The sequence below is a fragment of the Protobothrops mucrosquamatus genome, unplaced genomic scaffold, assembly GCF_001527695.2.
Source record: "Protobothrops mucrosquamatus isolate PMUCROS unplaced genomic scaffold, P.Mucros_1.0 scaffold3304, whole genome shotgun sequence".
Classification (NCBI taxonomy): domain Eukaryota; kingdom Metazoa; phylum Chordata; class Lepidosauria; order Squamata; family Viperidae; genus Protobothrops; species Protobothrops mucrosquamatus.
The window spans coordinates 1-63,980 of record NW_015389294.1 but is presented as its reverse complement, the minus strand read 5'-3'; the positions used below and the strand labels follow the sequence as shown (position 1 = coordinate 63,980).

Genomic DNA, 63,980 nt, shown 5'->3' with positions numbered 1-63,980 from the left:
AGTCATGAAGGGGCCATAGTTCCCCCATGCTGGCTGAGGAATTCTGGGAGCTGAAGTTCGCAAGTCATGAAGGGGCCATAGTTCCCCCATGCTGGCTGAGGAATTCTGGGAGCTGAAGTTCGCAAGTCATGAAGGAGCCATAGTTCCCCCATGCTGGCTCAGGAATTCTGGGAGCTGAAATCCACAAGTCATGAAGGGGACCATAGTTTTCCCCATGCTGGCTCAGGAATTCTGGGAGCTGAAATCCACAAGTCATGAAGGGGACCATAGTTCCCCCATGCTGGTTCAGGAATTCTGGGAGCAGAAGTCCACAAGTCATAAAAGAGCCAAGGCTGCCCTAGGGGAAAGTTATTTTTATTATTGTTATAAACAATGTTGCTATAAAACCTGAATAAGGAGGTATATTTAGAAACCATAAGTAATGATTAGTAAATTCTTCACCTAAACATTTTAAGATGCCCATAGTAGGAAACTTTCCAGCTTTTCTTTGCTTTACAGACCAGCAAAGGTTTTAAATTTGAGGATTGGTTACAGGTAAAAAAGTAATTGGAAAGTTACTTTTGCTTCAGCATTACGGCATTGTCCAGGCAGTTGCTAAACAAGGACCTGTATTTTAACCCTGAAGTACAATCATTGTCTCAAAACCAGGCCATAAACACACACAAACCTATGTGCAAATTTCCTTGAGACATGCCAGGTTTGAAACAACTGGAAAGCCCAGTCTATCAAAAAAAGAAATCTGGGAAAATTTCTAGCTTAACATACCTACATTACTTTAGTGTTTCCCCCCCTTGTTGATAGGTTGGATTCTCATTTCCTACTTTACTTGCAGCCCAGTGCTTAAGGATAGCTTTAACCAGTACCTCAAGTTCTACTATAAAATTAATTCATACTGGATCATCAGGGTTTTAAAAAAACAACAACTATAGTTGTACGCTTCTAAATTGCCCAATGCAGTTACTCCTCGTTTAGCAACGTTTAGCAACAACTATTCCAGTTATGGTGGTGACGAAAAAAAGTACCTTTACAACCAATATACCACATTTAAAAGTGCCTTTCAGGCCATTTACAACTTTTGCAAGTCTGTAGAACAAAGGAAAACCGACGCAAGATCATAAGCGCAGTCACGATTTTGGCTCAGCAGCTGCTTCGCTTCCCGAATTCCTTGACGGATTCTTGGCTGCTCAAAACAATTTGACGCAGGACAGGCTCACCTCCTTAAGGACGCCGGTGTGTTTCGATCGAGCGTTCAGGATCTCTTGAAACTCCGCCGATTCCAAGTATTCAAGCTGCTGGCGCCGTTTCTTTTCAACGGGCTCTGGCGCTCCCCCGTCTATGGAAACAGAATAGAATGGAATAACTTTATTGTCACTTGAAATGTACACTAATCAGCATACCTTAAAATGAATTTTTTGTTGCCTTCAGCTCTCATAATGGTGGCATGCAAATAATTGCATCCAGTTTTGGTCACCATGAGGTAAAAAAGATGTTGAGACTCTAGAAAGAGTGCAGAGAAGAGCAACAAAGACGATTAGGGGACTGGAGGCTAAAACATATGAGAAACGGTTGCTGGAATTGGGAATGTCTAGTTTAACGAAGAGAAGGACGAGGGGGGACATGATAGCAGTCTTCCAATATCTCAGGGGCTGCCCCAAAGAAGAGGGAGTCAAGCTCACCTGAAGGCAGGACAAGAAGCAACTGATGGAAACTAACCAAGGAGAGAAGCAACCTGAAACTAAGGAGAAACTCCCTGACAGTCAGAACAATTAACCAGTGGAACAACCTGCCTCCAGAAGCGGTGAATGCTCCAACACTGGAAGTTTTTAAGAAGAGACTGGACAGCCATCTGTCCAAAATGGTATAGGGTTTCCTGCCTGAACAGGGGGCTGGACTAGATGACCTCCAAGGTCCCTTCCAACTTTATTATTATTAATATTAAATAAATAAATAAATAAGTACGGGGTAGTCCTCGACTTACAACAGTTCATTTAGTGACTTTTCGACGCCCCAGCGGGACTGAAAAAAGCAACTTGTGGCCATTTTTCACACTTACGACCGCTGCAGCCTTTCCCAGGGTCACGTGATCAACATCCAGAGGCTTGGCCACCGGTTCATATTTATGACGGTCACAGTGTCCCGGTGTGTGTGTGTGTGTGTGTCACGGTGATCTCCTTTTGTGACCTTCTGACAAGCAAAGTCAACGGGGAATGCCAGATTCACTTAACAACCGTGTTACCAACTTAACAATGGCAGGGATTCATTTGACCCTGTATGTCAAGAAAGGTCGTAAAATGGGGCAAAATCCACTTCACCCATGTCTCGTTTAGCAACATAAAAGCTGGGCTCAGCTGTGGTCGTAAAGTCTGCAGATAGACCGACAAAGTAATTGTTTGATAGCCATCATGGACTCCAGTGTTTTTTCACACCTTCTGAACTGGTGATATTTTTCTCCACTCTTTCAGAAATCCCCGGAACGTCGAGATCTGACCGTTTCCGTTTGACGCTGTTTGGATCTTCTTTGGAAAGGATCTGCCCTTTTGCACGCAGTTTCCGTATCGCTGCAATCTAAAGGGAGGCATTGGAAGCATAATCAACCACTTTAATTAAATCCTGTAAGAACAACCAGCACGACAAAAGGAAGTTACGTCGTCGTGTACAGTGATAAACACAGCACGTTCACAAACTGTACAGTAGTGGCCAAAATTGTGGAAACCTTTTGGGAAAAGTGTATTTTTGAGGTGTGATGGCTAATAACACCACTTTTTTTTGGAGTAGTACCATAAAATTATATATCAATGGAAAGATAATTTAATCAAGAATGTAATGCAACATAGTTTGTTCAATTATCTGTACTGTATTCTATAAAACGTTATAGCCAAACAACCAGAAAAAGGAAGCACAACTTGCTTAGGTTGATCTCAGGTAGCTTTCCTTCATCTGATTGTAGCCAATGAGCATGAGCGTTTAGAGAGCCAATCAGGTGTCATCTTGTTTTGGCAATGAGCCAATCGGATCACGGTAGGATCCAATGATGGATGTCATGTATTGAAGCTGAGAGGAGGACATTTGTCAGTGTGTTATGTGATCGCTATTATGTTGATTGGGTTTTTATATATTCTTTCATTTAGTGTAAAACGTAATAAAATTAAAGCAATGGTGCAAAGAGTTGACTGGTCGCCCAGAAAGCGATGTAAAATAGTATTATGAAGTGAACAAGGCTACAGTTATAAAGAAATTAGAAGAAAAATTGGTGGAAACTTAACCAAAGGTGGCATACATATGTTGTTCATAGTATATTTAGGTGTGTGTCATGTATGTGTTTCACTTTGAAAGCGGGCAACTAAATTTCATTTTTGACGTGTGCCATTGTGCCCACAGTATAAAAATGACAATAAAGGTTATCTTATCTTATTTCTACTGAACACTTTTCCTAAAAAGTTTCCACAATTTTGGCCACTACTGTAATTTTTAAAAAGTTACACATGTCCTATGTTCACAGATTTTTCCGACAAATTCAATCGGAGAGATCATAGGTTACATATATAAGCAATTTAAATCACCCAAACTGTGCCACAGGTTACATTTTCCTTCTCTGAACAACAACAACAAAAAAGGAAAAACGAGAAAAAAGATTTGTACCCTTCGGGATCCCATTCTCCATCCATGGTTCGAGTAGGAATTTTGGGGGAATTTTAGAAGGAACCCCAATTAATAAGTAATTCAAATGAAAAAGCAAGCTAACCCATGGTTTGGAGAAGCGGCAGAAAGTTTATTAAATGGCTAAAAAACATTAGCAGGCAGTGCTGGGAATCAAGCTATTAAAAGGACTACCTATGAGTCAATTCATCCATTGCCGCAGCGATTAAAACTAAGGAAAGAATATAAATATTGATTTTTAGACTATTTATAATTTTTACGAGAGTTTAAACATTATTTATTTGAATTAAAGAAAGGTTGCTGCGTATTGTATTTCTACCTCTGCACTTGAAATAAGTTGGAGGCCTCTTTGGTTACATATTTGTTGCATGCATTATTTTGTCTCTATTTGCAGCCCGTCCTGTTATTCTCTCCCCCCCCCCCCCGGGTTTTCCCTTTATGCTAGTTTGTATTTTAATGTTTGTTTTCGAAACTTAAGAAAGGAATTTATATATATACATATATAAAAAGGAATTTTCATTTTATATCCTGCCTTTGGGCACAGTGTTCGAGTCGAGGTCTCTGTTACCTTTTTGGCTTCCGCCACGCGGCTCAGTTTGAGGGCCGGAGGGGGGCAATCATCAAAAAAGAGAACGTCGTCCCCTTTAGAGACGCCTGAACCAAGTCTGGGAGTCTGGGGGCTGGATAGTTGTCCAGCTTTAGGAAACTCGGCCCCTGGGGTTGGGGACTGTACCACAGCCTGCCCCACAGAGGAGGGTGATACTGGGGTCCTTTTAGGAGCAGAATCCTGGAGAAACCTGGAACACAAAGATGAAAAAACAGAATTGTCATTTTGGGTGAAGGAGGTAAACACCGGGGAGAGTCTGCTCCCATGTCTGTTTTTAGCATCTCTCGGGAAATGATGGAGGTTTGTTCATGACCGTTTCCAAGGGGATAATATCCTGGATCAGGCCCTATAAATGTCCCGGAGGATTAACGCGCAAGATAACGACGCCTTTCGCCAAATTGAATCTGAGACAAAGCTGCTTCGATTAATTTCTTATTCTCTGCATCTTTTTAAAATTATTTTAACAAAATGAAAATACGGCACCCAGCCAGCTTTTTTTTAAAAGTAACATAGTTTTCTATACAGGGAGTCCTCAATTACGACTGCTCAGCGACTGTTCAAAGTTATGACGGACCTACTGGGGACAGAGGGGGGGCTACTTACGACCCATATTCAAAGATCTGACGGTCCCCTCCTCTGTGGTCACATGACCAAATGTTGGCCACTCAGCAACCAGGCCACATTTATGCCTGTTTCCAGCACCCCAGACTGCATTTTATGCCAGTTTTGCAGAAAACCAGCATTTATATACTATTGGTTTGCTTAATGACTATGGCGTTCACTTTAAAAAAAGACTGTAAAACTGGGTCTGTTGCATGTGTGACCCATTTTATGATCGTCATGGCTTATGACCACGACAGCAGGATCCGTTATGGTCGTAAGACGAGAACTACCTATAAAGAATTTTTTTTAAAAAAACAAGTTTGATACAAGATTCTGGTAAATTTTCCCTATATGTAATTTTGTAAGCAACTCCACATAATAAATGCTTCTGGCTTGCAGGGACTCGTCCCAGTTTTCTGAGCTGAGAACGGCGGATGCCACCAGCCTCTGTTACAAAATCCATATTGTATTTTTTTTTCCCTACGTAGCTAAGGCAGCCTTGAAGCCTATAAACTCAAAGAAAGTAGATCAATATCCAAGATTTGCCTGGGTTCGTCAGGAAGATCACCTCAAGCAATGGCAAAAATGGGAGAATTAAAAATCCATTTAAGAAATTCATTAGAAATTAAAAACCAGCAGATCTTCCCCAAAAAAACATAAAAGAGGGAAATGTGGAAATTGACGAGAGGGCTGGCCCTGAGGAAATTACTTTGATCTGAACTAGCCAGAGGAAGCAAGTATTTTAAATTTACGTAAGAATCATTTATTTGACCCCTTTGAAGACAATAGCCGAGAATAGCAGGAGCCTTGTTCAGTAAGCACCATCGCTGTGTATATAAAGCCTGTAAAAGAACATTGTGGTATGTTCTGGAATATTGTGTTCTTTTTCTGGAATGTGCCACAACTTCTCGTTCTGGAAAACACAATGGCCCCTGGAATGCTGACACAGATCATTCTGGCAGAAAAACAAAATGTTTTATTATCACATCAGGGAGAGTTGCCTATTCCTCTTGTTTAGAGGTGATTTTTGCTCCATCAGAGATTGGTGTAATCTCCCCAAAAGAGGTTGGGATAGTCCAAGGGTAGGCAGCCTTGGCTCTTTTATGACTCGTGCACTTCAACTCCCAGAATTCCTGAGCCAGCCACGCTGAGGGGAAAGGGAGAGGTTTCCATGCTGAGCCATGCTGGCTCAGGAATTCTGGGAGTTGAAGTCCACGAGTCATAAAAGAGCCAAGGTTGACTACCCCTGGGATAGTCCTTCCTAAATCTCAAAAAGTTGCTGATTATCAAAACTGCCCAGACTTCTCCAGCTTGATGTCTTCTTAGGGCTACTCACCCAATAGGCCCCAAACCACTGCAGTTGTTAAGGGAATCATTAAGTCATTAAGTGAATCTAGCTTTCTCCATTGACTTGGCTTGTCAGAAGCTGCTGGGAAGGTTACAAATGGTGATCACATGACTCCGGGACGCTGCAACCGTCATAAATACACGCCAGTTGCCAAGTGCCCGAATTTCGATCATGTGGCCACGGGGGACGCTGCAAGGCTCGTAAAGTCACTTTTTTCATTGCAGTCGTAACGTTGAACGGTCACTTACAACGAACGGTTGTAAGTCAAGGACTACCTGGATAGTCTAAAAAAAATAAAAAATAAAATAGGACCATCTAGCCATGTCTTCCAACAGAACAAAACTGAAAGGCGTTCCTACCTCCTTTGTATTTCATTAGATCTTTGCTTCCGGGCCTCCAACATTTGCCGTTTCTGTAGCTTCAGCAATGCTGAGGCAGAGATGGAGTGGACAGCTGAGGTTGGCTTTCCTGTAAATCCTGAAAAAGGAAGAAGAAAGAAGCGGTAAGCCAAGTGGGAAAGAAAAGAAAAGAGAAGAAAAGAAAGAAGGAAGGAAAGAAGGAAGGAAGGAAGGAGGAAGGGGAAAGGAAGGAAGGGGGCAGGGGGGAAGGAAGGGGAAAGGAAGGAAGAGGAAGGAAGAAGAGAGGGGGAAGGAAGGGGAAAGGAAAGGAAAGAAGAGGGGAGGGAGGGTGGAAGGAAGGGGAAAGGAAGGAAGAGGAAGGAAGGAAGAAGGGAGGGGGGAAGGAAGGAAGGAAGAGGAAGGAAGGAAGAAGGGAGGGAGAGGGAAGGAAGGGGAAAGGAAAGGAAGGAAGAGGAAGGAAGGAAGGAAGGAAAGGAAAGAAGGAAAGGAAAGGAAAGAAGGGAGGGAGGGAAGGAAATAAAAAAGAAAGATGAAGATGTGACATCCCAAAAGTGTTTTTTCAAAATGCAGCTAGACTTTCTTGGTTTTTGCTTGAAGACGTTTTGCTTCTCATCCAAGAAGCTTTTTCAGTTCACTTCACTTCAGTTGAACTGGAGAAGCTTCTTGGACGAGAAGCGAAACGCCTTCAAGGGAAAACCAAGAAAGTCCAGTTGCCTTTTGAAAAAAGCACCTTTGGGACAACCAGGACCTGGATGACTGAGAACCTCCATCCACATGAAGATATGACAGCTCTTCTCAGCCAAACAAGCCAGCATTTATCCCCTGTTCGTTTCCAACGTACCTAAGGCCCCACCTCGGTTGAAGTGTTTACTGAGGTTCCGGGCTCCAGACGAGGGCACGGCCAACAGTTCCTTGAATTCTTCTGAACAGGGTGGCTTTGGCAGACCTGAAAAGGAACCACAAAGTGAGATCTTCTGAGCTGCAGATCACACTTGGGCCAGGGGTGGGGAACCTCGGCTCTTTTATGACTGGTGGACTTCAACTCCCAGAATTCCTGAGCCAGCATGGCTCAGCTTGGAAACCTCTCCCTTTCCCCTCAGCATGGCTGGCTCAGGAATTCTGGGAGTTGAAGTCCACAAGTCATAAAAGAGCCAAGGTTGCCTACCCCTGCGTTTGGCCTTTGAGTGGAAGAAAACCAGAATTGCCTTTGGGGAAGGCAAAGGGTGGAACCACAATAAAAAACAGATTTCCACTCTGCTTAAATCCATAAACACAAATAGCGTGATATGGTGATATTTATAACAGTCAGCCCTTGACTTACGACCACAGTGGAGTCCCAAATTTATGCCGCTGAAGTGAGACATTTGTTAAGTGAGTTTTGCCCCATTTTGCAACCTTCTTGGCCACCGTTGTTAAGTGAATCATTGCGGTTATTCTGTAACATTCGTTGTTAAGTGAAACTGGCTTCCCCACTGACTTTGCTTGTCAAGTCACAAAAGAGGATCACATGACCCTGGGACACTGTGACCGTCATAAATATGAGTCAGTTGCCAAGTGCCTTAATTTTGATCACGGGAATTCTACAACGGTCGTTAAGTATGAAAAATGGTCATAAGTCACTTTCAGTGCTGTTGTAACTTTGTACAGTCACTAAACGAACTGTTGTAAGTCAAGGGCTGCCTCTACTTACAGTAATGGCCAAAATTGTGGAAACCTTTTGGGAAAAGTGTACCGTAGAAATGCCACCTTTGGTTAAGTTTCCGCCACTTTTTCTTCTAATTTCTTTATAACTGTAGCCTTGTTCATTTAATAATACTATTTTACATCACTTTCTGGGCGACCGGTCAACTCTTTGCACCATTACTTTAATTTTATTACTTTTTACAAACTCACTAAATGAAAGAACACAAAAAACCCCCACAACCAACTTGATAGGGATCACATAACACACTGACAAATGTCCTCCTCTTAACTTCAATACGTGACATCAATAACTGAATCCTACTGTGATCTGTTTGGCTCACTGCCAAAACAAGATGACACCTGATTGGCTCTCTAAACACTCATGCTCATTGGCTACAATCAGAGGAAGGAAAGCTACCTGAGATCAACCTAAGCAAGTTGTGCTTCCTTTTTCTGGTTATTTGGCTATAATGTTTCATAGAATACAGTACAGATAATTGAACCAACTTTGTTGCATTACATTCTTGATTAAATTATCTTTCCATTGATATATAATTTTATGGTACTACTCCCAAAAAAAAAAGTGGTGTTATTAGCCATCAAACCTCAAAAATACACTTTTCCCAAAAGGTTTCCACAATTTTCGTCACTACTGTAAATCCATACACATGAATATGATTGCATGGTGATGTTTATTTACTACTGTATAAAAACTATGATTATGATTAAACACATTACCATGATTTACTGCTGCTGGGCCTTTAATAATGTAACATTCCTATCTGGCAAAAGGGGGAAAATGCTTTTTGCTGTAAGAATTGTGTTTGGCTTTATCCTCCGTTGCTAAAGATGCGTGTCTGATTGGGTTTTCCAGTGTTTATTTTATGGGTAATTTTAACCCGCCTTTTAAAACATTTTATAGTTCGCTTTCATTTGAGCGCTCTCCAGGGGATGCAGAAAAAACTTAACTCAAATAAACAATAAACAAAATATTACAAGGTTCCCAAGGTGCTTTTTCAAGAAGAAAACTGGACTTCCTTGTTTTTCTTAACCAGTGGAACTACTTGCCTCCAGAAATGGTGAATGCTCCAACACTGGAAGTTTTTAAGAAGAAACTGGACAGCCATTTGTCTGAAATGGTATAGGGTTTCCTGCCTGAGCAGGGGGTTGGACTAGATGACCCCCAAGGTACCTTCCAACTTTTATTATTATTATTATTATTTGAAGTCATTTTGCTTCTCATCCAAGAAACTTCTTCAGTTCTCTCTTCAGCTCTCTTCTCTCAGAACTGAAAACGCTTCTTGAAAAAGCATCTTTGGGACAACCATGAACCTGGATGACTGAGAATCTCCATAAAAATATTACGTTTGGGAATGTTTTCCGGACTCTCTGGATAGTAAAATCTTGTGGCTTGAGGGGCAGACAGATGTGGCCTGGGACTTGAAATTTAGTGACTGAAGTTCCAACGGTACTGAAAAAAGTGACTTATGAGAGTTTTTCACATTTACATCCATTGCAGCATCCCCAGGGTCACATGATCAAAATTCAGGCGCTTGGCAACTGACTCCTACTTGTGACGGTCGCAGGATCGTGATCAACTTGTGCCACCTTCTGACAATCAAAGTCAATGGGGAAGTCCAAGTCAATTCGCTTTAACAACCGTGTTACTAACTTAATTGAAGTGATTCTCCTCACGACGGGGGCGAGAAAAGAAGGCAAAACGAGGCAAAGCTCAACTACTGCCTCGCTTAGCAACGGAAATTTGGAGGCTCAATTCTGTCGTAAGTCGAGGAATGCTCGCACGCCAAAGAACCAGCGGCAAGAATTATATTTGCGCAATACTGGAAAAAGGAAGGAATACCATCAGATGAAGAAATAATTTAAAAAATACTAGAATGCGCAGAGATGGATAGACTGACTATGAGACTGAAAGAAAAAGAAGAAACGGAATATTATCAGATTTGGGACTTATTTTATCGATGGCTAGAGGAAAGAATAAAGAATTAGGAATTAAATATGCATTAGCGAATGTAAAAGACAGCACGTTTGTTGAAAAATTATTACTGAATGTATGGAAAAAAACCAATAAAAACTCCTACCAAAAAAAAAAAAAAAAAGAACCAGGCTGAAAGAATAGGACTCTCCAACACGGCAAGCTTCAAAAAACAAAAGGTTACCCAGTTTTCCTTTGGTTTCCTGCAGGATTGCATCCACTCCTTTTACCACCAAATTTGTCAAAGTCGTTTGGATTTTCTGTCTGGGAACGGCAGCAGCAGCCCTGAAGAGGGTACACAAGAACACAACTTAAGGGCTGGAAATCAAAGCCATACTAAGTCTTGTGTGTGTCTAAATCATTACAATTAATTCTGGAGGAAAAAGTTCTAGATGGGTTCTCTCCTTGATTAGTTTCCATCCAGCTAATCTAATAGCAATAGGACTTAGACTTATATACCGCTTCGTAGTGCTTTACAGCGCTCTCTAAGTGGTTTACAGAGTCAGCATCTTGCCCCCAACAATCTGGATCCTCATTTTATTGACCTCGGAAGGATGGAAGGCTGAGTCAACCTGGAGCCTGGTGAGAGTCGAACTGCCGAAAACCAGCAGTCAGCAGAAGTAGCCTGCAGTACTGCATTCTAACCACTGCACCGCCATGGCTCTTCTTTATGGACCGGCACCAGGCCATGGCTTGCCAGAAACCAGGCTGTGCAAACAAGCAAAGTCCTGTCCCTGGGATGCAGGCAGCACGCAAAACCACTTCCCCTCCGATCCACGGAAAAACCTCTCTCCACGGAATCGGTCCCTGGTGTCCAAAAGGTTGGGGGCCACTGCTTTAGATATTGCAACACTGCTATCCTGTCACCCCTAGTCCTTCTTTTCACGTCTAGTTTAATGAAAAGAAGGACTAGGGCAGGGGTAGGCAACCTTGGCTCTTTTATGACTCGTGGACTTCAACTCCCAGAATTCCTGAGCCAGCCATGCTGAGGGGAAAGGGAGAGGTTTCCAAGCTGAGCCATGCTGGCTCAGGAATTCTGAGAGTTGAAGCCCACGAGTTATAAAAGAGCCAAGGTTGCCTACCCCTGGACTAGGGGGTGGCATAGCAGTATTCCAGTATTTGAGAGGCTGACACAAAGAGGAGGGGGTCCATTTATTTTCCAAAGCACCAGAAGGCAGGACAAGACACAACAGATGGAAACTAACCAAGGAGAGAAGCAATCTGGAATTAAGGAGAAATTTCCTCACAGTGAGGACAATCAACCAGTGGAACCGCCTGCCTTCAGAAGTTGTAGGTGCTTCATCACTGGAGGTTTTTAAGAAGAGATGGGACAGCCACTCGTCTGGAATGGTATAGGGCAGGGGGTGTCAAATTCACAATGCCGTGTGACGCGTCGCGACATATCGCGACTTTTGTTCCATTGCCGGCAATGGGGTGGGTGCGGTTTTGGCATCATGCATCCAGCCCATGGGCCGGCAGTTTGACACTCCCGGTGTAGGGTCTCCTGCCTGAGCAGAGATCTGGACTAGAAGACTTCTGAGGAGGTCCCTTCCAACTCTAATTAAACCAAGATCTGGATAAGCAACCCCGGGACCCAGACCACCCACGAAAGAACCTAGAACAGGGGTGTCAAACTCAATTTCACTGAGGGCCGCATCAGCATTGCGGTTGCCTTCGGGGGGGTGGGGGTGTGTGGCCAGGGTGGGTGTGGCCTACTGGGTGGGTGTGGACGGAGTGAGTGTGGCCTATTGGGTGGGCATGGCCAGCTCTACATCGTTCACGTCAAGGGGGCCTGTGGGGGCCTGGGCAGGAGTGGGACAGATCTGAGGGTCTCTGGCAGAAGGGGGTGGGACCGGGGCAAGCGCCTAGGCATGGTCCATTTCTTCATTCCTCAGAAAGGGTGAGACCTCCCCAGCATGCACCTAAGGGGCGGGACTGACACGGCAGGGGCTGGTTCCTCGCTGTTTCCGGACGGCCTTGTGGAGCTAAGACTGAATGCGTTTCAGCATAGATGGCCACCACAAAATCGTACATTGGCTCCCGGCCGGCCTGGGACTGGACCAAGGCAGCGGGGGCCGTTCCCTCAGTTTCCAGGATGGCTTCGCGGGCCACATGAAACCACTTCGCGGGCTGCATCTGGCCCCCGGGCCTTGTGTTTGACATGTCTGGCCTAGAAGCATTTCCTTACACGGAAGCGGCATAAGCCGCGGAGGAAACGCCGCCATAGTAAAAGCCGTCTTGACAAAGCCTCCCTTTCAAGCCGAGGTTCCTCTTTGCTGTCTTCTTCGGTGCCCGGGTGGTGGAGAAAGTGGACTGCAGGTCTGCTCGCTTGGAGCTCAGTTTCCGATACTCGGTTTGTATATGATACTGACAATATTCGCACTCGCTCTGAAACACAAAGGAAGTCCTGAAAAATGACCCACTGAGGGAGTGGATAAGCTGCAGTTGCAGGGATTCCCGACAGAGGATGAACAACAAGTCTTGAAGTGGGCGGAGGAAATGTACAGTAGTGGCCAAAATGGTGGAAACCTTTTGGGAAAAGTGTACAGTAGAAATGCCACTTTTGGTTAAGTTTCCACCCATTTTTGTTCTAATTTCTTTATAACTGTAGCCTTGTTCACTTAATAATACTATTTTACATCGCTTTCTGGGTGACCAGACAACTCTTTGCACCATTACTTTAATTTTATTACGTTTTACAAACTCACTAAATGAAAGAACACAAAAAAACCCAACCAACTTGATAGCGATCATATAACACACTGACACATGTCCTCCTCTCAGCTTCAATAAGTGAAATCAATCACTGGATCCTACCGTGATTTGATTGGCTCATGGCCAAAGCAAGATGACACCTGATTGGCTCTCTAAACACTCATGCTCATTGGCTACAATCAGATGAAGGAAAGCTACCTGAGATCAACCTAAGCAAGTTGTGCTTCCTTTTTCTGGTTATTTGGCTATAACTTTTCATAGAATACAGTACAGATAATTGAACCAACGTTGTTGCATTACATTCTTGATTAAATTATCTTTCCATTGATATATAATTTTATGGTACTACTCCCCCCAAAAAAGTGGTGTTATTAGCCATCAAACCTCAAAAATACACTTTTCCCAAAAGGTTTTCCACAATTTTGGCCACTACTATATGTATTTAGTATTTATTTATATTTTATGTTTATTTATTTTATTTATTTACAGCCGGTCCTCGACTTACAACAGTTCATTTAGTGACCGTTCAAAGTTACAACGGCGCTGAAAAACAGGCTGTTTTTCACACTTACGACTGCTGCAGCGTCCCCGGGGTGCTGCGATTCCCTTTTGTGACCTTCTGACTAGCAAAGTCAATGGGGGAAGCCAGATTCTTCACTTAACAGCTAGGGCAAGAAAGGTTGTAAAATGGGAGCAAAACTCATTTAACAAATGTCTCATTTAAGAGACATACATTTTGGGCTCAATTGTGGTCATACGTTGAGGACCATCTGTAGAGGATGAACACAAGATTTGAGGTGGGCAGAGGAAATGTATTTATTTAGTATTTATTTATTTATGTCCTGCTTTTACAGATAGTCCTCGATTTACAACAATTCGTTCAGTGACCATTCAAAGTTACAACGGCGCGGAATACAGTGGCTTATGACCATTTTTCACAGTTACGACCGTTGCAGCCATCCCTGTGCTCAAGTGATCAAAATTCAAATGCCTGGCCACTGACTCATATTTATGACGGTCACAGCGTCCCCGGGGTCACGTGATCCCCTTTTGCGACCGCCTGACAAGCAAAGTCAATGGGGGAAGCCGGATTCACTTAACAACCGTGTGTCTAATTTAACAACTGCAGCGATTCACTTAACAACTGTGGCAGGAAAAGTCGTAAAATGGGGCAAAACAAGTCTCTCGCTTAGCAACAGAAATGTATTATTTTTATAAATGAAATTTGTAGCTCAGAGAGAACTCAGTTCTTGGCCACCTGTTGTGGGGATCTTTTGCTTTCCAGTGTTTTCATTATCCTCAATTGTGATTTACAAGTAATATCTACCTGTATGAAAACCTGAAGGCCAAACACACTTTTTAACCGCCCTGAGTCCGCAGGGAGAAGGGCGGGGTAGAAATATAATAACTAAATAAATAAATAAATAAATAGACACATACCTGGTTAACCATCTGAGTACAAGGCTCTCCGTTTTTTTTCTTCGCTTTACAAGTTCCCAAGTCCATGGCTTCCCCTAAAATCAGGATCTTTTGAGGGTGATCGACAGATAGACACACCTGAGAAGAAAGAAGACAACAGTTTTCAGCTCCCAGGAAGCTGAACGAATTTGTTCGGATGATGCTAAAAATGCCACCCTATCCTTTGAGACTGCAGCCTTCTGTCCTTTACGTAGAGCTAAATGGCACTGGATTTACTCTAAATCGAAATGTAGAAGATTACAGTGGGAGTTGTTTTATACCAGGGGTAGGCAACCTTGGCTCTTTTATGACTCGTGGACTTCAATTCCCAGAATTCCCGAGGCAGCCATACTGAGGGGAAAGGGAGGTTTCCAAGCTGAGCCATGCTGGCTCAGGAATTCTGGGAGTTGAAGTCCACAAGTCATGAAGGGGCCAACGTTTTCTCCATGCTGGCTCAGGAATTCTGGGAGTTGAAGTCCACAAGTCATGAAGGGGCCAAAGTTTTCCCCATGCTGGCCCAGGAATTCTGGGAGGTGAGGTCGACAGGCCATGAAGGGGCCATAGTTCCCCCATGCTGGCTCAGGAATTCTGGGAGGTGAGGTCCACAGGCCATGAAGGGGCCATAGTCCCCCCCATGCTGTCTCAGGAATTCTGGGAGTTGAAGTCCATGAGTCATGAAGGGGCCAAAGTTTTCCCCATGCTGGCTCAGGAATTCTGGGAGTTGAAGTCCACAAGCCATGAAGGGGCCATAGTCCCCCCATGCTGGCTCAGGAATTCTGGGAGTTGAAGTCTACGAGTCATAAAAGAGCCAAGGTTGCCTACCCCTGTTTTATACAGTCTTTCTTGGTTTTACATAGGCAACATTATTGCCCCAACCTTATCCATACCTCCTCTGATCCTTCCTTGGGTTTCATCTGATTAGCGTTGAGGAGGCCTACAGCCATGCCTTTATCCGTCTTCCAGTGTTCTTTGTGAACGTCCCCAAACAGGAAGAGTGAGACAGACCTACTGAAGTCCCGGAGGTCATTCAGGTGCCAGATGCTGAACGTCTTACCCTGGAAGAGAGGCAGATGGTGAGAAGAAGCATTACATTGATATGCAATAATTGGTTTAAGTGGTCAATTGGTGGCACAGTGGTGAGAAAGCAGGATTGCAGGCTAACTCATTGCCTACCGCCAGGAGTTCGATCCTGACCGGCTCAAGGTTGACTCAGGCTTCCATCCTTCCCAGGTCAGTGAAATGAGGACCCAGATTGTTGGGGGCAAATAGGCTGACTCTATAAACCCCTCAGAGAGGGCTGTGAAGCACTGTGAAGTAGTATATAAGTCTAAATGCTACTGCTATTCCTTTCCTTTCGGTGATGGTGAGAATGCAGGATTGCAGGCTAACTCACTGCCCACCGCCAGGAGTTCGATCCTGACCGGCTCAAGGTTGACTCAGCCTTCCATCCTTTCGAGGTGGGTAAAATGAGGACCCAGATTGTTGGGGGCAAGAGGCTGATTCTGTAAAGCGCAGAGAGAGGGCTTCAAAGCACTATGAAGCAGTATATAAGTCTAAGTGTGATTCCTATTGTTCTTTCTTTTCACCTTCCTTCCTTCCTTCCTTCCTTCCTTCCTTCCTTCCTTCCTTCCTTCCTTCCTTCCTTCCTTCCTTCCTTCCATGGTATGCAGTAGTTAAAAGGCAGCATTGCGGTCTGACTCTGCCCACTGCTAGGAATTTGATCCTGACTGGCTCCAGGTTGACTCAGCCTTCCATCCTTCCGAGGTCGGTAAAATGAGGACTCAGATTGTTGGGGGTCAATATGCTGACTCTGTGAATCGCTTAGAGAGGGCTGTAAAAGCCCTACGAAGCGGTATATAAGTCTAAGTGCTATTGCTAAATTATAGATACTGATATTTTCCTTTGGTTAATTGCTAAACCCTGGACACTTCACCCCTATATATGGATAGAAGACTATACACGAGACTGTACAGGTGGTCCTCGACTTACGACAGTTCATTTAGTGACCATTCAGTTACCAGTGCTGAAAAAAAGGGACTTATGACCATTTTTCACACTTACATTTTTCACACTTACATTATCCCCATGGTCACATGATCAAAATTCAGATGCTCGGAAACTGACTCCTATTTATGACGGTTTTCAGTGTCCCCAGGGGGTCACGTGATCCCCTTTTGCGACCTTCTGACAAGCAAAGTCAATGGAGGAAGTCAGATTCACTTAACAATCCAGGTTGACTAACTTCACAACTGCAGTGATTCACTTAACAACCGGGTGCAGGAAAAGGTCGCAAAAATGGGACAAAACTCACTTCACCAACGTCTCACTTCGCCACGGAAATGTTTTGGCCCAACTGTGGCCGTAGGACGGGCACTGCCGGGATTTCCAAACTAATGCAGCATTGCCCAGTCATTTTAAGCAAAACTGAAGGTCGGTGTCTTTCATTCTGGCGCAAGATTGAAAGCAGGTCAGGGGAAAACAGAAAGATCATTTTTTTAAATTTTTTTGTGGTTTTTTTTGCCCAGATGCCTTTCCGAAGAACACTCCTGTTTACTAAGTAAAATCTGAAAGGCGAGAAATTTATAGGAATGTATCGCTTTGATCTCCCGCCAGCCGGCGATGGAGACGGCCAAGATTTCACTCCCCTCAGAAAAGCCAACGAGATCCGGGCAAACATACAAGCACTTACGTTGCTGGAACTCTGAGGAGTCTTTTTCTTTATTATGATGCCAAAGGTCACCCAGTCCATTTCTTCAAGATTGGCCAAGCGGAGTTTGTCTTGCAGCAGAGAGAGTCTAATCAGCTGCCGCCCTGTCATTTTTCTTTCCATCTCAGCCGAAGAGACGCGGGGTTTTCTGCAAGGAAATCAGAAACCCCCCATCAGAGGCGGAACCCCTTAACCCAGAGGTCCCCAACCTTTTGGGCACCAGGGGCTGGTTCCGTGGAAAGAGGTTTTTCTATGCACTGGAGGAGGCCTGGTTTCATGATCCCTGCACCCCACGGATGAGGCTTTGGTTGCACGGCCCGGTTTCTAGCATGTTGTGGCCCGGTGCTGGTCCATGGACTGGAAGTTGGAGACCCCTACTTTAACCGTCCATTGCTCGACACATTTCCAACCAAGAAATAATAAAAAAGGTGTTTCAAACATTTATCAAAAATGCTGATACTAGTCAATAACAACAACAATAATAATGTTGGAAGGGACCTTGGAGGTCTTCTAGTCCAACCCCTTGCTCAGGCAGGAAACCCTATACCATTTCAGACAAATGGCTGTCCAGTCTCTTCTTAAAAACTTCCAGTGTTGGAGCATTCTCCGCTTCTGGAGGCAGGTTGTTCCACTGGTTAATTGTTCTCACTGTCAGGAAATCTTTCCTTACCTCTAGGTTGCTTTTCTCTTTGATTAGTTTCCATCCGTTGCTTCTTGTCCTGCCTTCAGGTGCTTTGGAGACTAGCTTGACTCCCTCTTCTTTGTGGCAACCCCTCAGATACTGGAACACTGCTATCATGTCCCCCCTCGTCCTTCTCTTCATTAAACTGGATATACCCAATTCCAGCAACTGTTCCTTATATGCTTTAGCCTCCAGTCCCCTAATCATCTTTGTTGTTCTGTTCTGCACTCTTTCTAGAGCAGGCATGTCAAACTGCCACCCTGCGGGCCGGATGCGTCACGCCAAAACCGCACCCACCCCATTGCCTGCAATGGAGAAAAAGTCGTGATACGGTGCGCAATGTCACGTGACATCGCGAGATTGACATGCTTGTTTTAGAGTCTCAACATCTATATAGTCTATATAGGCAAGAACATAGTCTATAGGCTATGTTCTTGCCTATATAGACTATATAGATAGATGTTGAGACTTATCTTGTCTATCAAATTCAGTATCTTAAGCACCTCTGCTTCTTTTTAAAAAGCACAGATAACTCTTTAAGACTGAAAACTTGCTTTGAAGAATCTTAGCAAGGTTTCAGGGTACTTCCAAGTCAACGACACTGAAAAAAGTGACCTAGGGCTGTTTTTCACACTTAGGACAGTTGCAGGATCCCCAGGGTCACGTGATCAAAATTCAGATGCTTAGCAACTGGCATGTACTTATGATGGTTGCAGTGTCTCAGGTCACATGATCCCCTTTTGCAGCCTTCTGACAAGCAAAGTCAACGGGGGAAGCCAGATTAGTAACTTAACAACTGCAGTGATTCATTTAACAACTATGGCAAGAAAGGTCTTAAAATGGGGCAGAATTCACTCAACAAATGTCTTGCTTAGCAACAGAACTTTTGAGCTTAATTTTGGCCATAAATCGAGGACTACATGTACTACATCCAGAATAAAATTACGCCCTTGGCGTTGAGGGTAGAATTGTTCTTTAGCAAGGTATGTATATAATTTCCCTTGTGGTCCATTTTTAAAAAGCTAATTAAGTTACTCCAGATAGCTTGCTCACCTTAATTTCAGCCCAGAGTAGATTTCCATGGAAACATCTTGATTTTTGCCCTCAGAATTTTTTGTTACTGGAATTTTCTTACTGGAATCCATAGCGGGTCTGTTTCCAACCACCGATTTAAGGGGTTGAGAGAGCAGACTAGACGTAGCTTTTGAAGTGTGGTTCTTATTCACTATAAGGAGCAGAAGACAAACAATACACCATTATCCAGAAGAAAACTGAAAAAAACCAACATAGAGGGAAAGCCTTAATAACGGAAGCTTTTTCTCAAACTCCTCTCTTTAACAATAAGTGGCTAATTTTTCCCAGGGGAATAAAATTGCAAATCAACCACCGTCAATTCTGCCTTCAGGTGTATTTTAAAAGGTGCCGACAGCCCCAAAACACAGATAAATAAATAACTTTCTCCACATGAATAAGTCATTCTGATTTACTTTACTCTTTTCAGCAACTGAGAGCACGCTGAAAAAAACTGTGCCATCATAGTGTCCTTCTCCAACGTCTCATTTATGACATCTTAAATTCCAGAAGTAGAATTATGCAAATCTCCACAAGCCCTATTTGCATTTAACTATATCAGTGCAAAATTCTCAAGCTGTGAAGCCACTGCCTTAAGAAACATCTCTTCACCGTTTGAAAGATATGAAAGAAGCAGGTTTTATAGAATAACAGAGGCAGAAGGGACCTTGGAGGTCTTCTAGTCCAACCCCCTGCTCAGGCAGGAAACTCTATACGAGGGATAGGCAACCTTGGCTCTTTTATGACTCGTGGACTTCAACTCCCAGAATTCCTGAGCCAGCATGGCTCAGCTTGGAAACCTCTCCCTTTCCCCTCAGCATGGCTGGCTCAGGAATTCTGGGAGTTGAAGTGCACGAGTCATAAAAGAGCCAAGGTTGCCTACCCCTGCTCTATACCCTTTCAGACAGATGAAATTCTAATCTAATCTTCTGAATGTACAATACTGCCTCTGTTATTTTAGCTGGACTATAATTATTGATGTTACTGGGCATTCACGATATTTGGTGGGCTTGGATTTTGGATTGTAGACCATTCTCTGCTGCTTCTATTACCGTGGTCAACACAATATGTCATTTTAGGATAACCTATGATACTTCTATTTTAATCAGAATAGAGCTGGAAGGGACCTTGGAGGTCTTGTAGTCCAGCCCCGTCAACCAGGAGACCCTATACCATTTCAAACAAATGGATATCCAGTCTCTTCTTGAAACCCTCCACTGATGAAGCATCTACAATTTCTGGAGGCAGGCTGTTCCACTGGTTAATTGTTCTCACTGTCAGGAAGTTTCTCCTTAGTTCTAGGTTGCTTCTCTCCTTGGTTAGTTTCCATCCATTGTTTCTTGTCCTGCCTTCAGGCGCCTTGGAGAATAGCTTGACTCCCTCTTCTTTGTGGCAGCCCCTGAGATATTGGAAGACTGCTATCATGTCCCCCCCTAGTCCTTCTTTTCATTAAACTAGAGATACCCAATTTCAGCAACCGTTCTTTTACAACACTTCGCACTCTGCCAGAAATCAAGTAGAAGGAATGGCTAAAATATACCTGCAATCATAGATTTGGGTTTCTGGGACTGGCTTTTTGGCAGCGGTAAAGGTGGACTGTTCCCCTTAGCTGAAAAAGATGGGCATTTTTGAACCTTTGAAGGAGTCCTTTCCTTAATGACAGGAGCGGTTGGTTTACCTGATCAAGAAATCAAAGAATTGATCAAAGATGTATGTTTTCAGCTAGAATATATCAGAAACAACCTCAATGCATTTACAGTGGTACCTCAGTACTCATTGCTGATTGGTTCTGGGAGTTATGATGACTTTTGGTACCAAAAACGATGAATACAAAACAAATTTCTCCCATAAGGAATAATGTAGTCAGTCACAAGGCAGCCGACATCGACAAGTTCCAGCGGGTGTGTTGAGTACCAAGCAAATGATGTGAACAAGTAGTCCTTGACTTACGACTATAATTGAGTCCAACACTTATGTTGTTAAGTGATACATTTGTTAGGTGAGTTTTGCCCCATTTTATGACCTTTCTTGCCACAGTTGTTAAGTCAGTTACCTGGTTATTAAGTGAATCTGGCTTCCCCATTGACTTTGCCTGTCAAAGGTCGCAAAAGGAGATCACGTGACCCCAGGATGATGCAACCGTCATAAGTACATGCCAGTTGCCAAGCCTCTGAATTTTGATCACATGACCATGGGGATGCTGCAATGGTTGTAAGTGTGAAAAACGGTCGTAAGTCCCTTTTTTTCAGTGCAGTTGTAACTTTGAACTGTCACTAAATGAACTGTGGTAAGTCGAGGACTACATGTACCGGGACAAAATGCGACGAGTACCAAATTTGATGATTTTCAAAGCAGTTGAGTACCAAGGTACCATTTTATAGGAAAAAAAAAACCTTGGGTAAATATTTATGCTTAGTGTATATCTCTCTTTGATACTTTGAGCTCAGCTGTGTTTCAGATTTGATTAGATTAGATAACCTTTATAGTCATTTTTTTACTGTGGGCACAACGGCACACATCAAAAATGAAATTTAGTTGTATATTGGTGTTATCCCTTTGTTTTGCTTCAATATGACGTCTCTGGCAGACTAGAAACAGAAGATTTAAAAAATGCAAAATTTAAGTGCAATTATCCAATCCTGGAAATTGCACCGTCAATCCAAAAAAATTAATTTGAGTGGCTGATGAATCAGTGAATGATACCTAAGCCATCTTTCTCTCATGTATTACAGTAGTGGCCAAAATTATGAAAAACTTTTGGGAAAAGTGCATTTTTGAGGTTTGATGGCTTTTTTTGGGAGTAGTACCATAAAATTATATATCAATGGAAAGATAATTTAATGAAGAATGTAATGCAACATAGTTTGTCCAATTATCTGTACTGTATTCTATAAAAAGTTATAGCCAAATAACCAGAAAAAGGAAGCACGACTTGCTTAGGTTGATATCAGGCAGCTTTCCTTCATCTGATTGTAGCCAATGAGCACGAGTGTTTAGAGAGCCAATCGGGTGTCATCTTGTTTTGGCAATGAGCCAATCAGATCACAGTAGGATCCAGTTATCGATCTCATGTATTGAAGCTGAGAGGAGGACATTTATCAGTGTGTCATGTGATCGCTATCGGTTGGGGTTTTTTGTGTTTTCATTGAGCGAGCTTGTAAAACGTAATAAAATTAAAGTCATGGTGCAAAGAATTGACTGGTCGCCCAGAAAGCGATGTATAGTAAAATAGTATTATTAAGTGAACAAGGCTACAGTTATAAAGAAATTAGAAGAAAAATGGGTGGAAACTTAACCAAAAGTGGCATTTCTACTGTACACTTTCCCCAAAAGGTTCCCATAATTTTGGCCACTACTGAATACAACTCCTTTTACACTGGATTTAAAGAAACAATATTTACTATTCTGTGCAGAGTGTGACTATTGCCAAAATGACTTCTCCTCTACTTGTTTCCTCATTCTGATCCTAATCATCTCAAGTTTTTTTTCTTTTTTTACACACAAATGTATAGGTAGTCCTTGACCTAGGACCGTAATTGAGATCGGAATTATGGTGAAAAGTCTTCTCCGTTGTTTAGCTAGTCACTGTGTGACCAGATTTTATGTTCTTTCTTGCAGCGATCGTTAAGCAAGCATGAGAGAACACTGGGGTTGTGAAACAAATCCATTTTCTGCAATGGGCACTTTTTGCCAGAAAACAGAAGTAAATGTCAATTTCTGGCGGGAAAAAAAAAGTCACAAATTGCAGTTGTGTGACTGTGGGATGCTGCAAACAGCCATAAAGGCAGGCCGGTTGCCAAGCAACCAAAACGTGATTATCTGGCTACCTGTACTGAATTTGAAATGTTTACATGATGTTAAAATATTGTCGCATTTTAAAGATTTGATTAAACATTGGGATTTGTATAATTTTAGCAAATTGCCCGGGCTTACAAAAAATGTCCATAGGATGAAATGCAAGATAACATGCTGGAGAGCAGGGTTGTCAAAAAAGAAAAAACGCAATTACCAGATGTTTTCTTGCAGAGATGAGAATCGGCTGGCTTTCCAATCGCTGTGCTTTGTAACTGCTCCTGCAATTTTTTCATCTGCTCTTGCAATTTTCTCAACTCATCTATGAGGCGACAAGAAAGACAAATATCATTGGAAGCCTAAGCTGAGGTAAATTAAAAATTAGTGGGGAAAAAAGCCCCGATGAACCAATATTTAAGGCGCTGCTTTATATGTTGCTGTTAGCCAGAGCTAGGAATATCTGGCTGCGGTTTAAATTCCATTTCTTTAAATCATTAGAGATTTTTGAGGCAAAAGCCTCGGGATAGATAACTTTTAACTAGGGGTCTTCAAACTTGGCCCTTTTATGACTTGTGGACTTCAACTCCCAGAATTCCTCAGCCAGGCATGTTGGCTGAGGAATTCTGGGAGTTGAAGTCCACAAGTCATAAAAGGGCCAAGTTTGAAGACCCCCTGCTTTTAACCATCAGAAATGTAGGAAGGTTTCAAGAGACCTTGAAGATCTTCCTTGGAAGGTTCTATCACTTGATCAGGAGCTACAGGACGGGACATCTTCTGAATGTTTTCCTCTTTCTTCTCTTCCTCCAACAGGTCAGTCACGTCCCCAAAGATCTCAGCCATGTTTTCCTGGTTACCAGTGGACCCCTCCTCTTCTGCTTCCAGCTCCTCGGTGTAGGACTCATCGTCTTCCGCCTCAAAGAGTAAATCATACTCATCTTGATGCTCAGCTGCTCTTTTCTCCTGTGCAGAATCTTCTTGGGCTTCATTCTCCTCTAAGAGAGATGCTAACAGGTCTAAGTCATCATCCCCTGGAAGAAAAAATGGGTAATGGTCAAGTTAGCAATGATCCAACAGAGCAGCTGTCAAGGTTCCAGCTAAGGATCCTAACAAAGCGAATACACTACAGAGCCATTTGGATCTCTAATGCAAAACTTTATTGGGTACAGCATACCGGCACTAAAGAGTTGAAAGCCAGCTCTGACAATATGTCGGGAAAAAGATAATTAAGAGAGTAAAACTTTCCCTCTTCTGTTTGACAGTTCAGGTCACATTGTCAATTAACTCTCAGGCAGTTGTTATAAGAAGAACATCTCTCTCCACCACAACATCTCTTTGTTGACCTTGGTTCCCACCCGGATAGAATCCACCTGGGCATTCCAAACCTTCCCCCCCTCACAACTGTAGGCAAGCTAGAAGCAGCATGGCAGTCCTAACACAAGCAATCTTCCTAGCTTGACAGCAGCCTTACAAACACTTCCGCCTCCAACTATTAAAACCAAGTGAAATACGAATATCGTTCAATATTTGATTCCATCCCTGAGAGAAAAGAAAGTTTTCTGTTTTCCTGTTCAAAAGCAGTGCCAATTTGCTCCTTAAATATCAACTGATCAATGACAATTCAATTTAAAGCTGTCCTTAACTCCCTGTAGTAAATATATCAATACATATGAGTCAATTGTAAACCACTACAGGCAGTCCTAGACTTACAACAGTTTTGTTTAGTGACTGTTAGAAATTACAACGGCACTGAAAAAAGGGACTTATGATCGTTTTTCACACTTAGGACCGTTGCAGCATCCCCGGGGCCACATGATCAAAACTTGATTCATATTTATGACGGTTGCAGTGTCCCGGGGTCACGTGATCCCCTTTTGCTACCTTCTGACAAGCAAAGTCAGTGGGGGAAGCCGGATTCACTTAACAACCACGTTACTAATTTGAAAACCGCCGTGATTCACATATGTCTCATTTAGCAACAGAAATTTTGTGCTCAATTGTGGTTGTAAGTGGAGGACTATCTGTATGCATGCATCTATATATACTTGGCTGAAAGCTACACTTCAAGATGGACAGGGCTGGGACAATATGAATAAATAAATAAATATGAGCAGCATTATTTCCTCAGTTTTCACAGTAGGCCTATGGCTTCAGGAAAACACACATCTGAAATCCTTGGTGCTTTCCTTGCAGACGTTTCATTACCAAACTAGGTAACGTCATCAGTGCCCACATCGAAACTCAGGAGACTTTTCAAGAGTAATGAAAAGTATGTAGCTAAAACTTGTACTCTTGTAAATTGATAAATTATGAGCAATTTCAGGTACAATGGATAACTAAGACCCTCCTCACCCTGCAGAATCCTGTACAATGCTGAATGGGATATGATAAATTTCAAAACCACAAGAATTCTGTACTCACCATCCATTCTTTCAGAAAGACCAGGAAAGACTTAGAAGAATTCTTATTTTCTGGGAACATAGAAGCAATAGGAAACACTAATAAAATAACTTTTTACTTACATATAATCATGTATAAAACTCTGGTTTGGGTGTATTGAAGTGGGAGAGGTGCTGGAGGAGAGTTTAAGTCCAAACAGCTGGGGATCCTTTTATTTTTAAAATGAAACCTTTACTTTAAAGTGCAATATATAAATAACTCACGACACTTAAAATTGCCACTGAGTTTTTTGACAATATGATCTTGAAGGATTTCAGGCCAGGCCAAATGGGGCACAGAAACCCCATGCAATTGACAAGACATACATTAATGTTTTTATATTTATGCTTTTATACACCACTGTAAGCTGTCCAGAGTCACTTCGGCTAGTGAGATGGGTGGCATATAAATTTAATAAACAAACAAATTCTTGATGCATACTCAAATGCAGAGAGAATGAGAAGAGTGAAGGGAAAATGCAGAAATCCTGGTTGCACAAGAAATAAACTCTTCCAAAATTCCTTGGCAACATGGGGGCAAGCTGGAGTTTATTCTCAATTTTCATTTTATCTCATGATCCTGGTAATTGTTTAAAACCAACCATCATCTCAAAGAAGCTGGCATGTTGTTCTCATGTGGTTCTTTTAATCAAGCCCAAATAGTTGGGTTCACACAACATACTAACTCAATAGTGCACAACTGGCTGGGGAATTCTGGGAGTTGAAGTCCCCTCCCCCATCTTAATGTTGCGGAGGTTGAGAAACATTGTATAAATAAGCCAAAATAACATCTTGATCCACCCTATGGTTCCAAAACGCGAACCCTTGCTTGAAAATAAATCCCAATAATGGGATTTAAACATTTTTTTTTACCATTTTTTCCATTCTTTGCACAATCAGAGCACTTACTCCCACTCCAGGGAGAGAAACTCAACTGGGTTTTGCTCTCTTCCCAGTTTGTTTAGGGCAGAGGCTGAAAATGCAGCCCCCTTCTAAGGGAAGTTTGCAAAAAGCATACTTTGCAATTGCAACTCCACTTTCCGGGTCAAGCCGGATCAGCTGCCTAGAATTTGCTCGGATGGTTGGAAATCCCTGCAATCCATTGCTTTGTCTCCCCTCCTTTGGACTGGGGAACCCCACCCGAGCCCTCCAACCTCTCTTTGACCAATGCATTGGCTGAAATTCCTTTTTTGCAGCCTGTTTCTCCCTGTTTTGGCGAAATTGCAACTTTCTTACCTGGATTGCAGCTTTTCCTTCCGCCCAAGAAGAAAGACTGCTGAAAACCCGCCAAAAGTTTCAATTCCGACCCGCCCCCGACGCGTCTGCACGCAGTTCCGGGCACTGAACCAGAGACTTCTTTGGTAGTATCTCTATGGAACTGCACTGGAGGAGTAAAAAGAGCTTGCCCGAAGCGGCGCCGACATTCACAACTACGCATGCGTAACGGGCTGTGATTGGTTTGCTGAAGCCCATTGGGCCAAAGAGATAAGAAAATTAGAGTCGCTCCTGTGAGCCGCATGTGCAGTTGCTTAAATGTAGAGGTTTTAAAGCGGGATTCATTAATTTTGCAGTTCCCAAGTGCAACTAGCAGGGCAGAGGCTTGGTTCAGACACGTGAAGGCTTGGAAATTGAATCCACACATGCGTGACCTCTGGTAACCCGATTCCCCCACCCCTGCCAGTAGCTTAGTGAATTGTGCAAGCAATTGACAGTTCACCCGAGTTAATTGGGTTAATGCAAGATGCAGGTTAAGCATGTTGTGTGAATGTAGCTGATGCATCCTTTTCCAATAAAGATTTAAAATGCATTTACAGTATTCTTAGTGTATGTATATGAACTTTTGTGCAAAAGTCACGCTTCTTAAATTAAGGAAAATAGTTTTATTGGTGACACAGGCAGTTAAGTCTGCACTGTATAAGGAGACAGGTTGTTGCTGAAGAAGCAATTCTGCATATCTCCAGGCTGAGGAGCGTTGCTGGTTTGCACTTCTGGATGTGGTTGCAAATTCTCTGGCAGAGTGGGGGCTTCCTATTATTCTTCCTATTGATAGCTTTTTTTCTGTATGAGTCTGAATCTGATGAGACAGTCTTGTGGGAAGTAAGCCCCCCACCCCCACCTCGAGAAGGAAATATTTTAGGGAATATTAAAAAGGCAGAATATTATATTTCCCAAAGGCTCTTAAAGGCAGAAAAGCAGACCCAGTTTTTCTTAATAGCCCCAAACAGAAACTTGGGGCAGTAAGCAGGCCAATTCTGTAGAAATGCAGATTTGATAATCCTATTCAGAAAGACTGGGCCACTTATTCATAAGCAAAATGCCTTCAGCCACAGCCCCAGAGAAGGTTTGAGCTGATGGGATTAGAAAAACAAAGACTCCAAGGAACATGACCTTTAGGAGGATTAACCCACCATCATTAGAATACCAAAAGGACACACTGAACCCCAGGTCAAAGTTCATTGCATAGGAACAGGATGAGCCTCAAATACAGGGGTCTTCAAACTTGGTCCTTTTATGACTTGTTGACTTCAACTCCCAGAATTCCTCAGCCAGCTTACCTGACTGAGGAATTCTGGGAGTTGGAGTCCACAAGTCATAAATGGGCCAGGTTTGAAGACCCCTGCTCAAATACAATGCCGCAGGAACAGGAACAACTCCAAACACAAAAGCCCACGGTATAAAAGGTATAAAATCCCACCACTCCCAGCTCCATATTGTCAGCCACTCCAGAGACACAGGCTGTGTCACTGGAGTTTCTGGCAACTAAATAAACTGAACCTTCTTTCCTAAGCAGTCTCTATTTTGTTTATTCCCGGCTTGGACTGGAGCCTGATAAAGATTTTTCTTTCAACAGTCCATTTTAATCCATTTTTCTATTATCCAAATATTGTAAACCAGGGGTCTTCAAACTTGGCAAGTTTAAGACTTGTGGACTTCAGGGCTGGCTGAGGAATTCTGGGAGTTGAAGTTCACAAGTCTTAAAGTTGCCAAGTTTGAAGATCCTTGTTGTGAACCGTTTAAATCCATATAGCACATAGCAATAGCAATGGTGCACTGCAATCATTAGGAAGGTCTTGACTGCTGATTGACTGCTTGCTAAGTAGAGATGACAGAAACAGGTAAAACCAAACCATTTACATTTAGGAATGCTTGCTCATTAAGATGATACATTTTCCCCTGGTACCAAGTTGTTTAGGAATGATAATGATAAAATAAACGCTTCAGCACGCTGGCTGAGGAATTCTGGGAGTTGAACTCCACAAGTCATAAAAGGGCCAAGTTTGAAGACCCCTGATTTAGATTCAAGTTCAGTTGAATCTTGAACTATGTTACTATGATTATTGAAGAATTGTAGGAACAATGTTGTCTTTTATGATTGGTTTCCAATAACGTCTACTTTTATGGTTGGTTCCTAGTGATGTATACTGTTCAAAATTATGTAAAAAGGGGTTCTCTCCAAGCCAGGGTGTGCCCATTTTGTAAGTTGCTTCCGGACAACCTTTTATTTGCAAATAAAAGTTTTAATCCTTTCCACCTATCTGATATGGTTATTGGGCCCGCATGATAGATAAATAAACAGGAGCTTTCCAAGATAAGAAATCAGATTAAGAAATCTCTTAAGTGTTTAAAAGATCTTGTCCAGTTGCACCCAAAGAAAACACTTGAAAACACTGTTTTAAGAAGCTATTCAGTTCTTCTAGGTTCTTCAGTAAACTTTAAAACAAAATATTTCAGAATATGGCTTTATTTTTTTCTTTCATTAATACAATTCGTTTATCACTTGTGCCATTAAGTCTTTTATTTTTTTCAAGTATAACATCCAGATGATTCTTTAAAAAGAAATTTCAAACATAGGGATCAAAAGAGGGCAACAAAGTATTATTGGGCAGTTAATCAACCTAATCTTCATTTAGCTAAAACAAGGCCGCTCACCGTCTGTAAAAACTAAGGTCAGCGATGTAGACATATATTTTTCTTCAATGGTTGCCTAGCTTTGTTGTAAACTTTACATTAGTAAGGTACTTGTGGAACAATAAGTGGTACAAATGAAGCTTGAACATAAACATTTAAAACATGTATTAAATTATACCACTAGTGACTCCCGCACTATTTAATCAGTCAAATAATTTGTGTTTTGTTTGATGCATGTTGAAATAATCACTAAACAGGAATCAAAAGCACAAATAAAAAAAATCAGCATGGATTATTGCTCTTGCTTTTTTTTCTTCATTTACAGCTATGCCACATTAACAACAACAGTTTTCGACAATTACATACATCCAAGTGTGAATGTTTTCTCGATTTGCGATAAACACGTTTGTTTTTACCTGTTTGTTAATGGCCTTCATCATGTATTTCTTGTGATTAAACGTACCTGACTCTTTCATCCATCTGTGTACCACACAGAGAGCCAGACACAAACACAAAAAAACTGAAGGTGAGATGTTTAAATCCTTTAAAGTCCTGCTCTCATTTCACCATGAGTTTAGTGGATGCGGTCTGACTATAAAACGAATCATTCTGATCAAAACAGCGACAGAAAGGGTTCAACCTCAAAATGTTCTGCACCCTTTTAAAATATGGGATAAATAGAAATATGCAACTTTGAAGCTGCCTGTAAGACTTCAAAATGAGCAGATGCTCCTACTGAATGGCTGCATTAAATAATCTCTACCTTCTTGTCTTGAAAATGCGTTGGTTCCTACTGATTATGCAATTGACACATTTATCTTCAGCTAATTGGAAACTGATCATAATGATGTATATCATAGTTTTTGTAAGGTAAATTTTGAATGCATAACTAAACCCTAAGCCTTAGGAAGAAGCCACTAAGGTTCCAAATGCTTTCTAACAAAGGTGAAAATGGAGCTATTTTCTTACAAAGTGCAGGTTTTGTTTCCAAGCATTTCTGAAAACATTGTTTAGGTGATACAGTCCATAACATGAATCTGAAGTGTATCTATATCTGGAAGAATTATTCCACATTTTGGACAAGAATGTATAGGAATATCCCTTGACTGCTGTTGGTGATTCTGGTCTTCTGCTCCTGCAGGTACAGATTTTTTTTTAAAAAAAAAGAAATAAATATATATATATTTGAGAAATACACATTGAATAATAGATGTATACGCATATAGAACAAATTGTAAAGGAATGAGAATAGCTCTAAACTAAGATAGCTGATCTAGTCAAATGGGCCATCAAAATTAAGATTATCAAAATTTCAAGCTTTTAGATCCAGACAGAATCAAATTCAGGTAGTCCTCGACTTACGACCACAATTGAGCCCAAAATTTCTGTTGCTAAGTGAGACATTTATTAAGTGAATTTTGCCCCATTTTATGACCTTTCTTGCCACAGTTGTTAAGTAAATCACTGCAGCTGTTCAGTTAGCAATACAGTTGTTAAGTGGATCTGGCTTCCTCCATTGATTGTACTTCTCAGAAGATTGCAAAAGGGGATCACATGATCCTGGGATCCATGAATATGAGTCAGTTGCCAAGCGCCTGAATTTTGATCATGTGACCCTGGGGATGCTGCAGTGGTCGTTAAGTGTGAAAAACTGTCATAAATAGTGGTGGGATTCAGCCGGCTCGCACCGGTTCGGTAGAACCAGTAGCTACATTTTGCTGCATTCGGAGAACCGGCTGGCTTCCAGAAGTCCGTTCTAGGCCTCGGAGGCCTGGAGGCCTCCAGGCCTAGAATGGCCCACTGGAAGTGCGTGGATGCCACTTCCGGAAATCCACTCTAGGCCTTGGAGGCCTAGCGGCTCCAGGCCTCGGAGGCCTAGAGGCTCCAGGCCTCGGAGGCCTAGAGGCTCCAGGCCTCGGAGGCCTAGAGGCTCCAGGCCTCGGAGGCCTAGAGGCTCCAGGCCTAGAATGACCCACTGGAAGTGGGTGGATGCCACTTCCAGAAGTCCGTTTTAAGCCTCGGCGGTCTGCATCAAATAAGAGAACTGGTTGTTCGGGTATTTGAATTCCACCAGTGGTCATAAGTCACTTTTTTCAGTGCCATTGTGACGTCAAACGGTCACTAAATAAACTGTAGTAAGTCGAGGACTATTTGTATTCAATTCAATTCAATTTTCCTTTATTTTTTCTTTCTCCAGTTCTATCATCCCCTTTCAGACGGCTAAACCACCCAGCTCAGAGGTCTCCATGGACCCCGCAGTTCAACCCTGAGCTACAAATGTTCTTTTCTATGGTCAAACCGCTTCTGCTTGCAAAACAGAACCCGGTCTGTATTTATGGTCTAAACCAGGGGTAGGCAATCTTGGCTCTTTTATGACTCGTGGACTTCAACTCCCAGAATTCCTGAGCCAGCCATGCTGGCTCAGGAATTCTGGGAGTTGAGGTGCACGAGTCATAAAAGAGCCAAGGTTGCCTACCCCTGGTCTAAATAAAGACTCCATTCTAACAGGTATCCAAATTTTGTCCTACCTTCCTGTGCAAAATCAGGTAAATTACCTTGATCTGATGGCAGCCTGGTTCCGTGACGGGTTTGCATTTCTGCCAAGGAGCACCTGAGGGGAAGGAGAGTGCATTTTCATTCTCCATTTCCACGAGAGGAATTTTTATTATTATTATTTATTAAAAAAGAGTTCCTTGGTTGCTGATCTTGGGGCCTGATGCTGGGTGGACTAATGACAATTTAGAACAAAAACTCAATAGATCAAATAACAACAGTGGCAAGCAATATAATGTCAAGCTGCTAAAATCTGACTCAAAGGTGCCCTAGGATCTAGGAACCAAACCAATGCAAAGTTCACTGAATACTGTGGCCAACACTTGGGGGCAACTTTTAAGGCAGGGATCTCCAAACGTGTCAACTTGTGGACTTCAACTCCCAGAATTCCTGAGCCAGCCCTGCTGAGGGGAAAGGGAGAGGTTTCCATGCTGAGCCATGCTGGCTCAGGAATTCTGGGAGTTGAAGTCCACGAGTCATAAAAGAGTCAAGGTTGCCTATCCCTGAACTAACCCAACACTCTGCCAGGAAGGAGTTTATGGGAGGTGACCAGCACTTTGAATTGAACCCAGAAGCCAACTGGGAAAAAACATACCATACAAAGCAGTGGCATTAACAAGGATATCATGTGGTGACCCAAAATTGCCCATGTCACTGCCTTCTGGACCTGCTAAAGCTTTCAAACTGTCTTCAAGGGCAGCCACAAGTAGAGTGCATTATGGTAGTCAAATTAACTGAACAAGGTGACAAAACCTTGATGGAGAAGGGTTTTCTTTGAGTCTTTCTTTGCTAGACATAGAAAGAAGTCCTTCTTTGGTTCCTCACCTGCCAAGATCTCCACGGTCTTCTTTCTCAGCCAAGAAGTACGCCAACTGTGTGGCTAATTGCTCTTTTTCCTCATGGATCTTCTCCCGCGCGGCTCTTTCTGCATGGAAATCCGAGTAGTAGACCTCCATCTGCTCAGGAAAACAACGATCTCACTTCAAACAGCCCCAATATTTTTATTCTGAAATCTAATCTTCACCCCTTACTCATTTAACCATGTTGGCAGCATCTGGTTGACCTAGTTTGGAAGCTAAATAGGTCCCGCCCTGGTGAGGAATGGATGGAAGACCACTAGGAAATCTAACCCTGTCTGGGAAATTGAAAAAAACACCCCCCAAAAGCTAGGTGGACGCATCCATAAAGTCATCAGGAGTTGAGATCAAGTGAAGAAGATCTCGCCAACATTTTCAGGTGACAGGACCTGACTGGACTTTGCAACTAAGCAGGGCCAGATGCAGTCATGATCAGGATGGAAGACCACCAGGGAATCTCAAGCTACAGACTAGACCTGGGAAGTTTAAACCCTGTTCAGCCATACCTGAGCTCGCAGGACAGCCACAGTCTCAAGCTCTTCTTCTTGCTTCGTAAGAGTCTGCTTCATTTTGTCGATCTGCAACTGCTTGGCAGCCAGTGCCTTTTCGGCAAGATCCAGTTTGTGAATTAATTCGTCTAAGGTTGCCTGGTCTATCCTTTGCGCCTGCAGTGGGTTGAATCAGGGATATCGCCTGCTGAATTCCAGGGGCCTAGTCACCGAGCCAATCTTTTAAAAAATGGCTAGGCAGGATTGGACCTGGTTCCTGCTTGGATGAGAGACTACCAGGAAATGTAATGTAGGCTTGGAAGTTGAAAAACATCCCATATGGGAGGTGGTGGTGGAGGAGGAGGGGTGAGTGGAGAAGGAGGAGGTGGAGGAGGAAGAGAAGGTGGAGGAGGAAGGAGGAGGCAGAGGAGGAGATAGACAAAAGAGCAGGAGGAGATAGAAGATGGAGGAGGAGAAGAGGAGATAGGAGGAGGAGGAGGAGGAGAAGGTGGAGGAAGGAGGTGGCAGATAAGTAGACAGAAGGAGGAGATAGAAGGAGGAGAAGCTAGGAGGAGGCAGAGGAGGAGAAGGAAGAGATAAGAGGAGGAGGAGGAGATAGAAGACAGGAGGAGAAGAGAAGAAGGAGGAGAAGATGGAGGAAGGAGGTGGCAGACAAATAGACAGAAGGAGGAGATAGAAGGAGGAGGAGATAGAAGGAGGAAGAGATAGGAGGAGGCAGAGGAGAAGGAAGAGATAAGAGGAGTAGGAGATAGAAGACAGGAGGAGAAGAAGGAGGAGATAGGAGGAGGAGGAGATAAGAGGAGACAGAGGAGGAAGAGATAAGAGGAGGAGATAGAAGACAGGAGGAGAAGAGAAGACAGGAGGAGAAGAGAAGAAGGAGAAGGTGGAGGAAGGAGGAAGCAGAGGAGGAGACAGAAGGAGAAGAAGAGAGGAGGAGGAGGAGGAAGAGGAGATCCAGTGTAGGTTTAAGGAGTAACTATCCAAGATGCCTTCCCATCCTTACCCCAATCCTGCTGTTCTCAGCAGGGTCAATATTCACAGGAATTTCACAGCTGCCCAAAGTCATCATGTTTCTAATATCTGCCTGGGAGGCAAGAGGGAAGCCAACAGTGTTCTCCCACACACGTCCCCTCCGTCACTTTCTGCCAGGGTTCTGCTCTAGAGCAAAGCTCACCTCTTTGCCTTTTAATTCTTCAACGGTTTGCAAAGCCTCGGTCAGTTCCTTTACAAGCTTGCCGTTCGCATCCTGGAGGCTGCTGAACTTGGCTCTAGAGGAGGACAATGAAAACAAAACTAAGACAGAAAGTTCAGCACCCACAGAGGCTCTCTCTCACTTTCCCCCTTAATAAAACGAACACAAAAAGAGCAGCAAAGAAAACAATATCTGCAAATCACACAAAATTCTGGATGGATTTGCACTTGCGCGTGCCCTAGAAGATGAATATATATTCAGAATATAACCGCAAAGAAATAATACATGAAGAAGCCACCGGATGCCAATAAAAGAGCTTTTAAGCTATAAAATTCAGCCTGCTAAAGCCAAATCCGCAGTGCAGCTTTAACCAGCTTTCCATCTGGAAACTCTGCTTGGCGATAGATAGATAGATAGACAGACAGACAGACAGACAGACAGACAGACAGACAGACAGACAGACAGACAGACAGACAGACAGACAGACAGACAGACAGACAGACAGACAGACAGACAGACAGGAGACAGGGTAGATAGATACATAGATAGATAAGATAGATAGATAAATAGACAGACAGACAGACAGACAGACAGACAGACAGACAGACAGACAGACAAGGTAGATAGATAAGATAGATAGATAGATAGATAGATAGATAGATAGATAGATAGATAGATAGATAGATAGATAGATAGATAGATTAGATAGATAGCTAGACAGACAGACAAGATAGATAGATAGATAAGATAGATAGATACTGTAGATAGACAGATAGATTAGATAGACAGATAAGATAGATAGATACATAGATACATACACAGATAGACAGATTAGATACATAGATAGATAAGAGATAGACACAGATATGATAGATAGATACATAGATAGATAAGAGATAGACACAGATATGATAGATAGATACATAGATAGATAAGATAGATACAGATAAGATAGATAGATACATAGATAGATAAGAGATAGACACAGATATGATAGATAGATACATAGATAGATAAGAGATAGACACAGANTATTTTCTTACAAAGTGCAGGTTTTGTTTCCAAGCATTTCTGAAAACATTGTTTAGGTGATACAGTCCATAACATGAATCTGAAGTGTATCTATATCTGGAAGAATTATTCCACATTTTGGACAAGAATGTATAGGAATATCCCTTGACTGCTGTTGGTGATTCTGGTCTTCTGCTCCTGCAGGTACAGATTTTTTTTTTTAAAAAAAGAAATATATATATATATATTTGAGAAATACACATTGAATAATAGATGCATATAGAATAATAGATGCATATAGAACAAATTGTAAAGGAATGAGAATAGCTCTAAACTAAGATAGCTGATCTAGTCAAATGGGCCATCAAAATTAAGATTATCAAAATTTCAAGCTTTTAGATCCAGACAGAATCAAATTCAGGTAGTCCTCGACTTACGACCACAATTGAGCCCAAAATTTCTGTTGCTAAGTGAGACATTTATTAAGTGAGTTTTGCCCCATTTTATGACCTTTCTTGCCACAGTTGTTAAGTAAATCACTGCAGCTGTTCAGTTAGCAATACAGTTGTTAAGTGGATCTGGCTTCCTCCATTGATTGTACTTCTCAGAAGATTGCAAAAGGAGATCACATGATCCTGGGATCCATGAATATGAGTCAGTTGCCAAGCGCCTGAATTTTGATCATGTGACCCTGGGGATGCTGCAGTGGTCGTTAAGTGTGAAAAACTGTCATAAATAGTGGTGGGATTCAGCCGGTTCGCACCGGTTCGGTAGAACCAGTAGCTACATTTTGCTGCATTCGGAGAACCGGCTGGCTTCCAGAAGTCCGTTCTAGGCCTCGGAGGCCTGGAGGCCTCCAGGCCTAGAATGGCTCACTGGAAGTGCGTGGATGCCACTTCCGGAAATCCACTCTAGGCCTCGGAGGCCTAGAGGCTCCAGGCCTCGGAGGCCTAGAGGCTCCAGGCCTCGGAGGCCTAGAGGCTCCAGGCTTAGAATGGCCCACTGGAAGTGGGTGGATGCCACTTCCGGAAGTCCGTTCTAAGCCTCGGTGGTCTGCATCAAATAAGAGAACCGGTTGTTCGGGTATTTGAATTCCACCAGTGGTCATAAGTCACTTTTTTCAGTGCCATTGTAACGTCAAACGGTCACTAAATAAACTGTAGTAAGTCGAGAACTACTTGTATTCAATTCAATTCAATTTTCCTTTATTTTTTCTCCAGTTTTATCACCCCCTTTCAGACGGCTAAATCACCCAGCTCAGAGGCCTCCATGGACCCCCGCAGTTCAACCCTGAGCTACAAATGTTCTTTTCTATGGTCAAACCGCTTCTGCTTGCAAAACAGAACCCGGTCTGTATTTATGGTCTAAACCAGGGGTGGGCAACCTTGGCTCTTTTATGACTCGTGGACTTCAACTCCCAGAATTCCTGAGCCAGGAGAGGTTTCCAAGCTGAGCCATGCTGGCTCAGGAATTCTGGGAGTTGAAGTCCATGAGTCATAAAAGAGCCAAGGTTGCCTACCCCTGGTCTAAACAAAGACTCCATTCTAACAGGTATCCAAATTTTGTCCTACCTTCCTGTGCAAAACCAGGTGAATTACCTTGATCTGATGGCAGCCTGGTTCCATGACGGGTTTGCATTTCTGCCAAGGAGCACCTGAGGGGAAGGAGAGTGCATTTTCATTCTCAATTTCCACGAGAGAAATTATTATTATTATTATTATTATTATTATTATTATTATTATTATTATTATTATTATTATTATTATTATTATTATTATTATTATTAAACAGAGTTCCTTGGTTGCTGATCTTGGGGCCTGATGCTGGATGGACTAATGACAATTTAGAACAAGAACTCAATAGATCAAATAACAACAGCGGCAAGCAATATAATGTCAAGCTGCTAAAATCTCACTCAAAGGTGCCCTAGGATCTAGGAACCAAACCAATGCAAAGTTCACTGAATACTGTGGCCAACACTTGGGGGCAACTTTTAAGGTAGGGATCTCCTAACGTGTCAACTTGTGGACTTCAACTCCCAGAATTCCTGAGCCAGCCCTGCTGAGGGGAAAGGGAGAGGTTTCCATGCTGAGCCATGCTGGCTCAGGAATTCTGGGAGTTGAAGTCCACGAGTCATAAAAGAGCCAAGGTTGCCTATCCCTGAACTAACCCAACCCTCTGCCAGGAAGGAGTTTATGGGAAGTGACCAGCACTTTGAACTGAACCCAGAAGTCAACTGGGGAAAAACATACCATACAAAGCAGTGGCATTAACAAGGATATCATGTGATGGACCCAAAATTGCCCATGTCACTGCCTTCTGGACCTGCTGAAGCTTCCAAACTGTCTTCAAGGGCAGCCACAAGTAGAGTGCATTGCGGTAGTCAAATTAACTGAACAAGGTGACAAGAACCTTGATGGAGAAGGGTTTTCTTTGAGTCTTTCTTTGCTAGACATAGAAAGAGGTCCTTCTTTGGTTCCTCACCTGCCAAGATCTCCACGTTCTTCTTTCTCAGCCAAGAAGTACGCCAACTGTGTGGCTAATTGCTCTTTTTCCTCATGGATCTTCTCCCGCGCGGCTCTTTCCGCATGGAAATCCGAATAGTAGACCTCCATCTGCTCAGGAAAACAACGATCTCACTTCAAACAGCCCCAATATTTTTATTCTGAAATCTAATCTTCAGCCCTTACTCATTTAACCACGTTGGCAGCATCTGGTTGACCTAGTATGGAAGCTAAATAGGTCCAGCCCTGGTGAGGAATGGATGGAAGACCACTAGGAAATCTAACCCTGTCTGGGAAATTGAAATAAACACCCCCAAAAAGCTAGGTGGACGCATCCATAAAGTCATCAGGAGTTGAGATCAAATGAAGAGGATCTCGCCAACATTTTCAGGTGACAGGACCTGACTGGACTTTGCAACTAAGCAGGGCCAGATGCGGTCATGATCAGGATGGAAGACCACCAGGGAATCTCAAGCTACAGACTAGACCTGGGAAGTTTAAACCCTGTTCAGCCATACCTGAGCTTGCAGGACAGCCACAGTCTCAAGCTCTTCTTCTTGCTTCGTAAGAGTCTGCTTCATTTTGTCGATCTGCAACTGCTTGGCAGCCAGTGCCTTTTCGGCAAGATCCAGTTTGTGAATTAATTCGTCTAAGGTTGCCTGGTCTATCCTTTGCGCCTGCAGTGGGTTGAATCAGGGATATCGCCTGCTGAATTCCAGGGGCCTAGTCACCGAGCCAATCTTTTAAAAAAATGGCCAGGCAGGATTGGACCTGGTTCCTGCTTGGATGAGAGACTACCAGGAAATATAATGTAGGCTTGGAAGTTGAAAAACATCCCATATGGGAGGTGGTGGAGGAGGAGGGGCGAGTGGAGAAGGAGGAGGAGAAGGTGGAGGAAGGAGGAGGCAGAGGAGGAGATAGACAAAAGAGCAGGAGGAGATAGAAGATGGAGGAGGAGGAGAGGAGATAGGAGGAGGAGGAGGTGGAGGAAGGAGGTGGCAGACAAGTAGACAGAAGGAGGAGATAGAAGGAGGAGGAGATAGGAGGAGGCAGAGGAAGAGAAGGAAGAGATAAGAGGAGGAGGAGGAGATAGAAGACAGGAGGAGAAGAGAAGAAGGAGGAGATAGAAGGAGGAGAAGATGGAGGAAGGAGGTGGCAGACAAATAGACAGAAGGAGGAGATAGAAGGAGGAGGAGATAGAAGGAGGAGATAGGAGGAGGCAGAGGAGGAGAAGGAAGAGATAGGAGGAGGAGATAGAAGGAGAAGAGAAGGAGATAGAAGGAGGAGGAGATAGGAGGAGGCAGAGGAGGAGAAGGAAGAGATAAGAGGAGGAGGAGGAGATAGAAGACAGGAGGAGAAGAGAAGGAGATCGAAGGAGGAGAAGGTGGAGGAAGGAGGTGGCAGACAGGTAGACAGAAGGAGGAGATAGAAGGAGGAGGAGATAGGAGGAGGCAGAGGAGGAGAAGGAAGAGATAGGAGGAGGAGATAGGAGGAGAAGAGAAGGAGATAGAAGGAGGAGGAGATAGGAGGAGGAGGAGATAGAAGACAGGAGGAGAAGAGAAGAAGGAGGAGATAGAAGGAGGAGAAGGTGGAGGAAGGAGGAGGAGGAGGAGACAGAAGGAGAAGAAGAGAGGAGGAGGAGGAGGAGGAGGAGGAGATCCAGTGTAGGTTTAAGGAGTAGCTATCCAAGATGGCTTCCCATCCTTACCCCAATCCTGCTGTTCTCAGCAGGGTCAATATTCACAGGAATTTCACAGCGGGCCAAAGTCATCATGTTTCTAATATCTGCCTGGGAGGCAAGAGGGAAGCCAACAGTGTTCTCCCACACACGTCCCCTCCGTCACTTTCTGCCAGGGTTCTGCTCTAGAGCAAAGCTCACCTCTTTGCCTTTTAATTCTTCAACGGTTTGCAAAGCCTCGGTCAGTTCCTTTACAAGCTTGCCGTTCGCATCCTGGAGGCAGCTGAACTTGGCTCTAGAGGAGGACAATGAAAACAAAATTAAAACAGAAAGTTCAGCACCCACATGGGGCTCTCTCTCACTTGCCCCCTTAATAGAACGAACACAAAAAGAGCAGCAAAGGAAACGATATCTGCAAATCACACAAGATTCTGGATGGATTTGCACTTGCGCGTGCCCTCAGAAGATGAATATATATTCAGAATATAACTGCAAAGAAATAATACATGAAGAAGCCACCGGATGCCAATAAAAGAGCTTTTAAGCTATAAAATTCAGCCTGCTAAAGCCAAATCCGCAGTGCAGCTTTAACCAGCTTTCCATCTGGAAACTCTGCTTGGCGATAGATGATAGATAGATAGATAGATAGATAGATAGATAGATAGATAGATAGATAGATAGATAGATAGATAGATAGATAGATAGATAGATAGATAGACAGACAGACAGACAGACAGACAGACAGACAGACAGACAGACAGACAGACAGGGTAGATAGATACATAGATAGATAAGATAGATAGATAGACAGACAGACAGACAGACAGACAGACAGACAGACAGACANACAGATATGATAGATAGATACATAGATAGATAAGATAGATACAGATAAGATAGATAGATACATAGATAGATAAGAGATAGACACAGATATGATAGATAGATACATAGATAGATAAGAGATAGACACAGATATGATAGATAGATACATAGATAGATAAGATAGATACAGATAAGATAGATAGATACATAGATAGATAAGATAGATTAGATAGATAGACAGCCAGACAAGATAGATAGATAGATAAGATAGATAGATACTGTAGATAGACAGATAGATTAGATAGATAGATTAGATAGACAGATAAGATAGATAGATAGATAGATAGATAGATAGATAGATAGATAGACAGACAGACAGACAGACAGACAGACAGACAAGATAGATACATAGACAGATAGATAGACAGATAAGAGATAGATACATAGATAGATAAGATAGATACACAGACAGACAAGATAGATAGATAGACAGACAGATAAGATAGATAGTAAGATAGACAGACAGACAGACAGACAAACAGACTAGATAGATAGATAGATAGATAGATAGATAGATAGATAGATAGATAGATAGATAGATAGATAGATAGATAGATAGATAGATAGATAGATAGATAGATAACCTTTATTGTCATTTTTTTACTGTGGGCACAACGGCACACATCAAAAATGAAATGTAGTTGCCCGCTCTCAAAGTGAAACACATACATGACACACACCTAAACATACTATATACAACATATGTATAGACCCACACCCCTACATACACACAACAAATAAATATTAAATACTGTCCATCTTGAATATATACGTAGAATACTGTATATACGTATATGTAGAGATAAGGAAATAAGAAATAAAATATTTGCTATCACTATCCCAAAGGTGCTTCTCCCCCCCCCCAAAAAAAAGGCAACTGGACTTTCTTGGTATTTTTCCTTGAAAATGTTGTGCTTCCCATCCAAGAAGCTTCTTCAGTTCAAAGAAGAACCCCCCCCCCCCATAAAGTCCAGTTTGCCTTTTGGAAAAAGCACCTTTGGGACAACCATGACCTGGATGACTGAGAACCTCCATAGATGTTTGTTGTCACTTTTACACGAGGAGATCCCGTCCCCAATTCTTTATTCCTGGGGCTACACTCACTTCTCGTCGTTGGTTTTAGCCTGCTCCAGCTTGATTTCCGACTGCATGCTCTCCACTTGCAGCTCCAACTTCTTAATGGTGTACAACAACTGCTGCTTCTCATCCAGGTCTCCAACCCTGACAGAGTGTTCCCTCTCAAGAATCTGACACCTGGGCGATGGAGAAGAAACACGGCTAAAAATCAGAAGGAACCACCAGCATCTTTTCAGATAAAAAGCCCTGGTGGCACAGCGGTTAGAAGACAGGATTGCAGGCTGACTCTGCTCACTGCCAGGAGTTCGATCCTGACCGGCTGAAGGTTGACTCAGCCTTCCATCCTTCCGAGGTTGGTAAAATGAGGACCCAGATTGTTGGGGGCAACGTGCTGACTCGGTAAACTGCTTAAAGAGGGCTGCACTACGAAGCGGTATGTAAGTCTAAGTGCTATTTCTATTGCTGTTGTTCTTTTCCCCTTCCTTCCATCTATCCATCCATCCATTCATGGTACGCGGTGGTTAGAAGGCAGTATTGCAGGCTGACTCTGCATTCCATTGCCGGCAGTTCGATCCTGACCAGCCCAAGATCAACTCAGCCTTCCCTCTTTCCGAGGTCAGTAAAATGAGGACCCAGATTGTTGGGGGCAACAGGCTGACTCTGTAAACCGCTTAGAGAGGGCTGTAAAGCACCGTGAAGCGGTATATAAGTCTAAGTGCTATTGTTCTTCCTTTTCCCCTTCCTTCTTTGCTTCCTTCCTTCCTTCCTTCCTTCCTTACTTTTCCTTCCATCCATCCATTCCATCCATCGTACACAGTGGTTAAAATGCAGTATTGCAGGCTAATCCAGCTAATTCTGCCCACTGCCAGCAGTTCGATCCTGACCAGCTGAAGGATGACTCAGCCTCCCATCCTTCCAAGGTCAGTAAAATGAGGAGCTCCATTCTCAGCTGCAGAAGGAAGCTGCTCCTTCGGCCACAGAAGAAGTGGGCCAGCGAGGCAAGTGTCGATCCATGGGAGGCCTGGCTGCAATGGTAAGCTCCAACCCCACCACACACCCTGCCCTAACTTGATTTTAAAGCGTGGGCCTTGCCCCAAAACTAGGGCTTATTTTCGGGGCAGGTCTTACTTTGGGGAAAACATGGTAATACATAAACTACTGCTGCTGCTACTACTACTACTACTATTACTACTACTACTACTAATAAAAAAGTTGGAAGGGACCTTGGAGGCTATCTAGTCCAACCCCCTACTCAGGCAGGAAACCCTATACCATTTCAGACAAATGGCTGTTCAGTCTCTTCTTAAAAACTTCCAGTGTTGGAGCATTCACCGCTTCTGGAAGCAAATTGTTCCACTGGTTAATTGTTCTCACTGTCAGGAAATTTCTCTTTAATTCTAGGTTGCGTCTCTCCTTGATTAGTTTCCATCCGTTGCTTCTTTTCCTGCCTTCAGGTGCTTTGGAAAATAGCTTGACTCTCTCTTCTTTGTGGCAGCCTCTAAGATATTGGAACCCTGCTATCCTGTCACCCCTCGTCCTTCTTTTCATTAGACTAGATATACCCAATTCCAGCAACCGTTCCTTATATGTTTTAGCCTCCAGTCCCCTAATCATCTTTGTGGCTCTTCTCTGCACTCTTTCTAGAGTCTCAACATCTTTTTTACATCGTGGTGACCAAAACTGGATGCAGTATTCCAAGTGTGGCCTTACCAAGGCCTTGTAAAGCGGTATTAATTAAATGAAGGAGTTGAATTGGACTCAAAAGAGATTTGGCAGTATCCAATGCTTACCTTTCATGCAGCTTTTTCTGAATTACGTCTGCTTCTTTTAACTTGGCGTGGGTCTCCTGCAGCTCTCTGAAGAGGGCCGATACTTGCAGGTTTAGTGTTTCCACTTCACTGCCCACCTAAATGAAAGAATTCAACAACTGGAAAACCAATTGTGTCTTGCTGAAAACATGACAAGCTGCAAAAAGAACGTTGCTAACAGCATAAAGAAGTCAAACAGGTAGCCCGATTCTAGATGAATCACCCACTCATAATAATAATAATAATAATAATAATAATAATAATAATAATAATAATAATAATAATAATAATAATAATAATAATAATAATAATAATAATAATAAAAAAGAGTCTTGTTTGTGCCCTTGAGGCACACTACAGGAATAACACATGCACTGGTCCTACAAAACCAGCACGTATTCCTCGCTGATCCTGCAAAACACACCACTGCTTGTCACTTGAGGGAGAGCCTCTGTTTAAGTAGAGGTTTCTTGCAACTAAGTTAAAAATTCACACTATTTTTCAGTTGTGCGTGGGAGGGGACACGATGGGCCTACAAATATTTAGAATTGCTTAAAAAATGGATTTATCTAAAATCTCTCTTTGGATTATAGACACTCCCATTTTGCAGCAGGGGTAGGAAATTAAGAACGACAACCCATTTGTGATGGGCACAATCTCATTCTGAATGCTGAGAACATCTGCCAATGTCCCATCCAGGATCCTTATGGGGGGGGCTTGGTGCTCTCTGAACAGGGTGGCTCTCTTGCAGACATTTCAGGACCCAACTAGGTAACATTATCAGTGCTAGAAGGAAGTAGGGTTTGTTCTCAATTTCTATTCTAGTGGGTTGCCCTATCAGTGTGGATGTTCTTGGTGATTTCTTGATTGTGTTTATAGGAGATGACCAAGCTGAGCCCGAGAGAGGGGGTTAAGTGCATCATTAGTCTGGCATCCCTTCGTGCCCACAAGAGATCTAAGTCCAGCCCACCTTGAATTCCATTGACTCTACCGCCAATTTGCCTGGATCCTTAGTAGTTCAGATTCTTCCCCCCCCAATATTTTATTAATTTTTTATAGTCACAAATGCTTAATATTTTATCAGCAACATATTGTCTGGGTTTCAATATTTAGCTCACTAATACATGTTCAACTCCTTTCTTTCTACCTCATTTTTCTAGCCATTGATAAAATGTATCCCATGTTCTAAAATATTCGGAATCTTCTTTCTCTTTCATTTTCACTGTCAGTCTGTCCATTTCTGCACAGTCTAAGATTTTCTTAATTATCTCTTCCTCCGCTGATAATTCTTCATCTTTCCAATGCTGAGTAAATACAATTCTTGCTGCAGTTAACACATGTAACATTAAGTATACACATTCCTTCTCATAATTTCCTACAATTATACTTAATAAAAATAATTCTGGCTTAAAATCCATGTGTTTTTTTAGTCATTTTCTCTAACCACATATTTATTCTTGACCAAAATCTTTTGGCTTTAGGGCATGTCCACCAAAGATGATAATATGTGCCTGGTTTTTGTCTACATTTCCAACAATTGCTAGACATATTTTTAAACATTTATGCTAACCTCACAGGTGTTAAGTGCCATCTGTAAAACATTTTATATAGTTTTTTTTTGTAAGCCACCACCTTTGTTCCTCTTTCATCTTTAAACTGAACATATAGTTCAGATTCTTGTAAAGACCTTAAGCTTGCAATAAATCTTTGTGCTCGTGTGAACTGCCTACATTTGCTGTTTACAGTTAGCTCGTTTGGCAGTTCCTTGATTGGGATACTGTTCACTTGATTGCTGGTCTGATTGCCTTGATCTTAATCTCTGCCCATCTGGATGTTGATTGCTGGTGGGGAGGCACTGTGGCCTTTTAACTTTTTGATTGTCTCTTTTGAGTGGTATGTAGACGTTGTTTACCTCTGTGTGCCTGTCGATGGCCAATTTCAACCCTGAGCTACAAATATTCTCCTCTATTCGTCTCATTGCTGTTAACAGCAAGACTAGGAAATTCAACTCTGTTTGCATTAAAGGCAGTTCCTCACCACTAGCCATTCCTTTCATGGAGGCCTCTGGGTCTAACAAATATGGGAGGTATCAGATCTCCTCATTTTCTGCATTCTAGGAATTCTGTAGATGCGGCACTATTCAAACAACTATCCATCTTTTACAGTGCCCACAGAATGACTTGCTGGTCGGAAATATCTCTGCAATTAACGTGACCCGGTACTGGGCTAGCTCTATATAAATCTATGTCTTTTATTAAATATTACATTAATAATTTCCCCTTTTCTAGTTCTTATTTGTTGGCTGAGTGAGTTGTCCAAACTAGAATGATGACAAAATTTATAACCTGCAAGTTGTCCATGCCATCTCCCCTTGCTTCCCTTGTTTGGTGTCTACACTGACACAAATTTGGCCATCTGAACACGGGAGGTCCCATCTGTAGCTAAGCCAGACTCTCTGCTCTCTGCCTACTGCAGGGGTAGGCAACCTTGGCTCTTTTATGACTCGTGGACTTCAACTCCCTGAATTCCTGAGCCAGCATGGCTCAGCATGGAAACCTCTCCCTTTCCCCTCAGCGTGGCTGGCTCAGGAATTCTGGGAGTTGAAGTCCACGAGTCATAAAAGAGCCAAGGTTGTCTACCCCTGGCCTACTGACTCTTACCGAAGAAGGCAAGCATGCCATAATGAAACATTCTGAGATACGCAATGCATAAGACTTTATATGAAAGCGTGGTCGGGCACAAACGACGGAAAGAAGTTCGTTTAAGTAACTTTCTTGAGTTTCAGAGGAACGAAATGACAAAATTCCGACCGGGTTTGGCGTACCGAGTGTGAATAAACGAGTAGTGGAGTCTTTGGTGCTCTCTGAGCTTGGCTGATTTCTTGCAGACCGTTTTATTATCCAATAGATAACATCTTGATAAGGTAATTAGGTAACATCTTCAGAAGGTCATCTAGTTGAGTAATGAAATGTTTACAAGAAAACTTCCAAGCTCAGAGAGCGCCACAGGCCTCCTCCTCCTCCTCCTCCCTTCTGGCACTGATAATGTTACCTAGCTGGGTAATGAAACACCTGCAAGAAAACAACCAACTCAGACAGCACCAAGGCCCCCATAGACCTCCTCTTCCTCTTGTAAACCTCCCTCCCTTCTCTTCTAGCACTGATGATGTTACCTAGGTGGGTAACGAAATGTCTGCAGGGAAACCACCAAGCCCAGGGAACACCAAAGACCCCACAGTTCAACCCTCAGCTACAAATATCTTCTTCTATTGGTAAAGGAGTAGTACTTACACTTTCACTTCTCTCTTCTTTCTTCTTGGCTTCTTGTTCTGTTTGAGTGCCTTTCTCATCTGTTTTCTTTTTCAGACTCAACAGCCTGTGGAAAGCAAGGGTTCCGGTAAAACAGTGATCTAGAACCTGTTATCCAAGCACGTATCTTTTTTTTTTTTAAGATTTGAAGGATGTGCAAATAGAGGCACAAGCTTATACATTTTGGACCTGCTTTGCAAGGGGAGAAGCTATGGGTGCAACAGATTTGTCAGTGTTCAACTAGGGGAGGATAATATATGAGGGTGGAGGTTCGTTCTCCGAGCTTGTGGATTGGTTTCCGAATGTTTCGTTGCCAGGCTAACTTCTTCAGCAGAGGTTAGGGCCCACGGGTCGGCAACCCGCGGCTCCGGAGCCAAATGTGGTTCTTTGAGCCTTCTCCTGCGGCTCCCAGCCGCCTCCGCCATTTGCAGAGAGACAGAGAGAGGCATTTGCGCTTCCCCCCCCCTCTGTGTGTGTGTAAAAAAGAGAGTGGCCTCACGCTGTCCTCTGACAAGCTTATTGGGCGGGGCTCCTCCCTTTGCTGCATCTCAGCAGGAAGCAGGAAGCAACAGGAAGCTGCTCTCTCTGTCTCTCTCTCTGTCTCTGTCTCTCTCTCTCTCACACACACACAGAGTGGGAGAAGAGGACTGGCAGACCAAGGGCAGGAGAGAGCCAACCCAATAAGAATGTGTGTCAGCTTGTCGGAGGACAGCATGAAGCCAGCTTGCCAGGTGAGCATAAAATCAGAGAGAGGGAGAGAGAGAGGGGGGGGGGAGAGAGACAAAGAGGAGGAGGGAGAGAGGGAGAGAGAGAACTCATGCACAGCAGCCTTTATTTCTTTTTAATTAAACTCTTCAATCAAGCTCCCCCCCTCCCGTGTGCGTGCGTGCAACTTTTGCGGCTCCCAGTGTTTGCTTTTCTCTGGGAAACGGGTCCAAATGGCTCTTTGAGTGTTTAAGGTTGCCGACCCCCGGGTTAGGGGATGTCAGTGTCGGTATTCTTCTGCTTATAAGGGCTTCAGGTGTGGGTGTGTCGAGTGATGGGTCATGTGTGAGTCATCAGTAAGAATCTTTGACAGGTCTTGTGATGGGGAGGTTACACTGGGTCAGGGTCATTGGGAGGTGAACTGCTGTGAGAGGTGGGGCATGTGTGGGTTGGTTAAAGGTCAGTGCCATCTCTGATTGGCTGTGTGGTTGATTTGGATTCTGAGGGGTTCGTAGGCTGATTGTAGGTCAATGTGTCTGTTGATGGAATTGCTTGTGGAGCGCCAGGCTTCCTTGAAGTCACGGGCGTGGCGGGTGGTAGCGTGGCTGATGATTTTTGTGTTGCTCCAATAGAACTGGTGCTGTTTGGTGTCAGGGTGGGTAGAGATTAAGGATTTGGGATCATGGCGTTTGACTGCCAGCCGATGTTCGTGGATCCTGCTTTTTAATTGACGTGATGTTCACCAGCCTCTCACTGATGACTCACACCTGACCCATCGCAAGACCCTCACTCGACACACCCACACCGGAAGCCCTTATAAACAGAAGAACACTGACATCTCCTAAACTCTGCTGAAGATGTTACCTAGCCTGGGGATGAAACTTTGGGAAATCAACCCACAAGCCCAGAGAATGAACTTCCGCCCTCATCCGACACCTGAGCTGCAGATATTCACCACCACCACCACCAATAATAATAATAATAAAGTTGGAAGGGACCTTGGAGGTCATCGAGTCCAACCCCCTGCTCAGGCAGGAACCCTACACCATTTCAGACAAATGGCTGTCCAGCCTCTTCTTAAAAACTTCCAGTGTTTTTTTGTTTGGTTTTTTTTTCAATTCACCTTTTTTCAATATTTTTGATGAGTTTTGTTTCGTCTCTGTTTATTTTTGTTTTGGGTTTTGTATTTTAACCTTTTGAATAAAATAAAATAAAATAAAATAAAATAAAATAAAATAAAATAAAATAAAATAAAATAAAATAAAATAAAATAAATAAAATAAAATAAAATAAAATAAAATAAAATAAAATAATAAAATAAAATAATAAAATAAAATATAAAATAAAATAAAATAAAAAAATAAAATAAAATAATAAAATAAAATGAAATAAAATAATAAAATAATAATAAAATAAAATAAAATAATAATAAAATAAAATAAAATAAAGTAAAATAATAATAAAATAAAATAATACAATAAAAAGATTGGCAGGATGAGCTGTTTAACGCAAGATGCAGCTTAAATTGCTGGCAGCCATATCATAAATGTCTTCTTTGATTAGTCATGTAAGTTCTTAAAAACACACTTAATTAAAAGTTTTTTGGGACGCTCAGGAGTCAGTGCCCCATGCTGACATGATCTGAGCACTTTATCATCTTTTTTTACAAAGATTTTTATCCATGTGTAAAAACTGGACTACTTGAGACAGTATGTCCATTAAGCCGAGGCCCTTCCAGCCACTGAAAATGGGTCAACTCTATGGCTTGGCTCTTATTCTACAGGAAAGGCTGCAACAACCATCCACAACACTTCCTGTGGAGATGCACAATGGATTGGCTGACCATTGGTGGAATTCCACCTACTTCCTCCAAGCTTAAGATGCTTCCCATCTGTCCCACCAAAACTGGCTTGCTCTCCTTATTTCTGTTCTCATGCAAATGCAAAGGGTGAAATGAAGCTCAAGGCAACTCCATTTTTTCCCCGGTGCTGACCTATGGGAGAACCCCAAATCAGACTTTTGGGAGGTAAGGATGCTGAGATGGAGATACTACAGAGTTACACACGGAAGCAAGAGAATGATTACTGGGAAAGCACAAAATTGGAAGCCGTCTAGCCATGATGCTTGATGCAATGAGAAGAATACACACTGTTGGCACTTATCCCTCAGTTCCTGCATCTTATTTTCCAGGGCTTCCCTCTTCTGAGTCTCGGTTCTAAGAGAATGCAGAAGCTGGCTGACGGTTAATTCTTCTTTTTCCAAGTATTTCTTGGCGTCGTCCATAGATTTAGTCCGGCTTTAAGAAGATAGAAAAGACACATTGGGGTGAAATCATGAACACTGCCTTATTCTAGGCCAGGGGTGTCAAACTCAATTTCACTGAGGGCTGCATCAGCATTGCGGTTGCCCTCGGGGGGGCGGGGTGTGTGGCCAGGGTGGGTGCAGCCTACTGGGTGGGCGTGGATGGGGTGGGTGTGGCCTACTGGGTGGGCGTGGCCAGTTCTACATCGTTCGCGTCAAGGGTGCCTGTGGGGGCCTGGGCAGGAGTGGGACAGATCTGTGGGTCTCTGGCAGAAGGGGGTAGGAACGGGGCAAGTGCCAAGGCATGGTCCACTGGGGCAAGTGCCAAGATGGCCACCACAAAATTGTACATTGGCTCCCGGCTAGCCTGGGCTAGGGCCAAGGCAGCGGGGGCCGTTCCCTCACTGTTTCCAGGATGGCTTCGCGGGCCACATGAAACCACTTCGCGGGCCGCATCCGGCCCCCGGGCCTTGTGTTTGACATGTCTGTTCTAGGTCAGGGGTAGTCAACCTTGGCTCTTTTATGACTCATGGACTTCAACTCCCAGAATTCCTGAGCCAATATAGCTCAGCATGGAAACCTCTCCCTGTCCCCTCAGCATGGCTGGCTCAGGAATTCTGGGAGTTGAAGTCCATGAGTCATAAAAGAGCCAAGGTACCCCACCCCTGTTCTACGTCAAGGAAGACATAGGTTGAAATCCTGATTCAGTTATGGATCTCAACCAGCAGCTTCATAACTGAATTCAGATTTCAATCTAAGTCTACCCCCATCAGGTATACCACACCAGGAGATCAACTCCACCAGAAGGCTAAGACCATTTTTACAACGAATAGTATCAATAACAGAATCTTGCAAGTTGCTTGCAACTGTGCCTCCCTCCACTTCTTATACTCGTGGGAAATAGGGAGGTGTCTGTCTTCAGCCTCTTCCAGATGTTTTTTTCAACAGCACTAGCACTTATATACCGCTTACAGCCCTCTCTAAGCAGTTTACAGAGTCATCATCTTGTCCCCCAACAAGCTGGGTCCTCATTTTACCGACCTGGGAAGGACAGAAGGCTGAGTCAACCTTGAGCAGGTCAGGATCGAACTGCTGGCAGCGGGCAGAGTTTAGCCCAGTGGTGGCGAACCTACGGCACGGGTGCCAGAGGCGGCACTCAGAGCCCTCTCTGTGGGCACGCGCGCCGTCGCCCCAGTCCTAGGCCTTCAGCTGGGTTTTATAAAACCTTTTCGCTTTAGGCCTCCGCCGCCGTGTGCAAAAAACAAAAAAAAGGTTCAATCAATCCGTCAATTTCAACTTCTCGCGGGGGAAAATAAAAGATCTTGCAAAGTTGGAATTGATTGATTGAACTTTTTAGTCCCACCCAGTCTGCTGTTACCACCGCAGCCATGCCCACCCAATGGGCCACGCCCACCCAATAGGCCACACCCACCCAATGGGCCACACCCACCCGGCACCCGACGATGCATAAGTGGGTTTTGGGTTGCAGTTTGGGCACTCGGTCTCTAAAAGGTTCGCCATCACTGGTTTAGCCCATAAATTTTGGGCTCCATTATGGTCGTACGTCCAGGACTACCTCTTTATCTAGAACAGTGGTGGCGAACCTATGGCACATGTGCCAGAGGCGGCACTCAGAGCCCTCTCTGTGGGCACGTGAGCTGTTGCCCCAGCCCCACCTCCCCCCATGGCCCCCTTCTCACCAGAAGCCCCCCTGGAGGAGAGTCGCCCCTAAACGTGGTCTGCGCGGAGCAGTGCAGCCAAGGACATGGCAGTTGGGCAGCGGGGACAAGACTCCGCCCTCGCTCCCCGTCACGCACAGATGATACTGCGGGGCATGGGCAGAGGGTGTGGCTGCCATGGCGCTGCTGGGCCGCCTGGGCGATCTACTGCGGTGGGCCGTGGAGGCGGTGGGTGGCCTTGAGGGGGAGCGGGGCAGAGCGGGGGGTGAGGCGCGGCGTGGCGGGGCGGGTGAGGAGGCAGGGGCGGTTTTTGTGCACTCAGTCTCTAAAAGGTTCGCCATCCCTGATCTAGAATGTTCTCATTTTCAGACGCAGATGCTCAAAGAATCCCGAAAAAAATCTACTCACACGTACAGAGCCGCGCTCTCGTTTATTCTTTTGACATCCACCTGCTGAGGTTCTTTCAGGGCCCCTTCCGGTTCTCCCTCCTGCGGAAAATGACAGACGGCTTTGTCACATCTATCAGCTGGCTTTTCACCTCCGAAGAAACACACTCAGGTTGTCAAAACAACAATGAACGAACGCTCTCCAAACCCAGCACTTGGGGGGGTCGGCAATTTTAAGGCCTTCCTTCTTTCTCCCTTGCCTCTACTCGCCCACTTACAAATCCGTTCCAAAGATTAAGTAACTAGGGTTGCAACCTCTGAGTCTACAGGCAGTCCTCGCGTTACGACCACAACGGAGCCCCAAAATTTATGTTGCTAAGTGAGACATTTGTTGTGTGAGTTTTTGCCCCGTTTTACAACCTTTCTCGCCACCGTTGTTAAGCAAATCACTGCAACTGTTAAGTTAGTCAGACGGTTAAGCGAATCTGGCTTCCCCACTGATTTGGCTTGTCCGGAGGTTGCAAGAAGGGATCTTGTGACCCTGGGACACTGCAACCGTCATAAATAGGAGTCAGTTGCCGAGCGTCCGAATTTTGATCACGTGATCAAAGGGATGCTGCAACCGTCGTAAGTGTGAAAAACAACCGTAAGTCACTTTTTTCAGTGCTGTCGTAACTTCGGCCACTAAATGAACAGTTGTAAGTCGAGGACTGCCTGTATATAAGACGAAGGAAATCCCACCCAGCGACAGAAGGGTTCATGGAGAGAATGAGACGTGGCTTACGTGCATCCTGATCTCCACAAAGGAGTCCTCGGCTGCGGCCGCATTGAGCTTCAGCTGCAGCTCGGAAATGATGGCCACCAGATCCGCCTTTTCGGCCTGCAGCTTCGCCACCTGGGCCCTCAGTTGCTCGACTTCTTGGGCCGCCTCCTTCCTGGGAACGGGGCTCTCCTAGGAGGAGAAACCCAGGGTGAGTCCCCTTCAAGAGCAGCCAACACGTTGCCGGACAGCGAGGCCAAACACAGAACCGTCCTAAGCCTGACTCAATAGAGGCCATCCTCGATTTACGACCACAATGGAGCCCAAAATTTCTCTCGCTGAGCGAGACAGCTGCTAAGCGAGTTGTGCTCCATTTTATGACCTTCCTTGCCACCGTTCTTAAGTGAATCAAGCCGTTGTTAAGTCAGTAAGACGGTTATTAAGTGAATCTGGCTTCCTCCATTGACTTGGCTTGTCAGAAGGACGCGAAAGGGGATCGCGCAACCCCGGGACATTGCATCCGTTGTAACTACAGATCACGTGACCATGGTCATGCTGCCAAGGTTGTGTGAAAAATGGTGATGTCACTTTTTTTTCATGTTGTTGTAACTTTGGTCATTAAATGAACTATTGTAAGTCAAGGACTGGCTGAAGTAGTTAAAGGAATGCTAAAGGCCATGATGCATAACTGAATTCTTTTTTCTTTTTTTTTTTTAAACACATTTTATTGTTTTTTTAATTCTGAAGACAAAGTGCTCAGGACACACCATGGTGTTGGGATAGTCAAACATTCAAAAATAAAACCATATATAAATAACTCGACTCAATACATTCAATGTCCCCTCTCTATTTCCCTCAAATAGCATAATACGTTTAAAATATTCCATTTCTAATTTAAATTTCTATAAATGCTAAGCCTGTTTTAAAACTTTGTGAATTTACAATTACCATAATCAAATTTAATTTTAAATCAACAAGTTATCCATTCAGGTATCCCTTCCAGATATATTCTAATTCTTAATCTCTCACATCCCTCATTTTATCACAAGTCTCATTTATTTCTTCTTCCAGTACACAATACGTATCCTAATTAAAATAAGATATTAATCTACCCTATGCATATATAATCAATCAATCAATCAATCAATCAATCAATCTCTTTTGAGATAACAAAATAATGTTGAGCCTTAAGTCATTTCAGCTCATTAAACAAGATTCAAATTTCATCCAATTAATTATCATGTCTTATCACATCTATGTTATCATAGAAAAAAGTCATCTTACTAATTTAAAATACTCAATTAGTTATTGAAACAATCCAAATCTAAAAAGCCACCGTTTTTTCCATTCGCGTAACTGAATTCTTGACGTTGAGCATGATTCTGAATAGTTTTTGGAAAACATCTTTCCAGCAGAAGCTACAGGGTGGCGGGCTCCACACCATGGGGATATTCCACCACAGTTAGTCCTCGACTTACAGCGGTTCATTTAGTGACCGTTCAAAGATGCCAAAAGTGACCTATGACCTTTTTTCACACAATTGTTCATGGTCAGGTGATCCCCTTTTGCGACTGTCTGAAAAGCGACGTCCATGGGGAAGCCGGATTCACTTAACAACCGTGTTGCTGACCTTAACAATTGCAGTGATTCACTAAACAAGTGTGACAAGAAAGGTTGTAAAATGGGGCAAAACTCACTGAACAACTGTCTCACTTAGCAACAGAAATGTGCAATCATGTGACCACAGGGCTGTGTGTGTGTGTGTGTGTGCTTGTGTGTGCACCACTGTCAAAATTCTGGAACTGGGTCATAAATACCATCTTGTGGGGTCGATTGTAACTTCCAATGGTCACTAAGCGTCATAAGCCGAGAACTACTATCTGTATGTACAAATACGTCTCACTAAATTTAATTAGCCGGAGTCTTTAGCGATCCTATGACAAATGGATCTTTATCATCTGTGACACCTATTCTTTCATAAAGCAGCGTTCCAATATCTCAGGGGCTGCCCCAAAGAAGAAGGAGTCAAGCTATTTTCCAAAGTGCCTGAAGGCAGGACAAGAAGCAATGGATGGAAACTAATCAAGGAGAGAAGCAACCTAGAACTAAGGAGAAATTTCCTGACAGTTAGAACAATTAATCAGTGGAACAACCTGCCTGCAGAAGTTGTGGGTGCTCCAACACTGGAAGTTTTTAAGAGGAGACTGGACAGCCATTTGTCTGAAATGGTAGAGGGTTTCCTGCCTGAGCAGGGGGTTGAACTGGATGACCTCCAAGGTCCCTTCCAACTTTATTATTGTTATTATTATTATTATTGTTGTTGTTGTTATTGTTCTTCTTATTATTATGTAGTCCTCAACTTACAACAGTTCATTTAGTGACCATTCAAAGTTACAACAGCACTGAAAAATGTGACATTACGACCGTTTTTCACATTTACGACCTTTGGAGCATCCCTATGATCACGTGATCAAAATTCAGACGCTTGGCAACTGCTCGTACTTATGACCGTTGCAGCATCCCCAGAGTCAATGCGATTTATATGCAGATGCTTGGCAACTGACTCATATTTATGACGGTCACAGCGTCCTGGATTCAGGCGATCCCTTTTGGGGAATGGGGAAGCCAGATTCACTTAACAACTGTCTGACTAACTTATCAACTGCAGCGATTCACTTCACGACTGTCGTAAAATGGGGCAAAAGTCCCTTAACGAATTCTCGCTTAACAACATAAACGTTGGGCTCGATTGTGGTCGTAAGTCGAGGACTACCTGCAAACAGTTCTTCTAGCTACCTCAGTTTGGGGAGTCCTCCCTCTTCCTTCTCAGGCCCAGACGAGTCAAAATATTTTTTTTTTCACTTACCTGGTTGATCCTTCCTTCTTTTTCTCCCAGGCTTTGGAGTTTCTGGTGGAGACTTTCATTCTCCAGACACTTGGCTGCCAAACACTGCCGGGCATCTTTGAATTTCGATTCGTAAAATTCCCGCTCTTCTTTCAACTTCTCCTTCCAAGCGGACAGCTCCTCAAAGCGGTCCTTCATGGCCTGATTCCGCTGCCTCATGGCTTCTAGTTGACCCCAAGAAATACCGTGTTAGGTGTCAGCATAAATCGTTCCTTAAAAACACAGAGTGTGGGTTCAAGGAAATACTTTGGGCAAATGGGGGAAGGCATTGACCATCTACCCAATATTGCAAGAAATACTTTTGAGGAGAGCCTTAACCAATCTACCAATGCTGCAATCTACTGATAGGGTTTGACGTGGTGAGAAAAGGAAGGAAAGCATGGATCCTACAAGATGAGATCAGCATGAGTCTGTCATCCAAACTTCTCCGGAAATCGTTCCTTAAGTTCTCCGTGGCTCATCAACTAAAGTTCTCAAGAAGAATCAGGTGGGGGAATAATATTTTTGAAGTTGGGACTCTGGTATATCTGAAATCTCTGATGTTCCCACATTTGAAGGGATGTCACAGAGAAGAGGGAGTCAACTTATTCTCCAAAACACTAGAACAGGGGTGTCAAACTGCCGGCCCGCGGGCCGGACGCATCATCCCAAAACTGCGCCCACCCCATTGCCGGCAATAGAGAAAAAGCTCCGATACGTCATGCGACGTCATGTGATGTCGCGTGTTTGACATGCCTGCACTAGAAGGTAAGACAAGAAGCAACGGATGGAAACTAATCAAGGTGAGAAGCAACCTATAATTAAGGAGAAACTTCCTAACAGTGAAATCAATTAACCAGTTGAACAGCTTGCCTCCAAAAGTTGTGGATGCTCCATCACTGGAGGCTTTCAAGAAGAGACTGGACAGCCATTTGTCTGGAATGGCATAGATAGGGTCTCCTGCTGGAGCAGGAGGTTGGACTAGAAGACCTTCAAGGTCTCTTCCAACTCTGTTATTCTATTATATCAATTAATATGTATTAAACAAACATGTCTGATATAATCAGAAAGTGTGTTGAGCAGCAACTTCATCCCATGGTGTGATTGGACAGGACCTTCCATCAAGATGGTAAAAATGGTGGGCAGTGCAGGGAAATCAGTGGGAGCTGCAGAGAGTAAGGGCTACTCCTCCCTCCATCATCAACTGAGCATCTTCTTCTAAAGAGGAGGAACCTCATGATCATATGCTGGACCAATTGAGGAGAAGAGACAAATAGATGGGGATATTGCGCAGGTAACATAATAACAGAGTTGGAAGGGACCTTGGAGGTCTTCTAGTCCAATCCTCTTTTCAGGAGACCCTATACCAGGGATAGGCAACCTTGGCTCTTGTATGACTCGTGGACTTCAGCTCCCAGAATTCCTGAGCCAGCCATGCTGAGGGGAAAGGGAGAGTTTCCAAGCTGAGCCATGCTGGCTCAGGAATTCTGGGAGTTGAAGTCCACGAGTCATAAAAGAGCCAAGGTTGCCTACCCCTGCCCTATACCATTTCAGACAAGGGACAAGTTCTTCCACTGATTAATTGTTCTCACTGCCAGGACATTTCTCCTTATTTCTAGGTTGCTTCTCTCCTTCATTAGTTTCCATCCACTCCTCATCTAACGTAACGGGGAAGAAAAAAATGCATGCGCACAAAGAAATCCATCTTTCATTTTATGCATGGATAAAATAACGAAAAAAAACCGACTCCCAAATGCAGATATGCAAAAACCGTTGTGCATATTCTAAAATCTGGCCTGGAATGATCAGAAATATGCAAAACACAGATGGATAGGCAACATCATAGATAACAAAAGAAGTCTTATTTTGTTCTCATATTTTGCTTGATTTGCTAAGAAACAATTTTCTCTCCAGTCCCGCCTAACTGTTGCGAGTCTTGTGGACACATCCCTCCTACTGGATGGATTACATTAAACGGAATTAGAATTAAAATTAAATAAAATACAATTGAATTAAATAGAAAACAATTAAAGAGAACTTTAATCTGAATTGTCTATTTGCCTATACCCCCCCAAAATCAGAGGACCTAAACTCACATAAGTCCAGGGTATCTTAAGCCTATGTGTATGTTAGTAATTTTTACTACAGGGTGAAAAGACCCAGAGGCAGATTTGAGAAGGAACTGTTGGCCATGTTTGATATTTAATGTTCACCTTTAAGCTCATTGTTCTCCGTTATGAGTTCTTTCATTTGCTGGACCATCTCCTCCACGCTAGAGGTGCTAAGAGTGGGTGGCATCAAATTGGGGTGTCCATTTTCCACTTCCGTCTTCTGTGGCTGCCCATTTACCACAGGGATGTTTAAAGGCTTCTTGGACATTGCTCCTGTAGCTTCAATTAAAAAAAAAAGGAATGGAGAGAAAGAAAAGAAAAAAAATCAAATTCAAAATCAAAAATAAAACATCTTAATATGGTGAGGAAAGCTTTTCAAATTTGTCAATTTGAAGACTTGTGGACTACAGCTCCCAGAATTCTCCACTGGGAAAATTCCCCACTGGGATTTTTTTTTAAAGCGGGGTTAAAGGGGACGACAGAGAATGAGGGGGCTGGATGGAGTCACTGAAGCAATAGGCATGAGCTTAAATGGACTCCAGAAGATGGTAGAGGACAGGAAGGCCTGGAGGAACGTTGTCCATGGGGTTGTGATGGGTCGGACACGACTTCGCAACTAACAATAACAAAAAACTGGATAGTCTAGACTAGAACCAGGGGTCTTCAAACTTGGCCCTTTTATGACTTGTGGACTTCAGCTCCCAGAATTCCTCAGGCAGCGTGCCTGGCTGAGGAATTCTGGGAGTTGAAGTCCACAAGTCATAAAAGGGCCAAGTTTGAAGACCCCTGGTCTAGTCCAATTTCTCAAACTTGGCAATTTTAAGAATTCTCCAGTTGAAGTTTACATGTCTTAAAACTGCCAGGTTTGAATAACTGATCCAGACTATCCAATTTTAACCCTTCTCATTTTTTTAAAAAAATATTGCTTTTTGAATGCTTCCGATCTAACTTAAGTGACAGAATTTGCCATAAAAGTTCTAACTATAGTTTAATCTGCTAAGCGTCTGAGGTCACCAAAATTATACAAGTACTTCCCCTGACCAATCTAAGTTATGTGCAGCTATTTCCAAAACAGCAAATCACTAAATATAATCAGATATCTCTCTGATATTCAGATGAGTTGAATAAACTATAGCTAGAATACATTTCGTAATAACAGTCATTGATCATAGTTTGCATCCACATTAAGCAACAATATTGATTTGTAACGCTTTCTCTGGATTTTCCTCTGGTTTTGATCTGGTAATGTAAGCCTCATAGAATGAAAAAGGAATTTTTAGTAAGATTAAATAACTTCTGATAGTAAAAATGCTAATAAATCCATAAGGTTTTTACATTCAATGGGAAATGTAGCGCAGGAACTTTCCCTAATTTTATAGATCTGTTAATTTCTTGTTACTAGCTACAGTTATGTCAAATTGATTTTATGTATTATACCTGAGAATTTTCTTTCCCAAAATCTGTTATTCAGTTTGCAGTTCAATCTGATTTATATACAGTATTTGAGCATAAAAAATAAAAATAAAAACCTGCTCAGTAATAGACTCTGTCTCTGTATGTGTATGTATATATATATCTATATATATCTATATCTATATCTATATCTATATCTATATATTTTCTGAGGTTTTCGCGGGTGTTTGTATGTAGGTCTTTAGTTATTCGGGTTTTCTCCCGCATAGAATTAGAAGTGTCTTGGCGACGTTTCGACGAAGTCACATTCGTCATCTTCAGGCTGGTGTCTTCAGCTTCGTGCTTCTGGGAGTAGTGTGTGTGATCGCAGCTGTTTCTTCCTTTTAACTGCCAGTGGGGTTTGNTATTACTCTGAGAAGCACAAAGCTAAAAGCACAAGCCTGATGATGATGAATGTGATTTCATCGAAACGTCGCTATGATACTTCTAATCTTACACGGGAGAAAACCCGAATGACCAAAGACTCATATATATATATATATATATATATATATATATATATATATATATATATATATATATATATATATATATATATATATAAATAAAATAATATCATCATCATCATCATCATCTAAAAAATAAAGTTGGAAAGGACCTTGGAGGTCATCTAGTCCAACCCCCTGCATCATCATCATCATCTAAAAAATAAAGTTGGAAAGGACCTTGGAGGTCATCTAGTCCAACCCCCTGCTCAGGCAGGAATGACAATGTATAACAATGTAGGACTGCTTTTGGCCTGAATTCCAGAGATAAGATTCAGATGTTTTAATTGCTTCAGTCAGGCGCCTAGGAGATTTCCAGTTTTCATACCAAGCTGACAATTTTTTTTCTGTGCATTAAAAAAAAAGTACTAACAGTGTTCATAATATAATTGCTCCATTTTCCCCTTAGCCTTCCATACATGCTTTATAAGATTCCTCCACACAATTTCTGACATAAAACAGCAGATTTACTGTCTTTTCCAAATGTATAAAACTAAAATTTACAGGTTTCTTTTTAACTGTAGCAAACATACACCTTACAAGAGTCCCAACAGTTAAAAGTTTAATGGAGTTTGTGTTAAAAACAGGTTTTGTTAATATATTTCACAGAATTATTTATTTGATTTATCAAGTTTATTGGTGTCTGCCTCTGTGTGTATGTGTGTGTGTGTCTTTTTAATGAAGTATTCCAACACCATCTAAAATTAGTGTGGTTAGTTTTAAACCTCCATACAAAATACTGGAACATGTCTTTATTATTTCTTTTTTTTCAGCCTAACATAAAATATATATCAGGTTCCAGAATATATGCTTTGAATATATCCCAATTTTGTAAATAAGATTTTTTTAAAAGGGGTGTTTCTGTTTAACGGGAAATTCTTAACATTAAACTCTTCTGCAACCATTAGTTATAATTCAACTTAAAAAGCTTAGAAAAACACCTATTTCAGGATTATTCTTTGTGGAAACTAATTAATCAGGATGATACTAGAATTAGCTGTATTGATAATCAAAATCATTAAATGCCCTTCGTGATCAAAACCTGTTATAACGTATGGATAGCAACAAGAAATTAAATGTTTTCCTGTTCACTGTCACTATAACTAGCCATTATCAAAGCACTCATATTCCATGTTCATTATAGTAAGCCTATTAAAGGAATTAATGTCTCTAAGCCTTTTAGAGTTTCTATTAATATACAGTACACTTTGTAGTTTCCTAAAAAAAAAAGAAAAGCTTTTCATTTGATAAAACATGATTCCCGGAGCAAAATTAAAACAGACTGTAGTGTCTTTAACTCAGTATTTCCCCTCTCATTCTAAAGGGCCTTAATATTCCCCCAAATTATTTTCAAAGGCCTGAAATAGTAACTTTTCTTCAAGATAAAATCTCCAATAATATGAGCCTTCTATGCTATTTCCTACAAAAAAAACCAAACAAATCCAGAAAGAGCAACTACTTACATAGGAATATGAATCTAAATTTAAAAAAAAGTATCAAAAACTCAAATGTGTAACCAAATTAGTAATAAACAACTCAACTATTTTGCTAACTGCAAACAAAAGGAAAATAACATTCAATGTAACTACTGATGGAAATGCAGATGCCATCCTATTTTTTGAGGAAAGCTGGATAAGAAATTTTGGGCTCATTATTAAAAACAAGTTTCTCAGTAGACTAAAACGTTGGATATTCTTCTCTTTCCCGGCATTTCGGTGTATTAGCAAAGTTTTCGTGCAGATTTACAGTTTTGTCTAGGACTGACCACCCTTTTTAAAGTCTTCACCTTTCTCTACACAACAGTGTTTTTCAAACTTGGCAACTTTAAGAGGGCGTGGACTTCAACTCCCAGAATTCCCCAGCAGCACGATGGCAGGGGAAATCTAGGAATTAAAAGTCCACACCTCTTAAAAGTTGCCAAGTCCCAAAAACACTGATCTAGCTGAAGAACTGCAATAATCTAATGAGATTATCCAAGAATTTCATTCCATTTGGTAACGCTCTGTTCCTGAGCTTAATCTCCAGGCCTCTCAAATTGCAAACTGGAAAGTCAGATGAGCAGAATGACGGCTTGAAAACATTTCCACGGGTACCTCTTCCTACTTACAGGAAAGTTGGTGATTTTTTCATGATTTGGGGTGATCCAGCTCTGAGCGGTCATGCAGGCAAACCGGTGAGGCCAGTATTTGCCTGGGTGGGGTGGGGTGAAACAGTCATTTCTCCCAAAGCGATAAGAATCCATTTTTTTTCCTGCTTAGATAAAAGCTGCTCTCATGTCAGGAAGGGCCCTAAAGCCATGCTCCAAATGTTGCCTCCAGAGGTTGTGGGTGTCCATCACTGGAGGCTTTTAAGAGGAGACTGGACAGCCATTTGTCTGGAATGGTCTAGGACAGGGGCCTTCAAACTTGGCCCTTTTATGACTTGTGGACTTCAACTCCCAGAATTCCTCAGCCAGCGTCTCTGGCTGAGGAATTCTGGGAGTTGAAGTCCACAAGTCATAAAAGGGCCACGTTTGAAGACCCCTGGTCTAGGGTCTCCTGCCTGAGCAGGGGGTTGGACTAGAAGACCTCCAAGGTCCCTTCTAACTCTGTTATTCGGGTAAGTGGGTATCGATCTCTATCTTGCAGCAGGGCCAGGAAAGGCCGCTGCTGTGACTGAATCTAGGTAGTCCTCGACTTACGACAACTGAGCCCAAACTTTGTTATTAAGCGAGACATCTGTTAAGTGAGTTTTGCCCCATTTTACGGCTTCTTTCACCACCGTTGTTAAGTGAATCACTGCCGTTGATAAGCTAGGAATCTGGTTGCTAAGTGAATCTGGCTTCCCCCATTGACTTTGCTGCTCAAAAGGTCGCAAAAGGAGGATCACATTAGCCTGAGACACAGCAAAGGTCATAAATACGAACCGGTTGCCAAGCGTCTGAATTTCGATCACACGATCATGGGGACGCTGCCAAGGTCGTAGCTGTGAACAACGGTCGTTGAGCCACTTTTAGTGCCGTTGTAACTTTGACCGGTCACTAAAAGAAACTGATGTAAGTCAAGGACTACCTATACTGTTTAACTCGGGGGTGGGGAACCTTGGCTCTTTTATGGCTCATGGACTTCAACTCCCAGAATTCCTGAGCCAGCATGGCTCAGCTTAGAAATTCTCCCTTTCCCCTCAGCATGGCTGGCTCAGGAATTCTGGGAGTTGAAGTCCACGAGTCATAAAAGAGCCAAGGTTGCCTACCCCTGGTCTAACTGGAGAAATCCAACCTCACCCTATCTTGGGGGGGGCAGCCAATCCCACAAACCAATCCTGTTGTAAGTCGAGGACCAGCTGCACTCAAAGAAGAGAGAACCAGGCAAGGGCGCAAGTCTGGCAGGATTGAGCGCCATCTCCGAGAGCGCAGCCCCTTGCAAGCCTTTTTCTGACCTCTGGCTCTTAAAAGCCCCCCTTTGCAAAGGTCGCTGCAAGAAGCCGGACCCGGGTCACTCACCGTCAAGGCCCAGAGGCGGAGAAGGAAGCAAAACACCGCCTAACTGGCCATTCAGACGGGCAGGCGTCCCCTCCGGGCAGCGGCTCCGAGCAGGTGCTCCTCGGCCTCCCACCGGGTCCAGTTGCCGCCTCCACCCGCGGCAGGATCCGGCCGGGCAGCGGCTGCTTTGCAAAGCGCGGTGGCTGCGTAAAAGCGCACGCAGGAAGGCGCAGAGGGGCGCGGCGGCCGGGCTGGGAGTCTTCGCCCCGCTCGGTGCTGGCTCCGGTCAGCTGACGGAAGGAAGAGCCTCCGCCCCGGCTTTTCCGGGGAGTTGACTGGCGTAGCAGCCGCGGCTCCGGCTGGGGCAAGAAGCGAGGACGCGCGTTGGGCACCCGCCAGGCCTCGCCGCCGCCTCCACCACACCTCTTTCCCTTCTCTTTCTCTTTCCCTTTCTTTTTTTCTCTTTCCCTTTCTCTCTTTTTCCTTTCCTTTCCCCTTGTAGCAGATTAAGTTTAATCTTTACTGATGGAAGAGACTGAGAAGGATTAATGTCTAGAAAAAACTGTGCACCTGCAATCTGGCTTTGCTCTTTATTTTTGAACTAGCAATAAAACAGAAAGATTTATTAATATTATTAGACTCAGTCGAGCTCAATGTTGCGTTTAAGACACGATCTCTTTGTTCCAAGTAAAACATATTTTTTTTGCAGTATTGGTTTTCTGTTTCGTGTCCTCTCTGTTGATTTTTCTGCAGAAACCTGGGCTTGCTGAATCTTAAAAAAAAATATGTTGATTTTTGAGCTGAGCTTTGTACATTACCCTGTTCTGAGATCTGTTCATTGAACCAATGAGATGGTTCACTATAGTTTACGGCAGGGGATTCCCCGTTTTTTCAAGCCAAGGGTCCTGCTTGTTATTTGGGGGGTGATAAGGGATTGCACTCCCCCAAATAGAGGGTGGGCTGATAGGGCAGGACAAATCATGGAGGATAATCATATTAACTGTTTTCAAATGAAAAAGTGTATTATTTCATTCAAATATTATATAATAATAATAATAATAATAATAATAATAATAATAATAAAAAATAATTAATAATAATAATAAAGTTGGAAGGGACCTTGGAGGTCATCTAGTCCAGTGGTTCTTAACCTTTTTGAACGAATCGCCCCCTTGAGCCAATGAGGAAGTTGTCATCGCCCCCCTCCTCCAACATAACCTTTCAATCACAACTTTGCAATACTGCAGACCTCTTAAAATGTGAAATGAATTTATATAAACTTTCATTTCTCTCCCCCAGAATAAAGTTAATAATTTTGTGGATGTGAGGGCTGGG

General features: G+C 43.0%; 2 protein-coding genes across 2 annotated transcripts in view; both read right to left on the bottom strand.

The window, feature by feature from the left end:
- Nucleotides 1-25,100, bottom strand: part of MCM10 (minichromosome maintenance 10 replication initiation factor) — a 28,432-nt gene extending 3,332 nt beyond the window's left edge. Inside the window, exons 1-15 of the mRNA XM_029286311.1 lie at nt 25,094-25,100; nt 23,389-23,703; nt 22,893-22,997; nt 20,424-20,561; nt 18,866-19,037; nt 17,113-17,278; nt 15,311-15,478; nt 14,406-14,522; nt 12,439-12,638; nt 10,435-10,535; nt 7,416-7,520; nt 6,575-6,692; nt 4,226-4,454; nt 2,427-2,565; nt 1,215-1,333 (exon numbers count right to left, since the gene is read on the bottom strand). Of these exons, the coding sequence (XP_029142144.1) occupies nt 1,215-1,333; nt 2,427-2,565; nt 4,226-4,454; nt 6,575-6,692; nt 7,416-7,520; nt 10,435-10,535; nt 12,439-12,638; nt 14,406-14,522; nt 15,311-15,478; nt 17,113-17,278; nt 18,866-19,037; nt 20,424-20,561; nt 22,893-22,997; nt 23,389-23,703; nt 25,094-25,100 (2,199 nt within the window). The remainder of the gene's footprint in view (nt 1-1,214; nt 1,334-2,426; nt 2,566-4,225; nt 4,455-6,574; nt 6,693-7,415; nt 7,521-10,434; nt 10,536-12,438; nt 12,639-14,405; nt 14,523-15,310; nt 15,479-17,112; nt 17,279-18,865; nt 19,038-20,423; nt 20,562-22,892; nt 22,998-23,388; nt 23,704-25,093) is intronic.
- Nucleotides 25,101-28,834: 3,734 nt separating this feature from the next.
- Nucleotides 28,835-57,496, bottom strand: OPTN (optineurin). The gene is made up of 13 exons (XM_029286312.1): nt 57,330-57,496; nt 55,099-55,301; nt 52,257-52,424; nt 51,495-51,574; nt 49,265-49,402; nt 46,384-46,468; nt 43,076-43,191; nt 41,313-41,462; nt 34,113-34,206; nt 32,936-33,094; nt 32,398-32,528; nt 31,575-31,630; nt 28,835-30,154 (listed from the first exon to the last, which is right to left on the bottom strand). The coding sequence occupies exons 1-13, from the start codon at nt 57,493-57,495 to the stop codon at nt 30,030-30,032; spliced, it is 1,671 nt and encodes a 556-aa protein (XP_029142145.1). The 5' UTR covers nt 57,496; the 3' UTR covers nt 28,835-30,029.
- Nucleotides 57,497-63,980: the final 6,484 nt, after the last annotated feature.

Excerpts from the sequence above, each read along its gene's own strand:
- OPTN (XM_029286312.1), bottom strand. The coding sequence starts at position 57,495 with ATGTCCAAGAAGCCTTTAAACATCCCTGTGGTAAATGGGCAGCCACAG. Across the intron at positions 33,095-34,112 it reads AAGAATTAAAAGGCAAAGAG|GCGCAAAGGATAGACCAGGC; the intron begins GTGAGCTTTGCT and ends AACCCACTGCAG. Across the intron at positions 31,631-32,397 it reads GACCGTGGAGATCTTGGCAG|GTGCTCCTTGGCAGAAATGC; the intron begins GTGAGGAACCAA and ends CCTTCCCCTCAG.